This window comes from Phascolarctos cinereus, unplaced genomic scaffold (genome assembly GCF_003287225.1).
Source record: "Phascolarctos cinereus isolate Bilbo 61053 unplaced genomic scaffold, phaCin_HiC Scaffold_5;HRSCAF=322, whole genome shotgun sequence".
Lineage (NCBI taxonomy): Eukaryota > Metazoa > Chordata > Mammalia > Diprotodontia > Phascolarctidae > Phascolarctos > Phascolarctos cinereus.
The window spans coordinates 15,072,475-15,142,936 of NW_027555958.1; the positions used below are offsets into that span (position 1 = coordinate 15,072,475).

At 45.8% G+C, this 70,462-nt stretch overlaps 3 protein-coding genes across 3 annotated transcripts; all 3 read left to right on the forward strand.

The window, feature by feature from the left end:
* The first annotated feature begins 2,330 nt into the window (after positions 1–2,330).
* On the forward strand, positions 2,331–18,028 carry LOC110221336 (nmrA-like family domain-containing protein 1). The gene is given in 6 exon segments (XM_078156742.1): positions 2,331–2,495; positions 4,874–5,112; positions 10,184–10,433; positions 12,264–12,454; positions 17,638–17,707; positions 17,710–18,028. Coding segments are annotated over 6 exon segments (897 nt in total). The 5' UTR covers positions 2,331–2,455; the 3' UTR covers positions 17,817–18,028.
* A 7,270-nt stretch (positions 18,029–25,298) lies between these two features.
* Positions 25,299–41,836, forward strand: LOC110221261 (nmrA-like family domain-containing protein 1). Its single transcript, XM_021005718.2, has 5 exons — positions 25,299–25,445; positions 27,991–28,229; positions 33,451–33,700; positions 35,546–35,736; positions 40,910–41,836. Exons 1-5 carry the CDS (start codon positions 25,406–25,408, stop codon positions 41,087–41,089), a joined length of 900 nt encoding a protein of 299 aa, XP_020861377.1. The 5' UTR covers positions 25,299–25,405; the 3' UTR covers positions 41,090–41,836.
* Positions 41,837–48,542: 6,706 nt separating this feature from the next.
* On the forward strand, positions 48,543–64,896 carry LOC110221262 (nmrA-like family domain-containing protein 1). Its single transcript, XM_021005719.2, has 5 exons — positions 48,543–48,696; positions 51,237–51,475; positions 56,511–56,757; positions 58,585–58,775; positions 63,949–64,896. Exons 1-5 carry the CDS (start codon positions 48,657–48,659, stop codon positions 64,126–64,128), a joined length of 897 nt encoding a protein of 298 aa, XP_020861378.1. The 5' UTR covers positions 48,543–48,656; the 3' UTR covers positions 64,129–64,896.
* Positions 64,897–70,462: the final 5,566 nt, after the last annotated feature.

Genomic DNA, 70,462 nt, shown 5'->3' on the forward strand with positions numbered 1-70,462 from the left:
TCCCCACAAGACAAATTATCCAGAGCCTTACGTCTCCCAGTAAGTGGGCCTTTTACTTTCCCTAGAGGTGGCAATGGTGGTGTGGGGAGGAAATGGAAGTTGTGTGTGTGTGTGTGTGTGTTCCCCTGTGCATGAGTTGGGGAGTGGTGGTGTCGGCCTAGGAGGGTCACTTGTACCGTGCAAGGGAAACCAGAGCCAGGCTGGAGGCCTCTGCCCTCAATACTTGCTTCCTGCTTAAAAAACAAACAAACAAACAAACAAACAACTGATATTTACACTATACTTGAAGGGTCGTGAAGCACATTTTTTGGACTGGACAAAATATATCTGAGCCCTCAAGATTTGGGGGGCCCTAGCCAAAAGTCCCAGTCACCTTGCCTTAGTATATCTACAAGTATCCTCATACTTATAGGTAAGGAAACTATTAATTGGCTTGCCCAGAATCATACAGCTAAGTATCAGTGGTGGGATTCAAACCCATGTCTCTCCTGACTCTAGGTCCGGTCTACATCAATCAATTAATTAATTAATTAAATCCATAATTTAATTGTTAATTGATGAAGAAAACACCAATGTCCTGGTAAGTCAAAGAAGGCTTTGCTTAGCTGTGCTTTGTTTGAGAAGAGGGCAAGATTAGGGCAGGGCAGTTTAATTGCTAATGCAATTAAAAACAAAAAAAAGAATTCAACCTCAGATGCCTACTTAGTCCAAGGATTCTTAACTTGGGGCTTACTTTTTAGATTTTGATGGCTTAGAATGAACGTAAAGACTAATTGTGACACAGCTAGGTGGCACAGCAGATAGAACTCTGACCTTGGAGTCAGGAGGACCTTGAGTTCAAATCTGGCCTCAGATATTTGACACTGACTAGCTTTGTGATCCTGGGCAAGTCACTTAACCCTGATTGCCTTACCAAAAAATTTCTGCTCAGGCCAGAAATTCTGAGGGTCTTCGCCTCTCAGATTAATATATTTTGTCTCGATTGTTTTTTTGGTCTCAATTCTTACCTAGCCCTTAGTCACTGAATGGCCATTGCCACAGACAAACTGAGGCCTGGGAAAGACCCTAATTTAGAAAGTCCAAGGTCACCCACTGCATCCTGGGCCATAGCTAGAATTTTGTCTTGACCCTAGACTTGGATGACTTGAGAAGAGGATGGAGCTGATGACTTTGTGTGCCAACGCCTCTCTTAAATCCAATTCATTCAAAAGTCAAGACATGACTTCACGATGTCTTTGAAATGAGGAGCAAACAACACCAGGCTTCCTCTTAGGCTAAGTGGAAACCTTTTCTAGAAAAGGGAGGGTTGCTCAGGAGCTATAGTTGGCCATCGATGGACGCTCCAGCAGCCAAAGAAAGAGAAACCAGGAATATGGAATCAAGAAGCAGGCTGGACAAGACGGAGGCCAACAAACCGAGTGGAGATGCCAGGGTTATGTGAAAAGGATTGGGCAAGTTAGAGACATTGGCATTAAGCCATCTAGACACTGTAGGATCATCCTGCATCTGGTGCTTGAGGGTGGAGTCAGTAAGTCCTTCTACCTCCTCCAGCCTCAGACTAACTGTGGGACCTTGGCCAACTTCTCTGGTCCTCAAGGCAGTCCTTAAGGGTTGCAATGACCCTGCCCTGATGGAAGAAGGACTCATACCAAGAGTGTCCCACGCTGCCAAAATCACCCATTCTGCTTGAATTCTCAGAGTTGTGCTGTTGTTCAGTTGGTCCAGTCTCATCTGACTCTTCATGACCCCATTTGGGGTTTTCTTGGCAAAGGTACTGGATGGCTTGCCATTTCCTTTTCCAGCTCATTTTACAGATGACGAAACTGAGGCAAGCAGGGTTAAGTGACTTGCCCAGGGTCATATAGCTGGTAAAGTGCCTGAGGCAGCATTTGAATTCAGGTCTTCCTGACTCCAGGCCATGCATTCTTTCACTTCACCACCTCTACACTAGCACTAGATAATTTCCCATTTTAACCAATGTTTGCCAACTAGGTGCTATGCTCAGTTGTTTCTACTCACTTCAAAGAGTATAGTACTTTCTGTGCTTCCTGGATTTGGGAGCCTTAGTGAAAAGCCCTGACCATCTTGCCTTAGTTATATCTACAAGTATGCTTGCTCATTCTTATAGGTGAGGAAACTGAAGCTCACCTAGGTTGATTGACTGGCCCAGGGTCACACAGTGAAGTGTCAGTGCTAGGATTCAAACCCAGGTCTCTCCTGACACTAGGTCCAGCCTTCTTTCCACTATCAATTACTGGAGAAAACTGCAGTATCATGGTGAGTCAGAGAATTCACCTAATCTCTCTTCTTCTGCTCTGTTTGAGAACAAGGTAGGATAGGGCAGAGCAATCTGAGGCCTGATAGTGAAAGGCAGGACTCTCCAGTCTGGTGCTGAAGCTGGACAGGGGCAGACCTTCTCACAGCCTGTCCTTCCACTGATTCTAGGCTCAGCAACATGGCAAGCAAGAAAGTCATCGCTGTGTTTGGGGCAACAGGTAAAAAGAACTTCCTTTTTCCATTGGGGGGAAGGTTGTCTGAAGATTTTATTCATGCTTCTGTGGGGGCAGGCTTAGGCTATCTATCATCGGATGACTGTAGGAGCATGGCTTGTGTAAAGAACAGAGGCAGATGAGGCATAGCAGGCACAGGACCTGGGTTCAAATCTTTCCTCTGCTACTTACTACCTGTATGACATTGGGCAAACCTCTTTACCTCTGCACCTCACTTACTTCACTTGTAAAATGGGAGGTGGTTGGACTTGATGTCCCTGTTCAACCTTGGGCAAGTGTTTTAAGAGTTGGACCTCAGTTTCCTCATCTATCAAATGAGGGGGGATGGACTCATTGATCTCTCAGTTCCCTTTCAGTTTTCAAGCTGTGATTCTTCTAGGAATCTTTAACAAAAGAATCCACTTGAATTTCTTGTGTTGGCAGCAAGAAGGAGGATTTAATTTGATTTGATTTTAGGAAATGTTCTCAGAAAGAGTTCCCTATTATATTTTTCTCTCTTAGTTATTTTGCTTTTTTGGGTCATGCCTTGGCTTGTGTAAACCTGTGCTTTATTTACCAAGGTAGGCTGTGTCTTCAATTCTCTTCTTCCCTTCATTTTCTTAGTTGGAAGAAGAATAACAAAATGCCTATGTGGGGGTTTGGGGTGAATGGGAAGAGCTAGGAAATGTATTCTTCTGACAAGAAGCAGTATGGAGTAGTGCACAGAGTGTTGGATTTAGAGACAGAAAGATCTGAGTTTAAATCCCACCTCAGACATTAATAATGTATTGGGAAAGTCACAATCTCTCCAAGCCTCAGTTTCCTCATGTGTAACATAGAAATGACAAGGGTAGTACCTTCCTCAAGAGACTGATGACAGATTTAGAGTAGAAAGGGAACTTACAGGTTATTTTACAGTTGGGGAAACTGAGGCAAAGAGAGGCAAAGTGACTTGCCCAGGATCACTTAGCTAGTAAGTATCTGAGGCCAGTTCAGACTTGGGTCTTCCTGACTGCAGGTCCAGCTGGAGGGATTCCACAAATGATAGGACAGTGGACTTGACTTTTTCTCTTGGTAAAATTCTTAAACCTGGTTTTAAAGGCATGGTGTGCGTGTTTTTGGCAAAGGAAATGGTGATCACTAAGAGCCAAACATTGCTGTTTATGTGGGTCCTGGAAGATGGCAAGAAGCTTCTGACCCAGCTGGCAAAGCTCTTGGACTTTAGATAGGGGAGCAGAGTGTCCAGGGTGCCAGCTAGCAGTTCCAGAACAGCTGGAGAAAAAAGAAGGCTGGAAGGGGCCCTTTCACCAAATTAGAGCATCAAGAGCTCACAGCTCTTTTGATTCCACTGGGTCTTCAAGCTGTTATTTTTTGAGTCTGCAATTTAAATATGCACCCTGCCCTCCCAATTCCCAGGTGTGCTACCTCATGAACTAACACCTTGTGGCTGAGCATCTGAGCAGGATCTGGTGGTACAATGAGCTTCATCCTGCAGCAGAAGAGATTGTGAAATTTTCAGGGTCAATGATCATGGGTCAGAAATGAGTGCCTGCTATAAATCAGGGTTCGATTTATTATTTTGTTATTGTTTTAGACTTAAGAAAGTGGTGGAAAAGATGCTAACAAGTCAGATTAAAAGGTTAAAATGAGGGGTGTATACACTCCCCACCCCACCCCACCCCACCCAGCCTGGTTGTTAAACATTTCCCAACACACTCTGATAGGGCTCCATAAATATTGCTGGAGCTTAGCAGGAGGGGAATAGAAGGCCCAGGGAATGAAGGCATTACCAGACTGGGAAATGTAGGCTACTGCTGCTGCTGCTGCAGCTAATAAGCAGAAAAATAACTAGCATTTGTAAAGTGCTTTACATGAAGATTTCATTTGAGCCTCTTCCCCATGCCCCTGGCTGCTACTCCCCATAGGAGGGCTGGAGCAGAGTGGGGAGGTGGGACGTCCCAGAGGAAGGATGGGGCCCCCAAAAGGAGGAGTCCAAGACAGATTTGTTCTATCCTTTTTATATAAGTCGGGGCCAGGGTAGGAAGAGTTGGGATCTAATGCTCCAATCCATCCCCTTAGTAGTGTTTGTATTATTGGCTCCATTTTATGGATAAGGAAACAGAGGATCAGAAAAGTGGAATAATTTAACACAAGTAACAATTATTGGTACAAACACACCAATCCCAGGATTTCTGACCCTAAGCCAAGTGTTCTGAGAGCCTCCCTTTCTGATTCCTCATACACACACACACACACACACACACACACACACACACACACAACCTGTATATATACAATCACACACACATATGTATGCATGTTTATTCATTCCTTCATTTCTCAAGACATTTGTTCACTTTTAAATTGATTTTCTTCCTCACCAGGTTCTCAGGGTGGTTCTGTTGCTAGAGCCATTTTGGAGGACAAAGACTTTTCCGTAAGAGCGTTGACTCGGGATGTGACCAGACCTGCTGCCCTGGCCCTTCGAGACCTGGGAGCTGAAGTGGTGAAGTGTGACCTGAATGACCAAGAGGCTGTGAAGGGAGCATTAAAAGGGGCCTATGGTGCCTTCCTGCTGACCACCTACTGGGAAGACTTTAGCAAGGAGAATGAAGTGCAGCAGGTAGGGAATAGGGGTATGTCCATCAAAGAAGGGGCTCTAGAGCTCGGGCAGCCCCTGTCCAGTGCTGAAGAGCAGGGGTCTCATGCCCCAGTAAGAGTCCAATCTACATTTGTAAACTCTCAGGACTTTACTGTCTTGTGCCCAAAGCTGATGCTTCTCATTCTAATCAGAACAAGAAGTGTTGATAAGGCAGGATTCCATCCTGTTGAGCTTATCTCTCCCCACAGAGGTGCACTGGCACCTGGAAAGGACAAGTTCTGCCTCCTGATTGGTTCCCAATGAGTGGGGCTGCTCCCAGGACAGTCGACCAGCTGGGACTTATGAGGATGGTCTTATTCTAAGTCCTTTGTACTGGCCTGTAAGTAAGAGTGATAGGAAGACAGACTACTCTTGTCCCTTTTTGCTTTTTTCTTAGTATATGGCATAGGAGAAGGGATTTCTCTTTTTTTCCCTACCCCACTAGGAGCATTGATGGGGACTTTCAGTACCATCACATGGCTGGAATCAACATGTGCTCAATGTAGCCAAAGAGGAAAGTGCCTAAGAATGGATTTCCCCACCTAAGAGATGGTGGTGCTTGGGGCTCTGGGAGAGTCCCTACAGGAACACATGGTGGATGCAGTGTGTACCTGCCCACTTGGCCTGAGAAGGGAGCTAGGTCGTTCTGTTTTTTTAGCTTCTATTTTCCCCCAGTTACATGTAAAAACAATTTTTAGCACTTGTTTCAAAATGTTGAGTTCCAAATTCTCTCCCTTCCTTCCTTCCTCCCCACCCCTCCCCCCACCTTCATTAAGAAGGCAGGCGATTTGATCTAGGACTACACACTACGTGTATAGTCCTGTAAAACATATCCCTAATAGTCCTGTTGTGAAAGAAAACAAACAATGACAACAACAAAAACTCAAGGAAAATAAAGAAAGTAAAAAAAGCATGCTTCAATCTGTATTCAGATACCATCAGTTCTTTCTCTGGAGATGGATAGCATGTTTCATCATTAAATCCTTTAGAGTTGTCTTGGATGGTTGTATTGCTGAGAATAGCCAAGTCCTTCATAGTTGATCATCCCACAATATCGCTGTTACTTTGTACACAGTACATTTACTTAGTATCAGATCATCTAAGGCTTTCCAGGTTTTCCTGAGAACATCCTGCTCATCATTTCTCATAGTAAAATAGTATTCCTTTGTAATCACATAGCACAATTTGTTCAGCCATTCCCCAATCGATGGCTTCCCCCAACTTTACCCACAGAAAACGCTATAAAGAGCTAGTTGTTTCCTGAACAACCCAATCTCCTGTGTAGAAGAGGAGAGATTTCAAATCTTCTAGGCATCGTTGTCCCAGAATCTAGTCTTCTGCCCACAAAGGGAAGATTTGTTGCCCCCACCAGCCATGAGTGTTGCCTCATGGATGAGCCTAAGTTCAAGTATTCAAAGTACTGGTCTTTTAGAGAGGGGAGGATAACTTCTAGGTAACTTTGCGCCTGGGAAAGAGAAGAATCGATTTACCCATGTGGCTTCTGTGGCTGGAGGATCAATGAGGGGGGCTCATGATTTGGGGAAGCAAGAGAAAAGGACCTTGCCATCCCTCTATTACAGGCAATGCAAGTCCACGGGGAAAGGGGATTGCTGTCTAGAAGGTTCAAAGAAAAGCCTAACCCACAAAGTGGCAGTTCAAGTCTCTCTCTCTCTCTCTCTCTCTCTCTCTCTCTCTCTCTCTCTCTCTCTCTCTCTCTCTCTCTCTGTCTCTCTCTCTCGCTCTGTCTCTCTCTCTCGCTCTGTCTCTCTCTTTCCGTCTCTCATCTATCTATTATCTATTTATCTGTCATGTCTCTGTCCCTTTGTCTATCGATCTATCATCTTTCTCATCATCTCTATATGTCATTCCTCTATCTGTTCTCTATCTCTCTGACTATTTAGAACTTTGTGGAAGGGAGAGATTTCACTTGGAGTGAGATAAAGGCTTAATGTGAAGTTATTACCCTGAGTTCTTATGTGGGAATTGTTGATGCTATTACAAACATTTAGGGAAAGTTGGACCTTAGCTATGTCTAAGTTATATTTGGATTCCTTGGAGCAAACTCCAGGTAGAAGCATAATAAGTAAGAAAAAAACATATGCCTAGGTCAGTTCCCAGAGCTGGGCACTTTGGGTCAAGAATTACACGAATGATTAGAAATATCCCATAGGACTCTGCTTGGGATCCAGCCCCTCCCTAAATCCTGTGTCACTTGTGATTCTGTGCAAGGGAGAGAGAGAGCTACCAAATATGTAGTCTCTATTAGTCTCGAGTCGGGAAGTGCATGTCTTGGCTTGAGTGAAGGAATCAAAAAATGTAGTGGAATAATACCTCATTTATCCACAGCAGAAGGGGAAATGAAGGCTGTATTTTCACTAGCCTCTAACTAAAATGTAGCATATCCTTCGATTATTTTAAACGTGGTTCCCAGAAGGGGCCCCTAGGCTTCCCCAGCCTTTCCAAGGGGTTGAAGACACACAAAAAGACAACACTTGCTCTCCAGTCATTTATCTTCGTTACCTTGAATAGTTTTTCGTTTTTTAAAAAATCTTTAAGTAGCTAAAGGCTGCCCTGCTAAGGTCAGAGGAGAGTTGGCTTTGAAGCTCAAAAGACCAAGGCCTCCCAGCGCCCTAGGAAACTCCCTAAAATGATAAATTGCAGAGAAAGTGCCAGAAACTGAATGTGATAGACAGAATTCCCTGCAATCAATATCTTCACAGGTCCAGTCTTCATCTTCATTGTTAGTGAAAGGGAAACTGAGGAATCCATACAATCAAGTTTGTGCACTTGCTCAGAGGAAAGCCCTCAGGCCTTGCTGAAAGCCCTCAGACTCTGAAAGCTCATTCCCTCCTGAAGGCTGGGAGCTGTCCTAGAAAAAGAAGGTTTAGGAAGCCTGGTTGTAGATCCAGGAAGGGAGCTCAGAAGCCATCTAGTCCAATCGTCCCATTTGACAGATGAACAGGAAATGAAGTGACTCGCCCAAGGTGAAACAAGGTGCAAACATGTGCTCTGATATTTCCCAGTCGTGTGATCTTAGGCAAGTCATTAAATTTCTCAGATTGAGTTTCCTCATCTGTAAAATGGGGCTAATAATCCCCATGTCTGAGTTGGCAGGAACCTTAGGAGTGATTTAGTCCAGTCTGTGTCATTTCCAAGCAATGGGAGGAGGGGTCACTTCCCCTGTGCACAAAGGCCTCTAGTGTGGGCTGCCTTAGGATCCTGGGGTCATACCTTTGGGGCAGAGAAGAACTTTAGAGGTCTTCAGGTGCATCCCTTCACATTTTACACAGGAGAAAACTGAGGACAGAAGTGTGCTCCAAGTTGTAGAAGACAGCAGGCTTCTGAGGAAGATTTTGAACTATGTAATAATGACAGTCATGGCCGGCATTTCTCTTGACATTAAGGCTTCCAAAGTCCTCTATGTGTTATCTCACTTGATCCTCACCACAATCCTAGAAGGCAGAGTAGGTGCTGTTATTACTGTCCCCATTTTACGAATGAGGAAACTGAGGCTGAGAAAGGCCAATCAACCTGCCCAGGATCACACAGCTAGTAAGTGGCTGAGGCAAGTTTTGAACTCAGTCAGGTCTTCCTGACTCCCAGTATGGCACACTACACACTTTGCCACTGCCTGAATCCTAAATCCTGAATCCTACCAGTCCTTTCTTCAAATCCTTTGAACTCTGCTCTCTTCAAATCTGGCTTGCATGACTCACCCTGCCTGGCTTTTCTCCTGCTCCCTCACAGCTTCTTAGATAGAGTAATTATTTCTCCCCAAGGCTCCCATCACATCTACCCTAGCAACCAGTTCCTTCTGGGTGATAAGAATGAGACCCTGGCAGGGTTGTTGTGGTGAGGAAGCTGTTTGGTAAACCTTTAAGGAAAAGTTGAAGAAATGGGGTATGATTTCATCAGCTTCGAGATGGCCCACATGAGGAAACCCCTTGGGTCACAGCAGGTTGGCAGCTTTTCTGCCATTTGTCATCCGTGAGAATTGCCTAGAACACTTGGAGGTTAAATGATGAAAATCCGGGGCTCACTACCTTTATGTGTCAGAGGTGGGACTGGAACCGAGTTTCTCCTGGTTCCGAGGCCAGGCAGGCTGACGTTCATAAACCTGAAAGTGCTACAGAAAGGTGGACTATTTTGTGAATGATGCTGTCATCCATCAGTGAGACCATTTTCATTAGCACATTGCTGGGCACAAAGTAAGTACGTAATAAATGCTTGTACCCTTCTCTCCTCCTCTCACACCCTTTACCAAGCTCCTTTGGGAGAGACAGTCAGGAGGTCTCTGACTTACTGATCTGAAAGCTCTTTGAACTTTGTACTTCTTTGTACTATGTCTTATGAATCTTTATTCCTTGCTCCGCGCCCCCCCCCCGAAAAGAAGCCTAGCACCCTTCCCTGGGTGGAGTACTGTGAGGTCTCCATTCCTTCAAATAATGAATTCCCTAAAGTAGCTGCACGTATTCAAATTCATAGTATGTGAAAGTTGTACTTATGTAAAATAAAGTCTTTAGTTCTAGCCCAATGGTATGATGAGAGGCGAATTCAAAGAATGCATTCATTGCCACATTTGTGGACTCGAGCTTTTTCTTCGGTTTTCAGTTTTCTGCTTCTTCTCCCTCCCTCCCTTCATCTCTCCCTGTTGGGTTTTCCGTGGCCCCCATTGGGATGGGGCTTGGTCCTGGCATTTCATTGGCCCAGGAGGAACTCTCTCCACCAAGCAGATGGGCACCTGCTCCCAAATTCATAGTCTTCCAGAGTTAGCAGCCTGGGGTGATGAGAAGTGAATGCCCTGCCCAGGGGGCCCCAGGCAGGAAGCATGAGAGGCAACTTGAACAACTCCAAGGCCAGCCATCTCCAATTGCCACATTGTTGCTGCTTTTCTTTTGTTATTACTCTTACTCTCTCTTATCTGGTGGGGTTTCATGAGATTGATGATACTCAGGGAACAGATGTGAAAGCAATAACTTTGAAAAATGAGAAAACAGGAATTAGCATAAAAGCAATGGAAAATTCCTTGTATTTTCATATCTTTGGTTCACAGGGGAAAATCGTAGCCGATGCCAGTAAAGAGCTGGGCTTGAAGCACGTGGTATACAGTGGCCTGGAGAATGTCAAGAAGTTGACCAAAGGGAAACTGGAGGTGCCACACTTTGATGGCAAAGGAGAGGTGGAAGAATACTTCTGGAATCTCGGCGTGCCCATGACCAGTGTCAGGGTACCCGCCTACTATGAAAACTTTCTAAAAGGCTTGAAGCCAGTGAAGGCATCTGATGGCGACTACTACAATTTGGGTATGTTCGAAAATGGCTGTGAGAGGCAGCAGGGATCAGCGCTATGCCGTCATTCATTCATTCATTCATTCATTCATTCATTCAATATTTAGTGAGAGGCAGTATGATTGTTAGTGGACAGAGGACTGCATTTGAACTCTGAAAGCCTTGGATTCATATTCTACCAGACACTTGCTGGCTGAGTGACCTTGGGCAAGTCTCATCACTTCCTCACCCCCTCTGGGGTCCCTTCTGGATCCCTTCTAGTCTCTGATCCCATGCAAGGCCCTGGTGGGGTGAGGGAGGGAGGTGCAAAGATGTATAAAACACATGGGAGGCAGTGTCCGCTAGTGGAAAGAGCCCTGGATTTGGGGTCTGAGGACTAGGTTCAAATCCTGCCTCTGAGACTTACTATCCATGTGACAGTGGCAGGTCACTTAACCTTCTGGGTCTCAGTTTGTTCATCTGTAAAATGAGGGAGGCCTCTGAGGTCTTTTCCAGCTCTGTGTTCTTCCAGTCACTTAAGCTCCCTGTGCCTCAGTTTCCTCCTCTGTACAATGAGTGGGGTTGGCCTCTGAGGTCCGTTTCAGGCCTAGATCTGGGACCTTAAGATCTGGGACCAGCAGCTGGTCTCAGCCTGAGACCAGTCAAAGCAGAAGAGAGCCAGGATAAGGCACTCAACGCTTTGCTTAGTAAATATTTTGGAATGAATGAATCCGTGAATGATCTGCTACCCTTTCCTGGGCTACCCCAGGCCTCGGGAACTTCCAGACTGCAGAGATGCCAAAGTTGCCTCTAATGAGTCAAGAAGAGGTTTTTAAGTGTCACTATATCAATCAATCTATAGTTGCTAATCTATAAATATATTGGTCTACGAATGCTAATAACCCAGCCCCACAGCTGGGCTACGTCCTGTGGGTACAAAGATGAAGCCTCTCCTCCGAAATCACTGCCCTTTAGGGGCTGATGTTCTAATGGAGGAGACAAGAGGAACAACAGACTTGTGTCCTGATGTGGAATTGGTCCAGGTGTTTGACAGGGTCTCCCTCAGCATTGTATGGTGAGCTTCCTGCCTCTGACATCACAGGTGGGTAGGGTGGGGAGCATGGATGAGCCAGGCTGTAAGGAAGATTCCCCATTATGGGGGCTGGTTGGGGGAACTAGACAGGAACTAGAGCTGAAGGCTCCCAGTAGCCATCTGGTCCACTTCCCCCTTTTACACAGGAGAAAACTGAGGCCCAGGATGCTAAAGGGACTTGACCAATGTCTGAAGTTTGGAGTCAGGTCCTCTGGCTCCAGAGGCAGTATCTTTCCCCTTTACCACACTGCCTCCTATAGGTCAGCTGTAGCACACAGACAGCCTGTGGCCAGAGAGGCTGGCCCCAGAAAAGTCAGAGGTTCCTCGGGGGACACTTTTCGTTTTGAAGGACTCTCTCTCCCCCATGCCTGGAACGCACTCCCTTCTTCCCTCTGCTTCTTAGGCTCTAGTTCACTTTAAAGCTTAGCTCAGGGACCACTACCTGCGGTGCCCCTCAGGTGCTTGTGCCCCCACGTGCCCCACCAATTACCTTGCGTTTATTGTGTGCATGGTTTGTTTCTCCCAATAGAGGGCAAGGTCCCAGGAGGCAGAGACTTCCAGGCTTTTGTCCACAGCCTTAGGGCCTAACCCAGCTACTGCCCCAGAGAGCTAGAAGCAAATGCTCATTGATGGACTGTGATCTCCTACCTGTGTGAGGCTTTTAACCCCTTATGGTGATCCAGCCCACACTGCATCTGAGTGGCCAATGGGCTCTGGGAGGAACGTGCTGTGGGAGGGTCTGTTGTAATTGATTGTTCTTCTGTGTTGGCCAGTGGTGCCTATGAAGGACATCCCCATGGATGGCATCTCTGTTGCTGACGTTGGACCGGCGGTCGTTAGTATCTTCCGATCCCCAGAAGAGTTCCTGGGCAAGGCCGTGGGTCTCAGTGCAGAAGCCCTGACAGTTCAGCAGTATGCAGACATCCTGTCCAAGGTCTTGGGGAAAGTGATTAAAGACGCCAAGGTGAGCCTTGACAGGCCAGAAACAACAGTGCTTGTGGACCCCTTTTCTCCTACTTGAGGGGAAGCATCTGTTCACCTGGGAATTCTGGGAAAGTCTGTGGGTGGGGACAAGCCAGTCATTGTTAGTGGGTGATTGATGATGGGATTTCATAGGTAATGGGGAAGAATCCTTGTACTTTAAGAATTAGTAATAGGGGCAGCTGGGTGGTGCAGTGTATAGAGCACTGGCCCTGAAGTAAGGAGGACCTGAGTTCAAATGTGGCCTCAGTGACCCTGGCCAAGTCACTTAACCCCAATTGCCTAAGAATAGTAATAAAAAAAGAGAATTAGTAATAGCTAACGTTTATATCAAGGTTTAAGATTCACTAAGTGCTTTGCATATATTAGTTCCTTTGAGCGTGACAGTGACTCTGTGAGGCAGAAGCTATAGCAGCCCCCATTTTACCAATGAGGAAGCTGAGGGAGGTTGAGCGACTAAACCCACCTTCATAACCTGTTCCACCTTACAACCACCTTCCACCTTATAACCTCAGCCCAGGTACCCTTTGCTCAGCCTTCCTGGCATCTTGGCTGTTCCAGGAACAAGACCCTCCATCTCTCAGCTCCAGACATTTTCTCTGGCTGTCTCCCATGTCTGGAACGGTGTTCCTTGTCATCTCCACCTACTGGCTTCCTCTGAGTCTCAACTAACGTGCCATGTACTGTAGGAAGCCTACCCCAATCTCTGTAAATTCTGGTGCCTTCTCTCTCTTATTTACTTCTTTATTTATTTTGTAGATAGCTTGTTTGTATATATTTGTTTGCTTATTGTCTCCCCCCCCCATTAGATTGTGAGCTCCTTGAGGGCAGGAAGTATTTGTGTTTTTGCCTTTCTTTGCATTCCCAGAATTTAGCATAGTACCTGGCACTTACATAGTGGGCATTTAATTACATTATTTAATATATTTGTTCACTCACTGATCCATGGATGCATTCATTCATTCATGCATTTTTGCATTCCTTCATTCATGGTTTCCTTCCTTCACCCACTCCATTCATTCATTAATTCATTGGCTCATGCATTTAGGCATGCATTGATTCTTTCTAGACCCGGGAGGCTACATGTAACTGGGAGCTGGAATGTTCTGAAGGAGTGGCCTAGCTGGGATGGCTGGAGCCAGAGCATGAAGGACTTTAAGTGAGCAGCAGAGGAGCATGCATTTTATTTTGGGGGCAGTAAAGAAGCTTCAGTACTTTGGCCACATCATGAGAAGATGGGACTCATGGGAAAAAAACAAAACGAGCAAAAACCCAAACCTGATGTCGGGAAAGATTGAAGACAAAAGGAGAAGGGGAAGGTAGAGGATAGAAGCAATGAACATGAGTTTGGACCGTCTTTGGGAGATAGTGGAGGATAGAAGGGCTTGGCCTGCTATGGTGCAAGGGGTCATGAAGAGTCAGCCCTGACTGAATGACAGAAGCACAAGGCTTTTAAAAGAGGGCTTTTTGAGTGGAGGAGTAAAATGGTCACACTGCTTACTGCTGTGGGTGTCTGCCAGGCTGTGATTACCCGACACAGGCCTTTGTGATAAACATGGCCTTCAGGGCTGGATTCCATCATCTATAAGGTCCCTTCTGATTCTGAGATCACATAAGGATCCCAAAAGCCGAATTATCCGTTTGGGTTTTCAACAATGAACAATGACCATAGTTTTAAAAGGCTTGAGAGACTGGATCTGGCCACATGGTGGCGCCCCAACCCCAGCAGTGAGCCAGCCTCTGGTCTTCCATTTAAAGTTTTTTGTGGTGTGTGGGCTAGTCTACTGGCCTAGAAATGGCAAGGAAAGCTGTGACTCTTTTAGGCACTTCTGCTGACCCTTCTGGAAGGCTGTTCTTGCCTTAACAGAGAGCCAGAGGCATCTGTGCACGACAAGTGAGTCCAGGAGCAAGGCTCTCACTTCTTTGAGGCTTACAAAGCGTGTTAGTGCAAGGCATGTTATCTCCACGTTGCAGATGAAGGAATTAAAGTATAGGGAAGGCCAATGGTCACAAAGATGGCGAATGCAGAGGCAGTGTGACAGAGCCATAGCTCTGAATTCAAATCCCTCCTCTGCCACTTGACTCTCTGTGAGACCTGGGGAAAGTAATTTTACCTTTTGGGGCCTCAGTTTACTACCTTGTGAAATGAGAACATTGGACTGGATGGTCTCTAAGGTGTCTTTTGGGGCAGCTTGTGGCTGGGGGGATAGAATGCAGGGCCTGGAGTCAAGAAGACTCCGAGTGCTGGGTACCCGAAACCACTCAGGCCATTGCCTGACTTGGTTCTGATGTGGAGAGGAGGCCAGTGGAAGCAGTGTCTCATTAATAAGCAGCTGGAGCCTGCAAAAGCAGATTTCTCAGGACAGGCAAACGAATGGTATCTGAACACTCTCCCAGGCTTTTTGCATGGAGAAAAATGATTTGCATTATGAAAGGATCATAACTTGACATTTGGAAAGGGATCTCCAAGGCCATCTAATCCAACCCCCTTGTTTTACTGATGGGGAAACTGAGGCCTGAAGAGGGGAAGAGACGTCAGTCATGGACATGGAGCTGAAAGGGACCTCACAGTCTATATTGTCCAGCCCTCTCATTTTACAGAAGGGAAAACTGAGGCCCTGAGGTCCCGCAGGAAGTGTCAAAGGAAGGAACAGAACCTTCCAAGGCCTCAGTTTCCAAATCTGCAAAATGAGCTCCTTGTGGCATTATCTCTAGGACCCTAAACTGGAGCCACAATGAATGGAAGGCATTGAATCTGGGGACTAGGAAATCACTGGAGACTAGGAAATCACTGGAGACCTCGGGGAGAGCAAAGGCAAGACCCGAGGTGGGGGACGAGGCAATGCAGGCTTAGTGTGGGACAGCTTTGCTAGGACTTTATGAGTGAAGGAGGAGGGAGATAGGAGGAGAGAGGAGCTGGAAGAGGTAGAAAGAGGGCAGGAGTGGAGACTGTGCCTGGGCAGGTTTGCAGGCAGACAGAAGGAGTCAGCAGAGAGGGAGGAAGTGAAGATGCCCCAGGAAGGAGGGATGGATTGTGGGAAAGATTCTGGGGGAAGCAGGAGGGAGGAGGAGTGGGGCCCAGGCAGAGACAGGAGCCCTAAAGAGGAGTGGGGCTTCCCATTTTGCACCATCTCCTCCTATTGGGATGTAAACTCCTTAAGGGCGGGGATTGTCTGCATCCTTAGCACTTAGCAAAGTGCCTTTATATATAGTAAGTGCTTAGTAAATCTCTCTCTCTCCCTCTCTCTCTCTTTCCCTCGTTTCTCCCTCTCTGTTTTTCTCTCTGTCTTTCTCTCTTTCCCTTCTTGTAAATAGAATTTTATTTTAAGATTTTGAGTTCCAAAATTTTTTCCCTCCCTCCCACCATCCCTGCCCTTTCCCTAAGACGGCAACCAATCTGATATAGGTTATACACGTGCAATCAGGTCACACATTCTCCTTCTCTTCTCTCTCTCTGTGCAACTCTCTTCTTCTTTTCGCTTTCCCGATGTCCCTTTCTGTCTTTCTCTTTCTGTTTCTCTCTGACCATGCTGAGAAGAGGGGTAGGGAGGACATTCCAGGGGAAAGGAAGAGAGTCAGCACAGGCACAGAAGGTCATTAATCCAGAAGTAGGAGGAACCTTAGAGGGCATTAGGTTCAATCTCCTCATTTGAAAGATGGGGAAACTGAGGCCCATGCAGATGAAGTGATTTGTCCAAAGTCTCACAGGCCATCGCGTCAGAGGTAGGATTTGTTTGAAGGTAGGTTCTCAGACTCCAGGGCCAATGCCATGATGTCAGGTGCAGAGTAGCCCAGTTTGGCTGGCTCAGGGTGCAGGCAGAGGGGAGCAATACAGCACGTAAGGCTCAGAAAGATGGTGGAGGCCTTTGAATTCTGGGTAAAGGACTTTGAGCTTTACCCCGTGGGCAATGGGAAGCTATTGAAGGACTTTGATGAGAGGAGTGGCTTGACTAAATCTAGGTAAAAGGGCAGTTAGGCTGGTAGCAGAGTAAAGAGTGGATTGGAAGGAGGAGAGAGGAAGCTAAGGCAGGAAGCAGGTGAATGGTCCTGGGGAACTCTACTGAGATGGTGGGAATGGAGGAGAAGCGAGCCGGGACAGGGACATTGTGAGGGACTAGCAAGAGGGCTTAGTAACTGCTACCATGTGAGTGCTGAGGGAGCACGGTCAAAGAGAAGAAGGCTTTACAAACGGGAGATTGGATGAAGGAATGGTAGCTCCCTAGGCAGAGGGGGAAGTCAGAGGCTCAGGTTTAGGAAGACATTACACAATGGGGTCACTTTTCAACCTGTGGAGCTCAAATCCGGGTGATACTTTTGTGTCTGTGTGGGGGGGGGGGCGGGCCGGTGGTGGTAGTGAAGATGAGAGCAGAGGTCAGGAGAGAGATCAGGGCTGGAAATACAGGTCTGTGTCTTCTGGGGAGAGCTGCTAGTTGCAGCTCTGATAATGAGCCTGGAATGGACTGTTAAAGGCAAAGGAGTAGAGGGAGAGGAGAAAAGGCCCCAGAGAGTCTTCAAGGGGAGTCTGGAAGACTATTTGTCTGCTTGTCTATAGAGGGAATTCTTGCTTTGGGTGTGACCTGGGCCAGGTGACCCCTGAGGTCCTCTTCCACAGCTGATATTCAAGTGAGGATTTGGCTTGATAACAATCCAGTGTGTGAATCTTTCATTGGCACTGTTTGGAACTTGGCCAATAATGTTTCTTTCTAAAATGTTCTTCAAAAAAAAAATATGTGTCAGTGGGCAAGTTGCTTCTGGCTTAGTTTCCCCAACTATAAAATGAAGGGGTTCAACTAGATGGCTTCTGAGGTCCCTTCTAGGTCCCTTTAAAGACAGATCTTGTGATCCCTCACTTGCTACCTATGCATCTTTGGGCAAGCCAATGTACCACTCTGTGCCTCAGTTTCCCCATCTGTAAAATATGGAGGTGGACTGAATGTCTTCTAAGATCTCCACCTGCTGTAAATCTACAATCTTGTGATCTCATCAACAAACACTGACACAGATGAACATTTCCATAGACAAAGAACAGAAAAGGAGAATTACATGAAACTATAAATCTCGATTACATACAACTTACCTTTAAAAAATGTGTATCCTAAATTTAACATGCTAGCAGGGCAGTAACGTTTCCTGCTGTGCTCTCTTTCTCTCTCTTTTCCTTCACAGATCACCCCAGAAGCTTATGAGAAGCTGGGATTCCCTGGAGCCCAGGAAATAGCTAACATGATGCGCTTCTTCACATGAAGCCAGACAGAGATGTGAAGCTCACACACAGGCTCCACCCCAAGGTCAAGAGTTTCTCCCAATTTGTCTCAGAGAACAAAGAGGCCTTCAAGGACCTATAGGAAGAAGCATTCAAGCCAGTTTGGTGTGGCCAACTTCCTCCATGACAATGTGGCACCGTGGCCAGAGTGCTGCATTTGCAGGGAGATCTGGGTTCAAAACAACCTGTGACCTTAGGCAGTTTCTTGACCTTTCTGGGCCTCAGTTTCCCCATCTGTACAATGAGGGGGTTGCACTAGGTGGTGTTTTCCAGCTCTAAATGGTACTGTGATCCTCTTATAGTAGAATGGGCAAAGTTTGAACTGACTCAAACCAATCCAGCAGAAAGTGATTTCTTTACATTATGAAAAGACACTGGAAGTGTTCTCATCATTGGTGAATTTATTATAATTTACATATATTCACACAATTTACCCAGGGGTGTGGGGCATGATGGGTGGATAAAGGGCTAGATTTGTCATCAGGGAATCATAGATTTAGGTTTAGAAAGGGACTTATAGTTCATGTAGTCTGAGGCCCAGAGATGTGGAGTGAGTCGGCTAAGGTCATACAGATAATAATAGCAGAGCTGGGACCCGAACCCAGGTGTGACTCCAATTGGACTTCCACTGTGCCATGTTAGGAAGGCTCATATTCAAATCCTGCCCCTGAAATCACAAGTGGCTTCACCTTTTTTGAGCATCAGTTTGCTTATCTGTAATAACAATGATTATACTTGTATACAGGGTTGCTGTGAGGCTTGGATGAGAATCATGTCTGTAAAATGCTTTACAAACATTAAAGAGTACATTATCTGTTATTAGTCTTCTCCTCCTTCTCTCTCCTCATCTTGTTTCTTTCTTCTTTCTCCTCCTCCTCCTCTTCTTTCTCATCTTCTCCTTTTTCTTCCTCTCTCTTTCTTTCCTTTCCTCTCTTCTTCTACCTCTTCCTTTTCTTTTCTTCCTTCTCCTCCTCCTCTTTCTCTTCTGCCTCCTCTTCCTCCTCATCTTCTCTTGGGCTTCTGATAGCTTTTACTTCTCTTGACATTCAGCTGCAGTGTGGTTTGGACCTTGGAGGTCATCTGATCTTCATTTTGAGAAAGGAAAAGTATGCTATGTTGGCAAAAGGTCTCCATGTCCTTCCTCACAGTATTCTGACCTGCCAGAAAAAGTCTGCTAATTAATTAATTCATCCATCCATCCATCCATTGTTCCATTCATCCATCCTTCCATCCATTCATCCATCCATCCACCCATCCATCCATCCATCCATCCATCATCCATCCATCCATCATCCACCCACCCACCCATCCATCCATCCATCCATCCATCCATCCATCCATCCATCCAAGAACAATGCCAAAAGCAAGGTTCTTGGAACATGGTAAGTGCATAATAAAGGACTTTTCATTCATTTATTAAACATCTGTGCTGTACTGGATACTCAGGAAGATACTAAGACACTGGCGTGGAACAGATGGGTCCCCAGCATTATGGGTATAGAAGCAAATCTTCCTAATCCTGTATCTCACTGAAGGTGGTTCTTTCCTTATTGCTTGTGACATTGCTTAAGTATAAACACATGGGAGGGTCGTTTTCAAGGGTGAGCTTACCAAGTCATTCTCTGCCTGTTTCCTGATGCTGTGACCTCAGATGGAGCACTGGCCTGAGAGTCAGGAGACCTCGTTCTGGTCTTGGCTCTTGGCTGTCTGATGTTTGGTGTGTGAATTCTCTTTTCTGAGCCTCAGTTTTCCCATCTATTAAATGGAAATAATATCGTCACCATAACACGATTGTTGTGAGTATCAAATGTGAAAATGGATGTGAAAGTTTTCTTGTCTTTGGGTCCCCAGTGCTTAGCAGGTTGCCTGGCATATAGTGTTACTGGGCTGTCCCTGAATCTTCTTTGCTCCAGATTTAGAGCGTCACGTGCACAGGCTCTACCCCACCCCACCCCATTTCTTGTACCTCCTCCCTTGTCAGGGTGAGAGGGGTTCCCAGCTTCACTCCTCCAGTCTGCCTGCCTGCTGGGCACACCTGCCTACCTGCCCTCTGAGGCTCCCTCTCCATCCTTACCTGGGTGGATTTCATCTGTCTCTCTGTCATAGCTCTCTGCTGCCCTCTGCTGTCACTGGTAGAATCCAGAATGGCACAGCTTTCTGGCTTTCCCCTCCCCTTACCACAAGGCACAGAATGAAGGGGTCAGAATCCACCAAGAAAGCTGATGGTTTTTTAAAAAAAATTATTAATTTATTTTGATTTATCAACAATCACTTCCATATTCTTTTGAGTTTAAAATTTTTTCTCCCCCTTCTTCCCTGCCCACCCTCCCCAAGACACAACTTGATATAGGCTTTACATTTACATTCCTATTAAACATATTTTCACATTAGTGAAGTTGTAAGTAAAAATTAAAACCAATAGGAGGAACCATCAGAAAGATGAAACAAAACTCAACAGAAGATAAAAATAAGTGAGAGCGATTAGACTTCCATAGTTCTTTCTTTGGATGTGGACAGCATTTTCCATCCCGAGGTCTCTGGAGATGTCTCAGATCCTTGTAATGCTGAGAAGGGTTCAGTTTAACAATATTAGTCATTGCATAACGTGGCTGTTACTGTGTACCAAGTCCTCTTGGTTCTGCTCACTTCGCTCAGCATCAGACCATACAAGTCTTTCCAGATTTTTCTGAAGTCAGCCTGTTCATCATTTCTTATAGCACAATAGTATTCCATTACATTCATATACCACGACTTGCTCAGCCATTCCCCAATGGATGGGCATCCTCTCAATTTCCAATTCTTTGCCACCACAAAAAGAGCTGCTATGACTATTTTTGTACATGTGGGTCCTTTTCCCATTTGTTTGATCTCTTTGGAATATAGCCCTAGAAGTGCTATTGCTAGATCAAAAGGTATGCACATATTTGTAGCCCTATGGGCATAGTTCCAAATTGTTCTCCAAAATGGTTGGATCATTTCACAACTCCACCAACAATGCATTAGTGTTCCAATTTTCCCACATCTTCTCCAACATTTATCATTTCCCTGTTTTGTCATCTTGGCCAACCTGATAGGTGTGATGTGGTACCTCAGAGGTGTTTTGATTTGTATTTCTCTAATCAGTAACGATTTAGAGATTTTTTCATATGACTATAGATGGCTTTAATTTCTTCATCTGAGTACTGTCTGTTCATATCCTTTGACCATTTATCAGTTGGGGAATGGCTTTAATTCTTATAAATCTATCTTAATTCTCTATATATTTTAGAAATGAGGCCTTTATCAGAGAGACTGGTTGTAAAAATTCCTTCCCAACTTTCTACCTTTCTTCTAATCTTAGTTGCATTGGCTTTGTTTGTGCAAAACCTTTTTAATTTAATGCAATCAAAATTATCCACTGTGCTTAAGAAAGCTGATGTTGATACCCAGGATGTGCACCCTGATACTGGCCAAGGGGGAAAAGCAGAAGGTGCTTCACTGTACACAGCCCAGGGCCAAAGGATCTGCTATTGTCCTTTGTCCCTGCCGCGTGCAGGGCTGTCAGAATCCTGGACCCCTCTCCATTACCTTCAGACTGCCCAAGGTGGGTATTTCTGGGGGTAGTTAGCCCAGTGAGGCCTTTCTGCAGGTTTTCCTTAAAGGCCTAAAAAACTGCCTTGAGTCTGGCCCCAGATCAGGAAGGAAGGCATATTCCTCCTTCCCCTTAGTTTTCCCCTTGGATTCCTGAAGAGGCTTTGAGACCTAGAGCGGAAGGCACCTCAAAGGCCATTTGGCCCAACTGATTGACTTTATATATGAGGAAACTGAGGGCCGGAGAGGTCACAGGATCACAGATTGAGTGGGAAGGCACTTCAGAGGCCATGTCGACGGTAAAGAGGATCTGAGATGAGGAAGGCCCCAATCTGAATCTTGTCTGAGATACTTAGACCAGCTGTGCACCTCTGGGTAAGTCACTCATGTCATCTGTAAAATGGGAATAATAATATAATAACAGCACCTACCTCCCAGGGTCTTTGAGAGGATTGAATGAGTTATGTATACAAAGTACTTTGCAAACCTTCAAGTGCCCTGTAAATGCTAGCTATTATTATGTTATGTTATGTTATGTTATGTGACCTGACCTGACATGATATGATATATGTTATATGAGAAAACTGAGGCACAGGGAAGTTGAGGCATAGAATGATAACTCTAGGGCTGGAAGGGACCTCATGAACCCTCTTGGTCAGCCCCTTCATTTTACAGTTGAGGAAACTGAGGCTTAGAATGCTCACAAAATTATAAATCTAGAGCTGGAAAAGATAGGAGATCATCTAGTATAATCCCCTCATTTTACAGATGGAGAAACTGAGGCCCAGGGAGGTCATAGATCATTACTGTAGAGCTGTCAGGGGCTTCAGAGACTGTCAAATTCAGTCCTTTCATCTTACAGAGAACGAAACTGAGACCCCAAGTGGGGAAATTATTTGTCCAGGATCCCATAGGCAGAAAGCATCAGAGACAAGATTAGAACCTATGTCCTTTGACTCCAAAGTCAGTACTCTATGGGCTCACTTTGTGTGGTGCCAAGGCCAATGACGTGGTGCTCTACTCTCCTGTCTTTGGCCGCGCCAGTGCTGCTGGCCATGGATCAGGAGCTCTATCAGACTTTTATTTACAATAACTTTTGCCTACCAGCTCCTTCTAGGAAGGTGGGGAAGATCTTTTCACGGATGTTTTATAAGACATAAAGTATTAAAACTGGAAGGGTCACTGACCTCCTCTTTCCCAGCCACCTCACTTGACTTCCTCCTCATCACCACCATGTACATTTATCTGTTGCTCTAACATTTCCAAAGTGCTTTCCATGACAACCTTGTGGCATACCTGATGCAGTTTAGGGTTTCAGGGGTGCTCGGACCCCCAAATCACAACATGCGGGTCCTGTCCAAAAGAATGTGACCCAAGCCTTCTTTCAGCCAAAGATAAGGTTTATTAGAACATCCATCATATTGGGCAGACTCTTAAGGAGTCTGAACATTAGTAGCTATTGGCTTATTGGCTAGAGTATAAGATTATAAAAATCTAAGCAGTGGCTAGATTATAAGAATCCCAGCATCTTAAGGGAGACAAAATGGACAAGAAAGCCTGTGAGAAGGATGTAGGAGTGGCCATGCAGTTTGGGGTGATGGGAGGAGGGGTCCAAGGAGATGTGGATAGGAGTGGCCAGTAAACTGGGGTGAACAGAACTCCTGGCACCTGGACAATGGAGTCTAACTAGGATTAAGTGTGGGAAATGGCCAGGGGCCATAGGGAGGTAAGACAATGGAGGGGAGATTAGGTATAGCCACAAAGAAAGGCCAGTTGATGGGATTATAGCCTCAGGTGAATGCCAGACATTTGGCCAAGTGGTAAAGTCCAGGGTTTTTCCTTTCTGAGGTCTAGATCCCATCCTCATCACTCCCCCTCGAAGGAATGGGACTGAAATTCTTTTGGGGTAAGGGGCAAAGTGTGGCTTCTGAAACTGCTTCCTGCTGGCAAGGAGTGTAGAGCTGTCCATGCCTTGAGGAGGTCCCAAAGAAGTTGACTGGAACAGAGCACAGGCTGCATCCAAGGAAGGACAAGAGGACATTGGATGGTTCCTGCTGTTTGCTACCAGCTGTAGGTTAATGGCTCCTAGTCTGGAAGACACAAATCTGACAAAAGAAAAAAAGCCTTCAGGGCCCAGATATAAAGCAGTGACTAGATTAGGGCCCAACTGTGAGAGGATGAAACATCCTCAGCTTTGTTTGGATTCAGATAATTCAGTTTTCCAACCATGCAGTATTAAATCCACCTCATAAGCCAGACTCAGGAATAGCCAGGTGGGTAACACTCCCTTTCAAAGGAATATAGTGGAGAAACCAAGCTGGGAGGATCCCAACTTAGACTGAGGCTAAAATTGTCCTCTCAGCTTTTCCTGATGCTGACTTCCCACCAGTATCACCTTCTCTGAGTAGCTTGTGGCATTTCTCTTAGATGGTGAATTATTGATTATCAATGGATTATGACCCATCAGACAACTCAAAAGAAAATCCTATGAGCTTTTCCCTCAAGCAGCAAGTTTCATTAATCACAGCTTAGTAAAAACTTTTCCAGGATTTACATCTCAAACTTAAAATTTGTCCCGGTGTAAAAAAGCCAATCATTGGTGATTTCTATGTAATTGCAAATTCTCGGCAAGACAAAACGCAAAGAGGCTTTTTGGCAAGTTTACACATTAAAACAATAACCAATAATAGCCAAATTATGAAAAGTTGCTTGACATAAGTGATACAACAAGTTCACCAATTTGAAACTTGAAACAAACCCATCACCAATCAGGTGACTGCAGTTTTGCGAAATTGTTAAATTCCTTTCCAAATTGCTTTACATAGAGAATCAACATCTCATCATTAACAGTTAAAAAGAAACTTTAAAAGAGGGTGCTTACCCAAGTTCAAAGGCTAGCTTCTTTACCTTGAGCAGGATGAGCTGAACCTGGATGATGCTTCCAGCAAAGGTTGGTCAGGAGATACAGCTGGCCGTCGATGGGGACCCCAGTAGTGAAAGAAAGAGAAACCAGTCAGGTGGAATCAAGAAGCAGGCTGGACAAGACGGAGGCCAACAAACTGGGTGGAGGTGCCAGGTGATGTGAAAATTGGGCAAGTCAGAGCACATTGGCATTAAGCAGTCTAGATGCAGTAGGATCATCCTGCATCTGGTACTTGAGGTGGAGTCAGTAAGTCCTTCTACCTCCTCCAGCCTCAGACATCTCCTAACCGTGGGATGTTGGTCAACTTCTCTGGTCCTCAAGGCAGTCCTTAGGGGTTGGAATGCATCTGCCCTGGTGGAAGGAGCACTTATACCAAGAGTGTCCCACGCTGCCCAAATCACCCATTCTGCCAGAATTCTCAGAATTGTGTTATTGTTCAGTTGGTCCAGTCTCATCTGACTCTTCACGACCCCATGTGGGCTTTCTTGGCAAAGGCACTGAAGTGGTTTGCCATTTCCTTTTCCAGCTCATTTTACAGATGAGGAAACTGAGGCAAGCAGGGTTAAGTGACTTGCCCAGGGTCATATAGCTGGTAAAGTGCCTGAGGCAGCATTTGAATTCAGGTCTTCCTGACTCCAGGCCATGCATTCTTTCACTTCACCACCTCTACACTAGCACTAGATAATTTCCCATTTTAACCAATGTTTGCCAACTAGGTGCTAAGCTCAGTTGTTTCTACTCACTTCAAAGAGCATAGTACTTTCTGTGCTTCCTGGATTTGGGAGCCCTAGTGAAAAGCCCTGACCATCTTGCCTTAGTTATATCTACAAGTATGCTTGCTCATTCTTATAGGTGAGGAAATTGAAGCTCACCTAGGTGCTTGACTGGCCCAGGGTCACACAGTGAAGTGTCCGTGGTAGGATTCAAACCCAGGTCTCTCCTGACTCTTGGCCCAGCCTTCTTTCCACTGTTAATTACTGGAGAAAACTGCAGTATCATGGTGAGTCAGAGAATTCACCTAATCTCTCTTCTTCTGCTCTGCTTGAGAACAAGGCAGGATAGGGCGGAGCAATCTGAGGCCGGACAGTGAAAGGCAGGACTCTCCAGTCTGGTGCTGAAGCTGGACAGGGGCAGACCTTCTCACAGCCTGTCCTTCCACTGATTCTAGGCTCAGCAACATGACAAGCAAGAAAGTCATCGCTGTGTTTGGGGCAACAGGTAAAAAGAACTTCCTTTTTCCATTGGGGGAAGGTTGTCTGAAGATTTTATTCATGCTTCTGTGGGGGCAGGCTTAGGCTATCTATCATCGGATGACTGTAGGAGCATGGCTTGTGTAAAGAACAGAGGCAGATGAGGCATAGCAGGCACAGGACCTGGGTTCAAATCTTTCCTCTGCTACTTACTACCTGTATGACCTTGGGCAAACCTCTTCACCTCTGCACCTCACTTACTTCACTTGTAAAATGGGAGGTGGTTGGACCTGATGTCCCTGTTCAACCTTGGGCAAGTGTTTAAGAGTTGGACCTCAGTTTCCTCATCTATCAAATGAGGGGGGATGGACTCATTGATCTCTCAGTTCCCTTTCAGTTTTCAAGCTGTGATTCTTCTAGGGACCTTTAACAAAGAATCCACTTGAATTTCTTGTGTTGGCAGCAAGAAGGAGGATTTAATTTGATTTGATTTTAGGAAATGTTCTCAGAAAGAGTTCCCTATCGTATTTTTTCTCTTTGTTTATTTACTTTGTTCATTTTTTTGTTTTTTGGTGAGGCAATCAGGGTTAAGTGACTTGCCCAGGGTCACACAGCTAGTACATGTCAAGTGTGTCAAGTGTCTGAGGCTGGATTTGAACTCAGGTCCTCCTGACTCCAAGGCCAGAGCTTTATCCACTGCGCCATCTAGCTGCTCCTGTTTGTTTACTTTTTTGGATCATGCCTTGGCTTGTGTAAATCTGTGCTTTATTTGCCAAGGTAGGCTGTGTCTTCAATTCTCTTCTTCCCTTCATTTTCTTAGTTGGAAAAGGAATTAGCAAATGCCTATGTGGGGGATTTGGGGTGAATGGGAAGAGCTAGGAAATGTGTTCTTCTGACAAGAAGCAGTATGGAGTAGTGCACAGAGTGTTGGATTTAGAGACAGAAAGATCTGAGTTTAAATCCCACCTCAGACATTAATAATGTATTGGGAAAGTCACAATCTCTCCAAGCCTCAGTTTCCTCATGTGTAACAGAAATGACAAGGGTAGTACCTTCCTCAAGAGACTGATCACAGATTTAGAGCAGAAAGGGAACTTACAGGTTATTTTACAGTTGGGGAAACTGAGGCAAAGAGAGGCAAAGTGACTTGCCCAGGATCACCTAGCTAGTAAGTATCTGAGGCCAGTTCAAACTTGGTCTTCCTGACTGCAGGTCCAGCTGGAGGGATTCCACAAATGATAGGACAGTGGACTTGACTTTTCTCTTGGTAAAATTCTTAAACCTGGTTTTAAAGGCATGGTGTGCGTGTTTTTGGCAAAGGAAATGGTGATCACTAAGAGCCAAACATTGCTGTTTATGTGGGTCCTGGAAGATGGCAAGAAGCTTCTGACCCAGCTGGCAAAGCTCTTGGACTTTAGATAGGGGAGCAGAGTGTCCAGGGTGCCAGCTAGCAGTTCCAGAACAGCTGGAGAAAAAAGAAGGCTGGAAGGGGCCCTTTCACCAAATTAGAGCATCAACAGCTCACAGCTCTTTTGATTCCACTGGGTCTTCAAGCTGCTATTTTTTGAGTCTGCAATTTAAATACGGACCCTGCCCTCCCAATTCCCAGGTGTGCTACCTCATGAACTAACACCTTGTGGCTGAGCATCTGAGCAGGATCTGGTGGTACAATGAGCTTCATCCTGCAGCAGAAGAGATTGTGAAATTTTCAGGGTCAATGATCATGGGTCAGAAATGAGTGCCTGCTATAAATCAGGGTTTGATTCATTATTTTATTATTGTTTTAGACTTAAGAAAGTGGTGGAAAAGATGCTAACAAGGCACTTTAAAAGGTTAAAGTGTGGGGTGTATACACTCCCCACCCCACCCCACCCCACCCAGCCTGGTTGTTAAACATTTCCCAACACACTCTGATAGGGCTCCATAAACATTGCTGGAGCTTAGCAGGAGGGGAATAGAAGGCTCAGGGAATGAAGGCATTACCAGACTGGAAATGGTAGGCTACTGCTGCTGCTGCTGCAGCTAATAAGCAGAAAAATAACTAGCATTTGTAAAGTGCTTTACATGAAGATTTCATTTGAGCCCTCTTCCCCCATGCCCCTGGCTGCTACTCCCATAGGAGGGCTGGAGCAGAGTGGGGAGGTGGGAGGTCCCAGAGGACGGATGGGGCCCCCAAAAGGAGGAGTCCAAGACAGATTTGTTCTATCCTTTTTATATAAGTGGGGGCCAGGGTAGGAAGAGTTGGGATGTAATGCTCCAATCCATCCCCTTAGTAGTGTTTGTATTATTGGCTCCATTTTATGGATAAGGAAACAGAGGATTAGAAAAGTGGAATAATTTAACACAAGTAACATTATTGGTACAAACACACCAATCCCAGGATTCCTGACCCTAAGCCAAGTGTTCTGAGAGCCTCCCTTTCTGATTCCTCATACACACACACACACACACACACACACACACACACACAACCTGTATATATACAATCACACACACATATGTATGCATGTTTATTCATTCCTTCATTTCTCAAGACATTTGTTCACTTTTAAATTGATTTTCTTCCTCACCAGGTTCTCAGGGTGGTTCTGTTGCTAGAGCCATTTTGGAGGACAAAGACTTTTCTGTAAGAGCATTGACTCGGGATGTGACCAGACCTGCTGCCCTGGCCCTTCGAGACCTGGGAGCTGAAGTGGTGAAGTGTGACCTGAATGACCAAGAGGCTGTGAAGGGAGCATTAAAAGGCGCCTATGGTGCCTTCCTGCTGACCACCTACTGGGATGACTTTAGCAAGGAGAAGGAAGTGCAGCAGGTAGGGAATAGGGGTATGTCCATCAAAGAAGGGGCTCTAGAGCTCGGGCAGCCCCTGTCCAGTGCTGAAGAGCAGGGGTCTCATGCCCCAGTAAGAGTCCAATCTACATTTGTAAACTCTCAGGACTTTACTGTCTTGTGCCCAAAGCTGATGCTTCTCATTCTAATCAGAACAAGAAGTGTTGATAAGGCAGGATTCCATCCTGTTGAGCTTATCTCTCCCCACAGAGGTGCACTGGCACCTGGAAAGGACAAGTTCTGCCTCCTGATTGGTTCCCAATGAGTGGGGCTGCTCCCAGGACAGTCGACCAGCTGGGACTTATGAGGATGGTCTTATTCTAAGTCCTTTGTACTGGCCTGTAAGTAAGAGTGATAGGAAGACAGACTACTCTTGTCCCTTTTTGCTTTTTTCTTAGTATATGGCATAGGAGAAGGGATTTCTCTTTTTTTCCCTACCCCACTAGGAGCATTGATGGGGACTTTCAGTACCATCACATGGCTGGAATCAACATGTGCTCAGTGTAGCCAAAGAGGAAAGTGCCTAAGAATGGATTTCCCCACCTAAGAGATGGTGGTGCTTGGGGCTCTGGGAGAGTCCCTACAGGAACACATGGTGGATGCAGTGTGTACCTGCCCACTTGGCCTGAGAAGGGAGCTAGGTGGTTCTGTTTTTTTAGCTTCTATTTTCCCCCAGTTACATGTAAAAGCAATTTTTAGCACTTGTTTCAAAATGTTGAGTTCCAAATTCTCTCCCTTCCTTCCTTCCTCCCCACCCCTCCCCCCACCTTCATTAAGAAGGCAGGCGATTTGATCTAGGACTACACACTACGTGTATAGTCCTGTAAAACATATCCCTAATAGTCCTGTTGTGAAAGAAAACAAACAATGACAACAACAAAAACTCAAGGAAAATAAAGAAAGTAAAAAAAGCATGCTTCAATCTGTATTCAGATACCATCAGTTCTTTCTCTGGAGATGGATAGCATGTTTCATCATTAAATCCTTTAGAGTTGTCTTGGATGGTTGTATTGCTGAGAATAGCCAAGTCCTTCATAGTTGATCATCCCACAATATCGCTGTTACTTTGTACACAGTACATTTACTTAGTATCAGATCATCTAAGGCTTTCCAGGTTTTCCTGAGAACATCCTGCTCATCATTTCTCATAGTAAAATAGTATTCCTTTGTAATCACATAGCACAATTTGTTCAGCCATTCCCCAATCGATGGCTTCCCCCAACTTTACCCACAGAAAACGCTATAAAGAGCTAGTTGTTTCCTGAACAACCCAATCTCCTGTGTAGAAGAGGAGAGATTTCAAATCTTCTAGGCATCGTTGTCCCAGAATCTAGTCTTCTGCCCACAAAGGGAAGATTTGTTGCCCCCACCAGCCATGAGTGTTGCCTCATGGATGAGCCTAAGTTCAAGTATTCAAAGTACTGGTCTTTTAGAGAGGGGAGGATAACTTCTAGGTAACTTTGCACCTGGGAAAGAGAAGAATCGATTTACCCATGTGGCTTCTGTGGCTGGAGGATCAATGAGGGGGGCTCATGATTTGGGGAAGCAAGAGAAAAGGACCTTGCCATCCCTCTATTACAGGCAATGCAAGTCCACGGGGAAAGGGGATTGCTGTCTAGAAGGTTCAAAGAAAAGCCTAACCCACAAAGTGGCAGTACAAGTCTCTCTCTCTCTGTCTCTCTCATTCTCTCTGTCTGTCTGTCTGTCTGTCTGTCTCTGTCTCTGTCTGTCTCTCTCTGTCTGTCTGTCTGTCTCTCTGTCTCTCTCTCTTTGTCTGACTGTCTCTCTGTCTGTCTGTCTGTCTCTCTCTCTCTCTCTCTCTTTGTCTCTCTCTCTCTCTTTCTCTCTCTCTCCCTCTCTCTCTCTCTCTCTTTCTCTCGCTCTCACTCTCGCTCTGTCTCTCTCTATCTTTCTGTGTCTCATCTATCTATTATCTATTTATCTGTAATCTCTCTGTCCCTTTGTCTATCTTTCTTATCATCTCTATATGTCATTCCTCTATCAGTTCTCTCTCTCTCTGACTATGTAGAACTTTGTGGAAGGGAGAGATTTCACTGGGAGTGAGATAAAGGCTTAATGTGAATGTATTACCCTGAGTTCTTATGTGGGAATTGTTGATGCTATTACAAACATTTAGGGAAAGTTGGACCTTAGCTATGTCTAAGTTGTATTTGGATTCCTTGGAGCAAACTCCAGGTAGAAGCATAATAAGTAAGAAAAAAACATATGCCTAGGTCAGTTCCCAGAGCTGGTGTGCCCAAGCTTGGAGGGCTTTAGGGCACTTTGGGTCAAGAATTACACGAATGATTAGAAATATCCCATAGGACTCTGCTTGGGATCCAGCCCCTCCCTAAATCCTGTGTCACTTGTGATTCTGTGCAAGGGAGAGAGAGAGCTACCAAATATGTAGTCTCTATTAGTCTCGAGTCGGGAAGTGCATGTCTTGGCTTGAGTGAAGGAATCAAAAAATGTAATGGAATAATACCTCATTTATGCACAGCGGAAGGGGAAATGACGGCTGTATTTTCACTAGCCTCTAACTAAAATGTAAGCATATCCTTCGATTATTTTAAATGTGGTTCCCAGAAGGGGCCCCTAGGCTTCCCCAGCCTTTCCAAGGGGTTGAAGACACACAAAAAGACAACACTTGCTCTCCAGTCATTTATCTTCATTACCTTGAATAGTTTTTGTATTTTAAAAAATCTTTAAGTAGCTAAAGGCTGCCCTGCTAAGGTCAGAGGAGAGTTGGCTTTGAAGCTCAAAAGACCAAGGCCTCCCAGCGCCCTAGGAAACTCCCTAAAATGATAAATTGCAGAGAAAGTGCCAGAAACTGAATGTGATAGACAGAATTCCCTGCAATCAATATCTTCACAGGTCCAGTCTTCATCTTCATTGTTAGTGAAAGGGAAACTGAGGAATCCATACAATCAAGTTTGTGCACTTGCTCAGAGGAAAGCCCTCAGGCCTTGCTGAAAGCCCTCAGACTCTGAAAGCACATCCCTCCTGAAGGCTGGGAGCTGTCCTAGAAAAAGAAGGTTTAGGAAGCCTGGTTGTAGATCCGGGAAGGGAGCTCAGAAGCCATCCAGTCCAATCGTCCCATTTGATAGATGAACAGGAAACGAAATGACTCGCCCAAGGTGAAACAAGGTGCAAACATGTGCTCTGATATTTCCCAGTCGTGTGATCTTAGGCAAGTCATTAAATTTCTCAGATTCAGTTTCCTCATCTGTAAAATGGGGCTAATAATCCCCATGTCTGAGTTGGCAGGAACCTTAGGAGTGATTTAGTCCAGTCTGTGTCATTTCCAAGCAATGGGAGGAGGGGTCACTTCCCCTGTGCACAAAGGCCTCTAGTGTGGGCTGCCTTAGGATCCTGGGGTCATACCTTTGGGGCAGAGAAGAACTTTAGAGGTCTTCAGGTGCATCCCTTCACATTTTACACAGGAGAAAACTGAGGACAGAAGTGTGCTCCAAGTTGTAGAAGACAGCAGGCTTCTGAGGAAGATTTTGAACTATGTAATAATGACAGTCATGGCCGGCATTTCTCTTGACATTAAGGCTTCCAAAGTCCTCTATGTGTTATCTCACTTGATCCTCACCACAATCCTAGAAGGCAGAGTAGGTGCTGTTATTACTGTCCCCATTTTATGAATGAGGAAACTAAGGCTGAGAAAGGCCAATCAACCTGCCCAGGATCACACAGCTAGTAAGTGGCTGAGGCAAGTTTTGAACTCAGTCAGGTCTTCCTGACTCCCAGTATGGCACACTACACACTTTGCCACTGCCTGAATCCTGAATCCTACCAGTCCTTTCTTCAAATCCTTTGAACTCTGCTCTCTTCAAATCTGGCTTGCATGACTCACCCTGCCTGGCTTTTCTCCTGCTCCCTCACAGCTTCTTAGATAGAGTAATTATTTCTCCCCAAGGCTCCCATCACATCTACCCTAGCAACCAGTTCCTTCTGGGTGATAAGAATGAGACCCTGGCAGGGTTGTTGTGGTGAGGAAGCTGTTTGGTAAACCTTTAAGGAAAAGTTGAAGAAATGGGGCATGATTTCATCAGCTTCGAGATGGCCCACATGAGGGAACCCCCTGGGTCACAGCAGGTTGGCAGCTTCTCTGCCATTTGTCATCCGTGAGAATTGCCTAGAACACTTGGAGGTTAAATGATGAAAATCCGGGGCTCACTACCTGGATGTCTCAGAGGTGGGACTGGAACCGAGTTTCTCCTGGTTCTGAGGCCAGGCAGGCTGACGTTCATAAACCTGAAAGTGCTACAGAAAGGTGGACTATTTTGTGAATGATGCTGTCATCCATCAGTGAGACCATTTTCATTAGCACATTGCTGGGCACAAAGTAAGTACGTAATAAATGCTTGTACCCTTCTCTCCCTCCTCCACACCCTTTACCAAGCTCCTTTGGGAGAAGACAGTCAGGAGGTCTCTGACTTACTGATCTGAAAGCTCTTTGAACTTTGTACTTCTTTGTACTATGTCTTATGAATCTTTATCCCTTGCTCCGCGCCCCCGCCCCCCAAGAAAAGAAGCCTAGCACCCTTCCCTGGGTGGAGTACTGTGAGGTCTCCATTCCTTCAAATAATGAATTCCCTAAAGTAGCTGCACGTATTCAAATTCATAGTATGTGAAAGTTGTACTTATGTAAAATAAAGTCTTTAGTTCTAGCCCAATGGTATGATGAGAGGCGAATTCAAATAATGCATTCATTGCCACATTTGTGGACTCGAGCTTTTTCTTCGGTTTTCAGTTTTCTGCTTCTTCTCCCTCCCTCCCTTCATCTCTCCCTGTTGGGTTTTCCGTGGCCCCCATTGGGATGGGGCTTGGTCCTGGCATTTCATTGGCCCAGGAGGAACTCTCTCCACCAAGCAGATGGGCACCTGCTCCCAAATTCATAGTCTTCCAGAGTTAGCAGCCTGGGGTAATGAGAAGTGAATGCCCTGCACAGGGGGCCCCAGGCAGGAAGCATAAGAGGCAACTTGAACAACTCCAAGGCCAGCCATCTCCAATTGCCACATTGTTGCTGCTCTTCTTTTGTTATTACTCTTACTCTCTCTTATCTGGTGGGGTTTCATGAGGATGATAATACTCAGGGAACAGATGTGAAAGCAGTAACTTTGAAAAATGAGAAAACAGGAATTAGCATAAAAGCAATGGAAAATTCCTTGTATTTTCATATCTTTGGTTCACAGGGGAAAATCGTAGCCGATGCCAGTAAAGAGCTGGGCTTGAAGCACGTGGTATACAGTGGCCTGGAGAATGTCAAGAAGTTGACCAAAGGGAAACTGGAGGTGCCACACTATGATGGCAAAGGAGAGGTGGAAGAATACTTCTGGAATCTCGGCGTGCCCATGACCAGCGTCAGGGTACCCGCCTACTATGAAAACTTTCTAAAAGGCTTGAAGCCAGTGAAGGCATCTGATGGCGACTACTACAATTTGGGTATGTTCGAAAATGGCTGTGAGAGGCAGCAGGGATCAGCGCTATGCCTTCATTCATTTATTCATTCATTCATTCATTCATTCATTCATTCATTCAATATTTAGTGAGAGGCAGTATGATTGTTAGTGGACAGAGGACTGCATTTGAACTCTGAAAGCCTTGGATTCATATTCTACCAGACACTTGCTGGCTGAGTGACCTTGGGCAAGTCTCATCACTTCCTCACCCCCTCTGGGGTCCCTTCTGGATCCCTTCTAGTCTCTGATCCCATGCAAGGCCCTGGTGGGGTGAGGGAGGGAGGTGCAAAGATGTATAAAACACATGGGAGGCAGTGTCCGCTAGTGGAAAGAGCCCTGGATTTGGGGTCTGAGGACTAGGTTCAAATCCTGCCTCTGAGACTTACTATCCATGTGACAGTGGCAGGTCACTTAACCTTCTGGGTCTCAGTTTGTTCATCTGTAAAATGAGGGAGGCCTCTGAGGTCTTTTCCAGCTCTGTGTTCTTCCCAGTCACTTAAGCTCCCTGTGCCTCAGTTTCCTCCTCTGTACAATGAGTGGGGTTGGCCTCTGAGGTCCGTTTCAGGCCTAGATCTGGGACCTTAAGATCTGGGACCAGCAGCTGGTCTCAGCCTGAGACCAGTCAAAGCAGAAGAGAGCCAGGATAAGGCACTCAACGCTTTGCTTAGTAAATATTTTGGAATGAATGAATCCGTGAATGATCTGCTACCCTTTCCTGGGCTACCCCAGGCCTCGGGAACTTCCAGACTGCAGAGATGCCAAAGTTGCCTCTAATGAGTCAAGAAGAGGTTTTTAAGTGTCACTATATCAATCAATCTATAGTTGCTAATCTATAAATATATTGGTCTACGAATGCTAATAACCCAGCCCCACAGCTGGGCTACGTCCTGTGGGTACAAAGATGAAGCCTCTCCTCCGAAATCACTGCCCTTTAGGGGCTGATGTTCTAATGGAGGAGACAAGAGGAACAACAGACTTGTGTCCTGATGTGGAATTGGTCCAGGTGTTTGACAGGGTCTCCCTCAGCATTGTATGGTGAGCTTCCTGCCTCTGACATCACAGGTGGGTAGGGTGGGGAGCATGGATGAGCCAGGCTGTAAGGAAGATTCCCCATTATGGGGGCTGGTTGGGGGAACTAGACAGGAACTAGAGCTGAAGGCTCCCAGTAGCCATCTGGTCCACTTCCCCCTTTTACACAGGAGAAAACTGAGGCCCAGGATGCTAAAGGGACTTGACCAATGTCTGAAGTTTGGAGTCAGGTCCTCTGGCTCCAGAGGCAGTATCTTTCCCCTTTACCACACTGCCTCCTATAGGTCAGCTGTAGCACACAGACAGCCTGTGGCCAGAGAGGCTGGCCCCAGAAAAGTCAGAGGTTCCTCGGGGGACACTTTTCGTTTTGAAGGACTCTCTCTCCCCCATGCCTGGAACGCACTCCCTTCTTCCCTCTGCTTCTTAGGCTCTAGTTCACTTTAAAGCTTAGCTCAGGGACCACTACCTGCGGTGCCCCTCAGGTGCTTGTGCCCCCACGTGCCCCACCAATTACCTTGCGTTTATTGTGTGCATGGTTTGTTTCTCCCAATAGAGGGCAAGGTCCCAGGAGGCAGAGACTTCCAGGCTTTTGTCCACGCAGCCTTAGGGCCTAACCCAGCTACTGCCCCAGAGAGCTAGAAGCAAATGCTCATTGATGGACTGTGATCTCCTACCTGTGTGAGGCTTTTAACCCCTTATGGTGATCCAGCCCACACTGCATCTGAGTGGCCAATGGGCTCTGGGAGGAACGTGCTGTGGGAGGGTCTGTTGTAATTGATTGTTCTTCTGTGTTGGCCAGTGGTGCCTATGAAGGACATCCCCATGGATGGCATCTCTGTTGCTGACGTTGGACCGGCGGTCGTTAGTATCTTCCGATCCCCAGAAGAGTTCCTGGGCAAGGCCGTGGGTCTCAGTGCAGAAGCCCTGACAGTTCAGCAGTATGCAGACATCCTGTCCAAGGTCTTGGGGAAAGTGATTAAAGACGCCAAGGTGAGCCTTGACAGGCCAGAAACAACAGTGCTTGTGGACCCCTTTTCTCCTACTTGAGGGGAAGCATCTGTTCACCTGGGAATTCTGGGAAAGTCTGTGGGTGGGGACAAGCCAGTCATTGTTAGTGGGTGATTGATGATGGGATTTCATAGGTAATGGGGAAGAATCCTTGTACTTTAAGAATTAGTAATAGGGGCAGCTGGGTGGTGCAGTGTATAGAGCACTGGCCCTGAAGTAAGGAGGACCTGAGTTCAAATGTGGCCTCAGTGACCCTGGCCAAGTCACTTAACCCCAATTGCCTAAGAATAGTAATAAAAAAAGAATTAGTAATAGCTAACGTTTATATCAAGGTTTAAGATTCACTAAGTGCTTTATGTATATTATTGCTTTGAACCTGACAGTGACTCTGTGAGGCAGAAGCTATAGCAGCCCCCATTTTACCAATGAGGAAGCTGAGGGAGGTTGAGCGACTAAACCCACCTTCATAACCTGTTCCACCTTACAACCACCTTCCACCTTATAACCTCAGCCCAGGTACCCTTTGCTCAGCCTTCCTGGCATCTTGGCTGTTCCAGGAACAAGACCCTCCATCTCTCAGCTCCAGACATTTTCTCTGGCTGTCTCCCATGTCTGGAACGGTGTTCCTTGTCATCTCCACCTACTGGCTTCCTTCGAGTCTCAACTAAAGTGCCATGTACTGTAGGAAGCCTACCCCAATCTCTGTAAATTCTGGTGCCTTCTCTCTCTTATTTACTTCTTTATTTATTTTGTAGATAGCTTGTTTGTATATATTTGTTTGCTTATTGTCTCCCCCCCCCATTAGATTGTGAGCTCCTAGAGGGCAGGAAGTATTTGTGTTTTTGCCTTTCTTTGAGTTCCCAGAATTTAGCATAGTACCTGGCACTTACATAGTGGGCATTTAATTACATTATTTAATATATTTGTTCACTCACTGATCCATGGATGCATTCATTCATTTTGCATTCCTTCATTCATGGTTTCCTTCCTTCACCCACTCCATTCATTCATTAATTCATTGGCTCATGCATTTAGGCATGCATTGATTCTTTCTAGACCCGGGAGGCTACATGTAACTGGGAGCTGGAATGTTCTGAAGGAGTGGCCTAGCTGGGATGGCTGGAGCCAGAGCATGAAGGACTTTAAGTGAGCAGCAGAGGAGCATGCATTTTATTTTGGGGGCAGTAAAGAAGCTTCAGTACTTTGGCCACATCATGAGAAGATGGGACTCATGGGAAAAAAACAAAACGAGCAAAAACCCAAACCTGATGTCGGGAAAGATTGAAGACAAAAGGAGAAGGGGAAGGTAGAGGATAGAAGCAATGAACATGAGTTTGGACCGTCTTTGGGAGATAGTGGAGGATAGAAGGGCTTGGCCTGCTATGGTGCAAGGGGTCATGAAGAGTCAGCCCTGACTGAATGACAGAAGCACAAGGCTTTTAAAAGAGGGCTTTTTGAGTGGAGGAGTAAAATGGTCACACTGCTTACTGCTGTGGGTGTCTGCCAGGCTGTGATTACCCGACACAGGCCTTTGTGATAAACATGGCCTTCAGGGCTGGATTCCATCATCTATAAGGTCCCTTCTGATTCTGAGATCACATAAGGATCCCAAAAGCCGAATTATCCGTTTGGGTTTTCAACAATGAACAATGACCATAGTTTTAAAAGGCTTGAGAGACTGGATCTGGCCACATGGTGGCGCCCCAACCCCAGCAGTGAGCCAGCCTCTGGTCTTCCATTTAAAGTTTTTTGTGGTGTGTGGGCTAGTCTACTGGCCTAGAAATGGCAAGGAAAGCTGTGACTCTTTTAGGCACTTCTGCTGACCCTTCTGGAAGGCTGTTCTTGCCTTAACAGAGAGCCAGAGGCATCTGTGCACAGACAAGTGAGTCCAGGAGCAAGGCTCTCACTTCTTTGAGGCTTACAAAGCGTGTTAGTGCAAGGCATGTTATCTCCACGTTGCAGATGAAGGAATTAAAGTATAGGGAAGGCCAATGGTCACAAAGATGGCGAATGCAGAGGCAGTGTGACAGAGCCATAGCTCTGAATTCAAATCCCTCCTCTGCCACTTGACTCTCTGTGAGACCTGGGGAAAGTAATTTTACCTTTTGGGGCCTCAGTTTACTACCTTGTGAAATGAGAACATTGGACTGGATGGTCTCTAAGGTGTCTTTTGGGGCAGCTTGTGGCTGGGGGGATAGAATGCAGGGCCTGGAGTCAAGAAGACTCCGAGTGCTGGGTACCCAGAAACCACTCAGGCCATTGCCTGACTTGGTTCTGATGTGGAGAGGAGGCCAATGGAAGCAGTGTCTCATTAATAAGCAGCTGGAGCTGCTGCAAAAGCAGATTTCTCAGGACAGGCAAACGAATGGTATCTGAACACTCTCCCAGGCTTTTTGCATGGAGAAAAATGATTTGCATTATGAAAGGATCATAACTTGACATTTGGAAAGGGATCTCCAAGGCCATCTAATCCAACCCCCTTGTTTTACTGATGGGGAAACTGAGGCCTGAAGAGGGGAAGAGACGTCAGTCATGGACATGGAGCTGAAAGGGACCTCACAGTCTATATTGTCCAGCCCTCTCATTTTACAGAAGGGAAAACTGAGGCCCTGAGGTCCCGCAGGAAGTGTCAAAGGAAGGAACAGAACCTTCCAAGGCCTCAGTTTCCAAATCTGCAAAATGAGCTCCTTGTGGCATTATCTCTAGGACCCTAAACTGGAGCCACAATGAATGGAAGGCATTGAATCTGGGGACTAGGAAATCACTGGAGACTAGGAAATCACTGGAGACCTCGGGGAGAGCAAAGGCAAGACCCGAGGTGGGGGACGAGGCAATGCAGGCTTAGTGTGGGACAGCTTTGCTAGGACTTTATGAGTGAAGGAGGAGGGAGATAGGAGGAGAGAGGAGCTGGAAGAGGTAGAAAGAGGGCAGGAGTGGAGACTGTGCCTGGGCAGGTTTGCAGGCAGACAGAAGGAGTCAGCAGAGAGGGAGGAAGTGAAGATGCCCCAGGAAGGAGGGATGGATTGTGGGAAAGATTCTGGGGGAAGCAGGAGGGAGGAGGAGTGGGGCCCAGGCAGAGACAGGAGCCCTAAAGAGGAGTGGGGCTTCCCATTTTGCACCATCTCCTCCTATTGGGATGTAAACTCCTTAAGGGCGGGGATTGTCTGCATCCTTAGCACTTAGCAAAGTGCCTTTATATATAGTAAGTGCTTAGTAAATCTCTCTCTCTCCCTCTCTCTCTCTTTCCCTCGTTTCTCCCTCTCTGTTTTTCTCTCTGTCTTTCTCTCTTTCCCTTCTTGTAAATAGAATTTTATTTTAAGATTTTGAGTTCCAAAATTTTTTCCCTCCCTCCCACCATCCCTGCCCTTTCCCTAAGACGGCAACCAATCTGATATAGGTTATACACGTGCAATCAGGTCACACATTCTCCTTCTCTTCTCTCTCTCTGTGCAACTCTCTTCTTCTTTTCGCTTTCCCGATGTCCCTTTCTGTCTTTCTCTTTCTGTTTCTCTCTGACCATGCTGAGAAGAGGGGTAGGGAGGACATTCCAGGGGAAAGGAAGAGAGTCAGCACAGGCACAGAAGGTCATTAATCCAGAAGTAGGAGGAACCTTAGAGGGCATTAGGTTCAATCTCCTCATTTGAAAGATGGGGAAACTGAGGCCCATGCAGATGAAGTGATTTGTCCAAAGTCTCACAGGCCATCGCGTCAGAGGTAGGATTTGTTTGAAGGTAGGTTCTCAGACTCCAGGGCCAATGCCATGATGTCAGGTGCAGAGTAGCCCAGTTTGGCTGGCTCAGGGTGCAGGCAGAGGGGAGCAATACAGCACGTAAGGCTCAGAAAGATGGTGGAGGCCTTTGAATTCTGGGTAAAGGACTTTGAGCTTTACCCCGTGGGCAATGGGAAGCTATTGAAGGACTTTGATGAGAGGAGTGGCTTGACTAAATCTAGGTAAAAGGGCAGTTAGGCTGGTAGCAGAGTAAAGAGTGGATTGGAAGGAGGAGAGAGGAAGCTAAGGCAGGAAGCAGGTGAATGGTCCTGGGGAACTCTACTGAGATGGTGGGAATGGAGGAGAAGCGAGCCGGGACAGGGACATTGTGAGGGACTAGCAAGAGGGCTTAGTAACTGCTACCATGTGAGTGCTGAGGGAGCACGGTCAAAGAGAAGAAGGCTTTACAAACGGGAGATTGGATGAAGGAATGGTAGCTCCCTAGGCAGAGGGGGAAGTCAGAGGCTCAGGTTTAGGAAGACATTACACAATGGGGTCACTTTTCAACCTGTGGAGCTCAAATCCGGGTGATACTTGTGTGTGTGTGGTGGGGGGGGCGGGCCGGTGGTGGTAGTGAAGATGAGAGCAGAGGTCAGGAGAGAGATCAGGGCTGGAAATACAGGTCTGTGTCTTCTGGGGAGAGCTGCTAGTTGCAGCTCTGATAATGAGCCTGGAATGGACTGTTAAAGGCAAAGGAGTAGAGGGAGAGGAGAAAAGGCCCCAGAGAGTCTTCAAGGGGAGTCTGGAAGACTATTTGTCTGCTTGTCTATAGAGGGAATTCTTGCTTTGGGTGTGACCTGGGCCAGGTGACCCCTGAGGTCCTCTTCCACAGCTGATATTCAAGTGAGAATTTGGCTTGATAACAATCCAGTGTGTGAATCTTTCATTGGCACTGTTTGGAACTTGGCCAATAATGTTTCTTTCTAAAATGTTCTTCAAAAAAAAAATATGTGTCAGTGGGCAAGTTGCTTCTGGCTTAGTTTCCCCAACTATAAAATGAAGGGGTTCAACTAGATGGCTTCTGAGGTCCCTTCTAGGTCCCTTTAAAGACAGATCTTGTGATCCCTCACTTGCTACCTATGCATCTTTGGGCAAGCCAATGTACCACTCTGTGCCTCAGTTTCCCCATCTGTAAAATATGGAGGTGGACTGAATGTCTTCTAAGATCTCCACCTGCTGTAAATCTACAATCTTGTGATCTCATCAACAAACACTGACACAGATGAACATTTCCATAGACAAAGAACAGAAAAGGAGAATTACATGAAACTATAAATCTCGATTACATACAACTTACCTTTAAAAAATGTGTATCCTAAATTTAACATGCTAGCAGGGCAGTAACGTTTCCTGCTGTGCTCTCTTTCTCTCTCTTTTCCTTCACAGATCACCCCAGAAGCTTATGAGAAGCTGGGATTCCCTGGAGCCCAGGAACTTGCTAACATGATGCGCTTCTTTCACATGAAGCCAGACAGAGATGTGAAGCTCACACACAGGCTCCACCCCAAGGTCAAGAGTTTCTCCCAATTTGTCTCAGAGAACAAAGAGGCCTTCAAGGACCTATAGGAAGAAGCATTCAAGCCAGTTTGGTGTGGCCAACTTCCTCCATGACAATGTGGCACCGTGGCCAGAGTGCTGCATTTGCAGGGAGATCTGGGTTCAAAACAACCTGTGACCTTAGGCAGTTTCTTGACCTTTCTGGGCCTCAGTTTCCCCATCTGCACAATGAGGGGGTTGCACTAGGTGGTGTTTTTCAGCTCTAAATGGTACTGTGATCCTCTTATAGTAGAATGGGCAAAAGTTTGAACTGACTCAAACCAATCCAGCAGAAAATGATTTCTTTACATTATGAAAAGATTCCTGGAAGTGTTCTCGTCAATGGCGAATTTTATTATAATTTACGTATATTCACAGAATTTACCTGGGGTTTGTGGGGCATGATGGGTGGATAAAGGGCTAGATTTGTCATCAGGGAATCATAGATTTAGGTTTAGAAAGGGACTTAGAGGTCATGTAGTCTAAGGCCCAGAGATGTGGAGTGACTGGGCCAAGGTCATACAGATAATAAATAGCAGAGCTGGGGCCCGAACCCAGGTCTGACTCCAGATCGAGCACTTTCCACTGTGCCATGTCAGGAGGGCTCATATTCAAATCCTGCCCCTGAAATCACAAGTGGCTTCACCTTTTTTGAGCATCAGTTTGCATATTTGTAAAATAGAAATGATTATACTTGTATACAGGGTTGCTGTGAGGCTTGGATGAGAATCATGTCTGTAAAATGCTTTACAAACATTAAAGAGTACATTATCTGTTGTTAGTCCTTCTCCTCCTTCTCTCTTCCTCATCCTTGTTTTCTTCTTCTTTCTCCTCCTCCTCCTCTTCTTTCTCATCTTCTCCTTTTTCTTCCTCTTTCTTTGCCTGTTCCTCTCTTCTTCTACCTCTTCCTTTTCTTTTCTTCCTTCTCCTCCTCCTCTTTCTCTTCTGCCTCCTCTTCCTCCTCATCTTCTCTTGGGCTTCTGATAGCTTTTACTTCTCTTGACATTCAGCTGCAGTGTGGTTTGGACCTTGGAGGTCATCTGATCTTCATTTTGAGAAAGGAAAAGTATGCTATGTTGGCAAAAGGTCTCCATGTCCTTCCTCACAGTATTCTGACCTGCCAGAAAAAGTCTGCTAATTAATTAATTCATCCATCCATCCATCCATTGTTCCATTCATCCATCCTTCCATCCATTCATCCATCCATCCACCCATCCATCCATCCATCCATCCATCCATCCATCCATCCATCCATCCAAGAACTATTTTCACAAGCAAGGTTCTTGGAACATGGTAAGTGCATAATAAAGGACTTTTCATTCATTTATTAAACATCTGTGCTGTACTGGATACTCAGGAAGATACTAAGACAACTGGCGTGGAACAGATGGGTCCCCAGCATTATGGGTATAGAAGCAAATCTTCCTAATCCTGTATCTCACTGAAGGTGGTTCTTTCCTTATTGCTTGTGACATTGCTTAAGTATAAACACATGGGAGGGTCGTTTTCAAGGGTGAGCTTACCAAGTCATTCTCTGCCTGTTTCCTGATGCTGTGACCTCAGATGGAGCACTGGCCTGAGAGTCAGGAGACCTCGTTCTGGTCTTGGCTCTTGGCTGTCTGATGTTTGGTGTGTGAATTCTCTTTTCTGAGCCTCAGTTTTCCCATCTATTAAATGGAAATAATATCGTCACCATAACACGATTGTTGTGAGTATCAAATGTGAAAATGGATGTGAAAGTTTTCTTGTCTTTGGGTCCCCAGTGCTTAGCAGGTTGCCTGGCATATAGTGTTACTGGGCTGTCCCTGAATCTTCTTTGCTCCAGATTTAGAGCGTCACTTGCACAGGCTCTACCCCACCCCACCCCATTTCTTGTACCTCCTCCCTTGTCAGGGTGAGAGGGGTTCCCAGCTTCACTCCTCCAGTCTGCCTGCCTGCTGGGCACACCTGCCTACCTGCCCTCTGAGGCTCCCTCTCCATCCTTACCTGGGTGGATTTCATCTGTCTCTCTGTCATAGCTCTCTGCTGCCCTCTGCTGTCACTGGTAGAATCCAGAATGGCACAGCTTTCTGGCTTTCCCCTCCCCTTACCACAAGGCACAGAATGAAGGGGTCAGAATCCACCAAGAAAGCTGATGGTTTTTTAAAAAAAATTATTAATTTATTTTGATTTATCAACAATCACTTCCATATTCTTTTGAGTTTAAAATTTTTCCCCCCTTCTTCCCTGCCCACCCTCCCCAAGACACAACTTGATATAGGCTTTACATTTACATTCCTATTAAACATATTTTCACATTAGTGAAGTTGTAAGTAAAAATTAAAACCAATAGGAGGAACCATCAGAAAGATGAAACAAAACTCAACAGAAGATAAAAATAAGTGAGAGCGATTAGACTTCCATAGTTCTTTCTTTGGATGTGGACAGCATTTTCCATCCCGAGGTCTCTGGAGATGTCTCAGATCCTTGTAATGCTGAGAAGGGTTCAGTTTAACAATATTAGTCATTGCATAACGTGGCTGTTACTGTGTACCAAGTCCTCTTGGTTCTGCTCACTTCGCTCAGCATCAGACCATACAAGTCTTTCCAGATTTTTCTGAAGTCAGCCTGTTCATCCTTTCTTATAGCACAATAGTATTCCATTACATTCATATACCACGACTTGCTCAGCCATTCCCCAATGGATGGGCATCCTCTCAATTTCCAATTCTTTGCCACCACAAAAAGAGCTGCTATGACTATTTTTGTACATGTGGGTCCTTTTCCCATTTGTTTGATCTCTTTGGAATATAGCCCTAGAAGTGCTATTGCTAGATCAAAAGGTATGCACATATTTGTAGCCCTATGGGCATAGTTCCAAATTGTTCTCCAAAATGGTTGGATCATTTCACAACTCCACCAACAATGCATTAGTGTTCCAATTTTCCCACATCTTCTCCAACATTTATCATTTCCCTGTTTTGTCATCTTGGCCAACCTGATAGGTGTGATGTGGTACCTCAGAGGTGTTTTGATTTGTATTTCTCTAATCAGTAACGATTTAGAGATTTTTTCATATGACTATAGATGGCTTTAATTTCTTCATCTGAGTACTGTCTGTTCATATCCTTTGACCATTTATCAGTTGGGGAATGGCTTTAATTCTTATAAATCTATCTTAATTCTCTATATATTTTAGAAATGAGGCCTTTATCAGAGAGACTGGTTGTAAAAATTCCTTCCCAACTTTCTACCTTTCTTCTAATCTTAGTTGCATTGGCTTTGTTTGTGCAAAACCTTTTTAATTTAATGCAATCAAAATTATCCACTGTGCTTAAGAAAGCTGATGTTGATACCCAGGATGTGCACCCTGATACTGGCCAAGGGGGAAAAGCAGAAGGTGCTTCACTGTACACAGCCCAGGGCCAAAGGATCTGCTATTGTCCTTTGTCCCTGCCGCCTGCAGGGCTGTCAGAATCCTGGACCCCTCTCCATTACCTTCAGACTGCCCAAGGTGGGTATTTCTGGGGGTAGTTAGCCCAGTGAGGCCTTTCTGCAGGTTTTCCTTAAAGGCCTAAAAAACTGCCTTGAGTCTGGCCCCAGATCAGGAAGGAAGGCATATTCCTCCTTCCCCTTAGTTTTCCCCTTGGATTCCTGAAGAGGCTTTGAGACCTAGAGCGGAAGGCACCTCAAAGGCCATTTGGCCCAACTGATTGACTTTATATATGAGGAAACTGAGGGCCGGAGAGGTCACAGGATCACAGATTGAGTGGGAAGGCACTTCAGAGGCCATGTCGACGGTAAAGAGGATCTGAGATGAGGAAGGCCCCAATCTGAATCTTGTCTGAGATACTTAGACCAGCTGTGCACCTCTGGGTAAGTCACTCATGTCATCTGTAAAATGGGAATAATAATATAATAACAGCACCTACCTCCCAGGGTCTTTGAGAGGATTGAATGAGTTATGTATACAAAGTACTTTGCAAACCTTCAAGTGCCCTGTAAATGCTAGCTATTATTATGTTATGTTATGTTATGTTATGTGACCTGACCTGACATGATATGATATATGTTATATGAGAAAACTGAGGCACAGGGAAGTTGAGGCATAGAATGATAACTCTAGGGCTGGAAGGGACCTCATGAACCCTCTTGGTCAGCCCCTTCATTTTACAGTTGAGGAAACTGAGGCTTAGAATGCTCACAAAATTATAAATCTAGAGCTGGAAAAGATAGGAGATCATCTAGTATAATCCCCTCATTTTACAGATGGAGAAACTGAGGCCCAGGGAGGTCATAGATCATTACTGTAGAGCTGTCAGGGGCTTCAGAGACTGTCAAATTCAGTCCTTTCATCTTACAGAGAACGAAACTGAGACCCCAAGTGGGGAAATTATTTGTCCAGGATCCCATAGGCAGAAAGCATCAGAGACAAGATTAGAACCTATGTCCTTTGACTCCAAAGTCAGTACTCTATGGGCTCACTTTGTGTGGTGCCAAGGCCAATGACGTGGTGCTCTACTCTCCTGTCTTTGGCTAGAGTAGAAGCCGCGCCAGTGCTGCTGGCCATGGATCAGGAGCTCTATCAGACTTTTATTTACAATAACTTTTGCCTACCAGCTCCTTCTAGGAAGGTGGGGAAGATCTTTTCACGGATGTTTTATAAGACATAAAGTATTAAAACTGGAAGGGTCACTGACCTCCTCTTTCCCAGCCACCTCACTTGACTTCCTCCTCATCACCACCATGTACATTTATCTGTTGCTCTAACATTTCCAAAGTGCTTTCCATGACAACCTTGTGGCATACCTGATGCAGTTTAGGGTTTCAGGGGTGCTCGGACCCCCAAATCACAACATGCGGGTCCTGTCCAAAAGAATGTGACCCAAGCCTTCTTTCAGCCAAAGATAAGGTTTATTAGAACATCCATCATATTGGGCAGACTCTTAAGGAGTCTGAACATTAGTAGCTATTGGCTTATTGGCTAGAGTATAAGATTATAAAAATCTAAGCAGTGGCTAGATTATAAGAATCCCAGCATCTTAAGGGAGACAAAATGGACAAGAAAGCCTGTGAGAAGGATGTAGGAGTGGCCATGCAGTTTGGGGTGATGGGAGGAGGGGTCCAAGGAGATGTGGATAGGAGTGGCCAGTAAACTGGGGTGAACAGAACTCCTGGCACCTGGACAATGGAGTCTAACTAGGATTAAGTGTGGGAAATGGCCAGGGGCCATAGGGAGGTAAGAGATGGAGGGGAGATTAGGTATAGCCACAAAGAAAGGCCAGTTGATGGGATTATAGCCTCAGGTGAATGCCAGACATTTGGCCAAGTGGTAAAGTCCAGGGTTTTTCCTTTCTGAGGTCTAGATCCCATCCTCATCACTCCCCCCTCGAAGGAATGGGACTGAAATTCTTTTGGGGTAAGGGGCAAAGTGTGGCTTCTGAAACTGCTTCCTGCTGGCAAGGAGTGTAGAGCTGTCCATGCCTTGAGGAGGTCCCAAAGAAGTTGACTGGAACAGAGCACAGGCTGCATCCAAGGAAGGACAAGAGGACATTGGATGGTTCCTGCTGTTTGCTACCAGCTGTAGGTTAATGGCTCCTAGTCTGGAAGACACAAATCTGACAAAAGAAAAAAGCCTTCAGGGCCCAGATATAAAGCAGTGACTAGATTAGGGCCCAACTGTGAGAGGATGAAACATCCTCAGCTTTGTTTGGATTCAGATAATTCAGTTTTCCAACCATGCAGTATTAAATCCACCTCATAAGCCAGACTCAGGAATAGCCAGGTGGGTAACACTCCCTTTCAAAGGAATATAGTGGAGAAACCAAGCTGGGAGGATCCCAACTTAGACTGAGGCTAAAATTGTCCTCTCAGCTTTTCCTGATGCTGACTTCCCACCAGTATCACCTTCTCTGAGTAGCTTGTGGCATTTCTCTTAGATGGTGAATTATTGATTATCAATGGATTATGACCCATCAGACAACTCAAAAGAAAATCCTATGAGCTTTTCCCTCAAGCAGCAAGTTTCATTAATCACAGCTTAGTAAAAACTTTTCCAGGATTTACATCTCAAACTTAAAATTTGTCCCGGTGTAAAAAGCCAATCATTGGTGATTTCTATGTAATTGCAAATTCTCGGCAAGACAAAACGCAAAGAGGCTTTTTGGCAAGTTTACACATTAAAACAATAACCAATAATCGCCAAATTATGAAAAGTTGCTTGACATAAGTGATACAACAAGTTCACCAATTTGAAACTTGAAACAAACCCATCACCAATCAGGTGACTGCAGTTTTGCGAAATTGTTAAATTCCTTTCCAAATTGCTTTACATAGAGAATCAACATCTCATCATTAACAGTTAAAAAGAAACTTTAAAAGAGGGTGCTTACCCAAGTTCAAAGGCTAGCTTCTTTACCTTGAGCAGGATGAGCTGAACCTGGATGATGCTTCCAGCAAAGGTTGGTCAGGAGATACAGCTGGCCGTCGATGGGGACCCCAGTAGTGAAAGAAAGAGAAACCAGTCAGGTGGAATCAAGAAGCAGGCTGGACAAGACGGAGGCCAACAAACTGGGTGGAGGTGCCAGGGTGATGTGAAAAGGATTGGGCAAGTCAGAGCACATTGGCATTAAGCAGTCTAGATGCAGTAGGATCATCCTGCATCTGGTACTTGAGGGTGGAGTCAGTAAGTCCTTCTACCTCCTCCAGCCTCAGACATCTCCTAACCGTGGGATGTTGGTCAACTTCTCTGGTCCTCAAGGCAGTCCTTAGGGGTTGGAATGCATCTGCCCTGGTGGAAGGAGCACTTATACCAAGAGTGTCCCACGCTGCCCAAATCACCCATTCTGCCAGAATTCTCAGAATTGTGTTATTGTTCAGTTGGTCCAGTCTCATCTGACTCTTCACGACCCCATGTGGGCTTTCTTGGCAAAGGCACTGAAGTGGTTTGCCATTTCCTTTTCCAGCTCATTTTACAGATGAGGAAACTGAGGCAAGCAGGGTTAAGTGACTTGCCCAGGGTCATATAGCTGGTAAAGTGCCTGAGGCAGCATTTGAATTCAGGTCTTCCTGACTCCAGGCCATGCATTCTTTCACTTCACCACCTCTACACTAGCACTAGATAATTTCCCATTTTAACCAATGTTTGCCAACTAGGTGCTAAGCTCAGTTGTTTCTACTCACTTCAAAGAGCATAGTACTTTCTGTGCTTCCTGGATTTGGGAGCCCTAGTGAAAAGCCCTGACCATCTTGCCTTAGTTATATCTACAAGTATGCTTGCTCATTCTTATAGGTGAGGAAATTGAAGCTCACCTAGGTTGCTTGACTGGCCCAGGGTCACACAGTGAAGTGTCCGTGGTAGGATTCAAACCAGGTCTCTCCTGACTCTTGGCCCAGGCCTTCTTTCCACTGTTAATTACTGGAGAAAACTGCAGTATCATGGTGAGTCAGAGAATTCACCTAATCTCTCTTCTTCTGCTCTGCTTGAGAACAAGGCAGGATAGGGCGGAGCAATCTGAGGCCGGACAGTGAAAGGCAGGACTCTCCAGTCTGGTGCTGAAGCTGGACAGGGGCAGACCTTCTCACAGCCTGTCCTTCCACTGATTCTAGGCTCAGCAACATGACAAGCAAGAAAGTCATCGCTGTGTTTGGGGCAACAGGTAAAAAGAACTTCCTTTTTCCATTGGGGGAAGGTTGTCTGAAGATTTTATTCATGCTTCTGTGGGGGCAGGCTTAGGCTATCTATCATCGGATGACTGTAGGAGCATGGCTTGTGTAAAGAACAGAGGCAGATGAGGCATAGCAGGCACAGGACCTGGGTTCAAATCTTTCCTCTGCTACTTACTACCTGTATGACCTTGGGCAAACCTCTTCACCTCTGCACCTCACTTACTTCACTTGTAAAATGGGAGGTGGTTGGACCTGATGTCCCTGTTCAACCTTGGGCAAGTGTTTAAGAGTTGGACCTCAGTTTCCTCATCTATCAAATGAGGGGGATGGACTCATTGATCTCTCAGTTCCCTTTCAGTTTTCAAGCTGTGATTCTTCTAGGGACCTTTAACAAAGAATCCACTTGAATTTCTTGTGTTGGCAGCAAGAAGGAGGATTTAATTTGATTTGATTTTAGGAAATGTTCTCAGAAAGAGTTCCCTATCGTATTTTTCTCTCTTTGTTTATTTACTTTGTTCATTTTTTTGTTTTTTGGTGAGGCAATCAGGGTTAAGTGACTTGCCCAGGGTCACACAGCTAGTACATGTCAAGTGTGTCAAGTGTCTGAGGCTGGATTTGAACTCAGGTCCTCCTGACTCCAAGGCCAGAGCTTTATCCACTGCGCCATCTAGCTGCCCTGTTTGTTTACTTTTTTGGATCATGCCTTGGCTTGTGTAAATCTGTGCTTTATTTGCCAAGGTAGGCTGTGTCTTCAATTCTCTTCTTCCCTTCATTTTCTTAGTTGGAAAAGGAATTAGCAAATGCCTATGTGGGGGATTTGGGGTGAATGGGAAGAGCTAGGAAATGTGTTCTTCTGACAAGAAGCAGTATGGAGTAGTGCACAGAGTGTTGGATTTAGAGACAGAAAGATCTGAGTTTAAATCCCACCTCAGACATTAATAATGTATTGGGAAAGTCACAATCTCTCCAAGCCTCAGTTTCCTCATGTGTAACAGAAATGACAAGGGTAGTACCTTCCTCAAGAGACTGATCACAGATTTAGAGCAGAAAGGGAACTTACAGGTTATTTTACAGTTGGGGAAACTGAGGCAAAGAGAGGCAAAGTGACTTGCCCAGGATCACCTAGCTAGTAAGTATCTGAGGCCAGTTCAAACTTGGTCTTCCTGACTGCAGGTCCAGCTGGAGGGATTCCACAAATGATAGGACAGTGGACTTGACTTTTTCTCTTGGTAAAATTCTTAAACCTGGTTTTAAAGGCATGGTGTGCGTGTTTTTGGCAAAGGAAATGGTGATCACTAAGAGCCAAACATTGCTGTTTATGTGGGTCCTGGAAGATGGCAAGAAGCTTCTGACCCAGCTGGCAAAGCTCTTGGACTTTAGATAGGGGAGCAGAGTGTCCAGGGTGCCAGCTAGCAGTTCCAGAACAGCTGGAGAAAAAAGAAGGCTGGAAGGGGCCCTTTCACCAAATTAGAGCATCAACAGCTCACAGCTCTTTTGATTCCACTGGGTCTTCAAGCTGCTATTTTTTGAGTCTGCAATTTAAATACGGACCCTGCCCTCCCAATTCCCAGGTGTGCTACCTCATGAACTAACACCTTGTGGCTGAGCATCTGAGCAGGATCTGGTGGTACAATGAGCTTCATCCTGCAGCAGAAGAGATTGTGAAATTTTCAGGGTCAATGATCATGGGTCAGAAATGAGTGCCTGCTATAAATCAGGGTTTGATTCATTATTTTATTATTGTTTTAGACTTAAGAAAGTGGTGGAAAAGATGCTAACAAGGCACTTTAAAAGGTTAAAGTGTGGGGTGTATACACTCCCCACCCCACCCCACCCAGCCTGGTTGTTAAACATTTCCCAACACACTCTGATAGGGCTCCATAAACATTGCTGGAGCTTAGCAGGAGGGGAATAGAAGGCTCAGGGAATGAAGGCATTACCAGACTGGAAATGGTAGGCTACTGCTGCTGCTGCTGCAGCTAATAAGCAGAAAAATAACTAGCATTTCTAAAGTGCTTTACATGAAGATTTCATTTGAGCCCTCTTCCCCCATGCCCCTGGCTGCTACTCCTCATAGGAGGGCTGGAGCAGAGTGGGGAGGTGGGAGGTCCCAGAGGACGGATGGGGCCCCCAAAAGGAGGAGTCCAAGACAGATTTGTTCTATCCTTTTTATATAAGTGGGGGCCAGGGTAGGAAGAGTTGGGATGTAATGCTCCAATCCATCCCCTTAGTAGTGTTTGTATTATTGGCTCCATTTTATGGATAAGGAAACAGAGGATTAGAAAAGTGGAATAATTTAACACAAGTAACATTTATTGGTACAAACACACCAATCCCAGGATTCCTGACCCTAAGCCAAGTGTTCTGAGAGCCTCCCTTTCTGATTCCTCATACACACACACACACACACACACACACACACATACAACCTGTATATATACAATCACACACACATATGTATGCATGTTTATTCATTCCTTCATTTCTCAAGACATTTGTTCACTTTTAAATTGATTTTCTTCCTCACCAGGTTCTCAGGGTGGTTCTGTTGCTAGAGCCATTTTGGAGGACAAAGACTTTTCTGTAAGAGCATTGACTCGGGATGTGACCAGACCTGCTGCCCTGGCCCTTCGAGACCTGGGAGCTGAAGTGGTGAAGTGTGACCTGAATGACCAAGAGGCTGTGAAGGGAGCATTAAAAGGCGCCTATGGTGCCTTCCTGCTGACCACCTACTGGGATGACTTTAGCAAGGAGAAGGAAGTGCAGCAGGTAGGGAATAGGGGTATGTCCATCAAAGAAGGGGCTCTAGAGCTCGGGCAGCCCCTGTCCAGTGCTGAAGAGCAGGGGTCTCATGCCCCAGTAAGAGTCCAATCTACATTTGTAAACTCTCAGGACTTTACTGTCTTGTGCCCAAAGCTGATGCTTCTCATTCTAATCAGAACAAGAAGTGTTGATAAGGCAGGATTCCATCCTGTTGAGCTTATCTCTCCCCACAGAGGTGCACTGGCACCTGGAAAGGACAAGTTCTGCCTCCTGATTGGTTCCCAATGAGTGGGGCTGCTCCCAGGACAGTCGACCAGCTGGGACTTATGAGGATGGTCTTATTCTAAGTCCTTTGTACTGGCCTGTAAGTAAGAGTGATAGGAAGACAGACTACTCTTGTCCCTTTTTGCTTTTTTCTTAGTATATGGCATAGGAGAAGGGATTTCTCTTTTTTTCCCTACCCCACTAGGAGCATTGATGGGGACTTTCAGTACCATCACATGGCTGGAATCAACATGTGCTCAATGTAGCCAAAGAGGAAAGTGCCTAAGAATGGATTTCCCCACCTAAGAGATGGTGGTGCTTGGGGCTCTGGGAGAGTCCCTACAGGAACACATGGTGGATGCAGTGTGTACCTGCCCACTTGGCCTGAGAAGGGAGCTAGGTCGTTCTGTTTTTTTAGCTTCTATTTTCCCCCAGTTACATGTAAAACAATTTTTAGCACTTGTTTCAAAATGTTGAGTTCCAAATTCTCTCCCTTCCTTCCTTCCTCCCCACCCCTCCCCCCACCTTCATTAAGAAGGCAGGCGATTTGATCTAGGACTACACACTACGTGTATAGTCCTGCAAAACATATCCCTAATAGTCCTGTTGTGAAAGAAAACAAACAATGACAACAACAAAAACTCAAGGAAAATAAAGAAAGTAAAAAAAGCATGCTTCAATCTGTATTCAGATACCATCAGTTCTTTCTCTGGAGATGGATAGCATGTTTCATCATTAAATCCTTTAGAGTTGTCTTGGATGGTTGTATTGCTGAGAATAGCCAAGTCCTTCATAGTTGATCATCCCACAATATCGCTGTTACTTTGTACACAGTACATTTACTTAGTATCAGATCATCTAAGGCTTTCCAGGTTTTCCTGAGAACATCCTGCTCATCATTTCTCATAGTAAAATAGTATTCCTTTGTAATCACATAGCACAATTTGTTCAGCCATTCCCCAATCGATGGCTTCCCCCAACTTTACCCACAGAAAACGCTATAAAGAGCTAGTTGTTTCCTGAACAACCCAATCTCCTGTGTAGAAGAGGAGAGATTTCAAATCTTCTAGGCATCGTTGTCCCAGAATCTAGTCTTCTGCCCACAAAGGGAAGATTTGTTGCCCCCACCAGCCATGAGTGTTGCCTCATGGATGAGCCTAAGTTCAAGTATTCAAAGTACTGGTCTTTTAGAGAGGGGAGGATAACTTCTAGGTAACTTTGCACCTGGGAAAGAGAAGAATCGATTTACCCATGTGGCTTCTGTGGCTGGAGGATCAATGAGGGGGGCTCATGATTTGGGGAAGCAAGAGAAAAGGACCTTGCCATCCCTCTATTACAGGCAATGCAAGTCCACGGGGAAAGGGGATTGCTGTCTAGAAGGTTCAAAGAAAAGCCTAACCCACAAAGTGGCAGTCAAGTCTCTCTCTCTCTCTCTCTCTCTCTCTCTCTCTCTCTCTCTCTCTCTCTCTGTCTCTCTCTCGCTCTGTCTCTCTCTTTCTGTCTCTCATCTATCTATTATCTATTTATCTGTCATGTCTCTGTCCCTTTGTCTATCAATCTATCATCTTTCTCATCATCTCTATATGTCATTCCTCTATCTGTTCTCTATCTCTCTGACTATTTAGAACTTTGTGGAAGGGAGAGATTTCACTTGGAGTGAGATAAAGGCTTAATGTGAAGTTATTACCCTGAGTTCTTATGTGGGAATTGTTGATGCTATTACAAACATTTAGGGAAAGTTGGACCTTAGCTATGTCTAAGTTATTTGGATTCCTTGGAGCAAACTCCAGGTAGAAGCATAATAAGTAAGAAAAAAACATATGCCTAGGTCAGTTCCCAGAGCTGGGCACTTTGGGTCAAGAATTACACGAATGATTAGAAATATCCCATAGGACTCTGCTTGGGATCCAGCCCCTCCCTAAATCCTGTGTCACTTGTGATTCTGTGCAAGGGAGAGAGAGAGCTACCAAATATGTAGTCTCTATTAGTCTCGAGTCGGGAAGTGCATGTCTTGGCTTGAGTGAAGGAATCAAAAAATGTAGTGGAATAATACCTCATTTATCCACAGCAGAAGGGGAAATGACGGCTGTATTTTCACTAGCCTCTAACTAAAATGTAGCATATCCTTCGATTATTTTAAACGTGGTTCCCAGAAGGGGCCCCTAGGCTTCCCCAGCCTTTCCAAGGGGTTGAAGACACACAAAAAGACAACACTTGCTCTCCAGTCATTTATCTTCGTTACCTTGAATAGTTTTTCGTTTTTTAAAAAATCTTTAAGTAGCTAAAGGCTGCCCTGCTAAGGTCAGAGGAGAGTTGGCTTTGAAGCTCAAAAGACCAAGGCCTCCCAGCGCCCTAGGAAACTCCCTAAAATGATAAATTGCAGAGAAAGTGCCAGAAACTGAATGTGATAGACAGAATTCCCTGCAATCAATATCTTCACAGGTCCAGTCTTCATCTTCATTGTTAGTGAAAGGGAAACTGAGGAATCCATACAATCAAGTTTGTGCACTTGCTCAGAGGAAAGCCCTCAGGCCTTGCTGAAAGCCCTCAGACTCTGAAAGCTCATTCCTCCTGAAGGCTGGGAGCTGTCCTAGAAAAAGAAGGTTTAGGAAGCCTGGTTGTAGATCCAGGAAGGGAGCTCAGAAGCCATCTAGTCCAATCGTCCCATTTGACAGATGAACAGGAAATGAAGTGACTCGCCCAAGGTGAAACAAGGTGCAAACATGTGCTCTGTTATTTCCCAGTCGTGTGATCTTAGGCAAGTCATTAAATTTCTCAGATTCAGTTTCCTCATCTGTAAAATGGGGCTAATAATCCCCATGTCTGAGTTGGCAGGAACCTTAGGAGTGATTTAGTCCAGTCTGTGTCATTTCCAAGCAATGGGAGGAGGGGTCACTTCCCCTGTGCACAAAGGCCTCTAGTGTGGGCTGCCTTAGGATCCTGGGGTCATACCTTTGGGGCAGAGAAGAACTTTAGAGGTCTTCAGGTGCATCCCTTCACATTTTACACAGGAGAAAACTGAGGACAGAAGTGTGCTCCAAGTTGTAGAAGACAGCAGGCTTCTGAGGAAGATTTTGAACTATGTAATAATGACAGTCATGGCCGGCATTTCTCTTGACATTAAGGCTTCCAAAGTCCTCTATGTGTTATCTCACTTGATCCTCACCACAATCCTAGAAGGCAGAGTAGGTGCTGTTATTACTGTCCCCATTTTACGAATGAGGAAACTGAGGCTGAGAAAGGCCAATCAACCTGCCCAGGATCACACAGCTAGTAAGTGGCTGAGGCAAGTTTTGAACTCAGTCAGGTCTTCCTGACTCCCAGTATGGCACACTACACACTTTGCCACTGCCTGAATCCTAAATCCTGAATCCTACCAGTCCTTTCTTCAAATCCTTTGAACTCTGCTCTCTTCAAATCTGGCTTGCATGACTCACCCTGCCTGGCTTTTCTCCTGCTCCCTCACAGCTTCTTAGATAGAGTAATTATTTCTCCCCAAGGCTCCCATCACATCTACCCTAGCAACCAGTTCCTTCTGGGTGATAAGAATGAGACCCTGGCAGGGTTGTTGTGGTGAGGAAGCTGTTTGGTAAACCTTTAAGGAAAAGTTGAAGAAATGGGGCATGATTTCATCAGCTTCGAGATGGCCCACATGAGGAAACCCCTTGGGTCACAGCAGGTTGGCAGCTTCTCTGCCATTTGTCATGCGTGAGAATTGCCTAGAACACTTGGAGGTTAAATGATGAAAATCCGGGGCTCACTACCTGGATGTGTCAGAGGTGGGACTGGAACCGAGTTTCTCCTGGTTCCGAGGCCAGGCAGGCTGACGTTCATAAACCTGAAAGTGCTACAGAAAGGTGGACTATTTTGTGAATGATGCTGTCATCCATCAGTGAGACCATTTTCATTAGCACATTGCTGGGCACAAAGATAGTACGTAATAAATGCTTGTACCCTTCTCTCCCTCCTCCACACCCTTTACCAAGCTCCTTTGGGAGAGACAGTCAGGAGGTCTCTGACTTACTGATCTGAAAGCTCTTTGAACTTTGTACTTCTTTGTACTATGTCTTATGAATCTTTATCCCTTGCTCCGCGCCCCCCCCCCCCCGAAAAGAAGCCTAGCACCCTTCCCTGGGTGGAGTACTGTGAGGTCTCCATTCCTTCAAATAATGAATTCCCTAAAGTAGCTGCACGTATTCAAATTCATAGTATGTGAAAGTTGTACTTATGTAAAATAAAGTCTTTAGTTCTAGCCCAATGGTATGATGAGAGGCGAATTCAAATAATGCATTCATTGCCACATTTGTGGACTCGAGCTTTTTCTTCGGTTTTCAGTTTTCTGCTTCTTCTCCCTCCCTCCCTTCATCTCTCCCTGTTGGGTTTTCCGTGGCCCCCATTGGGATGGGGCTTGGTCCTGGCATTTCATTGGCCCAGGAGGAACTCTCTCCACCAAGCAGATGGGCACCTGCTCCCAAATTCATAGTCTTCCAGAGTTAGCAGCCTGGGGTGATGAGAAGTGAATGCCCTGCCCAGGGGGCCCCAGGCAGGAAGCATGAGAGGCAACTTGAATGTCTCCAAGGCCAGCCATCTCCAATTGCCACATTGTTGCTGCTCTTCTTTTGTTATTACTCTTACTCTCTCTTATCTGGTGGGGTTTCATGACATTGATGATACTCAGGGAACAGATGTGAAAGCAATAACTTTGAAAAATGAGAAAACAGGAATTAGCATAAAAGCAATGGAAAATTCCTTGTATTTTCATATCTTTGGTTCACAGGGGAAAATCGTAGCCGATGCCAGTAAAGAGCTGGGCTTGAAGCACGTGGTATACAGTGGCCTGGAGAATGTCAAGAAGTTGACCAAAGGGAAACTGGAGGTGCCACACTTTGATGGCAAAGGAGAGGTGGAAGAATACTTCTGGAATCTCGGCGTGCCCATGACCAGTGTCAGGGTACCCTACTATGAAAACTTTCTAAAAGGCTTGAAGCCAGTGAAGGCATCTGATGGCGACTACTACAATTTGGGTATGTGAGAGGCAGCAGGGATCAGCGCTATGCCTTCATTCATTCATTCATTCATTCATTCATTCATTCATTCATTCAATATTTAGTGAGAGGCAGTATGATTGTTAGTGGACAGAGGACTGCATTTGAACTCTGAAAGCCTTGGATTCATATTCTACCAGACACTTGCTGGCTGAGTGACCTTGGGCAAGTCTCATCACTTCCTCACCCCCTCTGGGGTCCCTTCTGGATCCCTTCTAGTCTCTGATCCCATGCAAGGCCCTGGTGGGGTGAGGGAGGGAGGTGCAAAGATGTATAAAACACATGGGAGGCAGTGTCCGCTAGTGGAAAGAGCCCTGGATTTGGGGTCTGAGGACTAGGTTCAAATCCTGCCTCTGAGACTTACTATCCATGTGACAGTGGCAGGTCACTTAACCTTCTGGGTCTCAGTTTGTTCATCTGTAAAATGAGGGAGGCCTCTGAGGTCTTTTCCAGCTCTGTGTTCTTCTCAGTCACTTAAGCTCCCTGTGCCTCAGTTTCCTCCTCTGTACAATGAGTGGGGTTGGCCTCTGAGGTCCGTTTCAGGCCTAGATCTGGGACCTTAAGATCTGGGACCAGCAGCTGGTCTCAGCCTGAGACCAGTCAAAGCAGAAGAGAGCCAGGATAAGGCACTCAACGCTTTGCTTAGCAAATATTTTGGAATGAATGAATCCGTGAATGATCTGCTACCCTTTCCTGGGCTACCCCAGGCCTCGGGAACTTCCAGACTGCAGAGATGCCAAAGTTGCCTCTAATGAGTCAAGAAGAGGTTTTTAAGTGTCACTATATCAATCAATCTATAGTTGCTAATCTATAAATATATTGGTCTACGAATGCTAATAACCCAGCCCCACAGCTGGGCTACGTCCTGTGGGTACAAAGATGAAGCCTCTCCTCCGAAATCACTGCCCTTTAGGGGCTGATGTTCTAATGGAGGAGACAAGAGGAACAACAGACTTGTGTCCTGATGTGGAATTGGTCCAGGTGTTTGACAGGGTCTCCCTCAGCATTGTATGGTGAGCTTCCTGCCTCTGACATCACAGGTGGGTAGGGTGGGGAGCATGGATGAGCCAGGCTGTAAGGAAGATTCCCCATTATGGGGGCTGGTTGGGGGAACTAGACAGGAACTAGAGCTGAAGGCTCCCAGTAGCCATCTGGTCCACTTCCCCCTTTTACACAGGAGAAAACTGAGGCCCAGGATGCTAAAGGGACTTGACCAATGTCTGAAGTTTGGAGTCAGGTCCTCTGGCTCCAGAGGCAGTATCTTTCCCCTTTACCACACTGCCTCCTATAGGTCAGCTGTAGCACACAGACAGCCTGTGGCCAGAGAGGCTGGCCCCAGAAAAGTCAGAGGTTCCTCGGGGGACACTTTTCGTTTTGAAGGACTCTCTCTCCCCCATGCCTGGAACGCACTCCCTTCTTCCCTCTGCTTCTTAGGCTCTAGTTCACTTTAAAGCTTAGCTCAGGGACCACTACCTGCGGTGCCCCTCAGGTGCTTGTGCCCCCACGTGCCCCACCAATTACCTTGCGTTTATTGTGTGCATGGTTTGTTTCTCCCAATAGAGGGCAAGGTCCCAGGAGGCAGAGACTTCCAGGCTTTTGTCCACGCAGCCTTAGGGCCTAACCCAGCTACTGCCCCAGAGAGCTAGAAGCAAATGCTCATTGATGGACTGTGATCTCCTACCTGTGTGAGGCTTTTAACCCCTTATGGTGATCCAGCCCACACTGCATCTGAGTGGCCAATGGGCTCTGGGAGGAACGTGCTGTGGGAGGGTCTGTTGTAATTGATTGTTCTTCTGTGTTGGCCAGTGGTGCCTATGAAGGACATCCCCATGGATGGCATCTCTGTTGCTGACGTTGGACCGGCGGTCGTTAGTATCTTCCGATCCCCAGAAGAGTTCCTGGGCAAGGCCGTGGGTCTCAGTGCAGAAGCCCTGACAGTTCAGCAGTATGCAGACATCCTGTCCAAGGTCTTGGGGAAAGTGATTAAAGACGCCAAGGTGAGCCTTGACAGGCCAGAAACAACAGTGCTTGTGGACCCCTTTTCTCCTACTTGAGGGGAAGCATCTGTTCACCTGGGAATTCTGGGAAAGTCTGTGGGTGGGGACAAGCCAGTCATTGTTAGTGGGTGATTGATGATGGGATTTCATAGGTAATGGGGAAGAATCCTTGTACTTTAAGAATTAGTAATAGGGGCAGCTGGGTGGTGCAGTGTATAGAGCACTGGCCCTGAAGTAAGGAGGACCTGAGTTCAAATGTGGCCTCAGTGACCCTGGCCAAGTCACTTAACCCCAATTGCCTAAGAATAGTAATAAAAAAAGAGAATTAGTAATAGCTAACGTTTATATCAAGGTTTAAGATTCACTAAGTGCTTTATGTATATTATCTGCTTTGAACCTGACAGTGACTCTGTGAGGCAGAAGCTATAGCAGCCCCCATTTTACCAATGAGGAAGCTGAGGGAGGTTGAGCGACTAAACCCACCTTCATAACCTGTTCCACCTTACAACCACCTTCCACCTTATAACCTCAGCCCAGGTACCCTTTGCTCAGCCTTCCTGGCATCTTGGCTGTTCCAGGAACAAGACCCTCCATCTCTCAGCTCCAGACATTTTCTCTGGCTGTCTCCCATGTCTGGAACGGTGTTCCTTGTCATCTCCACCTACTGGCTTCCTTCGAGTCTCAACTAAAGTGCCATGTACTGTAGGAAGCCTACCCCAATCTCTGTAAATTCTGGTGCCTTCTCTCTCTTATTTACTTCTTTATTTATTTTGTAGATAGCTTGTTTGTATATATTTGTTTGCTTATTGTCTCCCCCCCCCCATTAGATTGTGAGCTCCTAGAGGGCAGGAAGTATTTGTGTTTTTGCCTTTCTTTGAGTTCCCAGAATTTAGCATAGTACCTGGCACTTACATAGTGGGCATTTAATTACATTATTTAATATATTTGTTCACTCACTGATCCATGGATGCATTCATTCATTTTGCATTCCTTCATTCATGGTTTCCTTCCTTCACCCACTCCATTCATTCATTAATTCATTGGCTCATGCATTTAGGCATGCATTGATTCTTTCTAGACCCGGGAGGCTACATGTAACTGGGAGCTGGAATGTTCTGAAGGAGTGGCCTAGCTGGGATGGCTGGAGCCAGAGCATGAAGGACTTTAAGTGAGCAGCAGAGGAGCATGCATTTTATTTTGGGGGCAGTAAAGAAGCTTCAGTACTTTGGCCACATCATGAGAAGATGGGACTCATGGGAAAAAAACAAAACGAGCAAAAACCCAAACCTGATGTCGGGAAAGATTGAAGACAAAAGGAGAAGGGGAAGGTAGAGGATAGAAGCAATGAACATGAGTTTGGACCGTCTTTGGGAGATAGTGGAGGATAGAAGGGCTTGGCCTGCTATGGTGCAAGGGGTCATGAAGAGTCAGCCCTGACTGAATGACAGAAGCACAAGGCTTTTAAAAGAGGGCTTTTTGAGTGGAGGAGTAAAATGGTCACACTGCTTACTGCTGTGGGTGTCTGCCAGGCTGTGATTACCCGACACAGGCCTTTGTGATAAACATGGCCTTCAGGGCTGGATTCCATCATCTATAAGGTCCCTTCTGATTCTGAGATCACATAAGGATCCCAAAAGCCGAATTATCCGTTTGGGTTTTCAACAATGAACAATGACCATAGTTTTAAAAGGCTTGAGAGACTGGATCTGGCCACATGGTGGCGCCCCAACCCCAGCAGTGAGCCAGCCTCTGGTCTTCCATTTAAAGTTTTTTGTGGTGTGTGGGCTAGTCTACTGGCCTAGAAATGGCAAGGAAAGCTGTGACTCTTTTAGGCACTTCTGCTGACCCTTCTGGAAGGCTGTTCTTGCCTTAACAGAGAGCCAGAGGCATCTGTGCACGACAAGTGAGTCCAGGAGCAAGGCTCTCACTTCTTTGAGGCTTACAAAGCGTGTTAGTGCAAGGCATGTTATCTCCACGTTGCAGATGAAGGAATTAAAGTATAGGGAAGGCCAATGGTCACAAAGATGGCGAATGCAGAGGCAGTGTGACAGAGCCATAGCTCTGAATTCAAATCCCTCCTCTGCCACTTGACTCTCTGTGAGACCTGGGGAAAGTAATTTTACCTTTTGGGGCCTCAGTTTACTACCTTGTGAAATGAGAACATTGGACTGGATGGTCTCTAAGGTGTCTTTTGGGGCAGCTTGTGGCTGGGGGGATAGAATGCAGGGCCTGGAGTCAAGAAGACTCCGAGTGCTGGGTACCCGGAAACCACTCAGGCCATTGCCTGACTTGGTTCTGATGTGGAGAGGAGGCCAGTGGAAGCAGTGTCTCATTAATAAGCAGCTGGAGCTGCTGCAAAAGCAGATTTCTCAGGACAGGCAAACGAATGGTATCTGAACCTCTCCCAGGCTTTTTGCATGAGAAAAATGATTTGCATTATGAAAGGATCATAACTTGACATTTGGAAAGGGATCTCCAAGGCCATCTAATCCAACCCCCTTGTTTTACTGATGGGGAAACTGAGGCCTGAAGAGGGGAAGAGACGTCAGTCATGGACATGGAGCTGAAAGGGACCTCACAGTCTATATTGTCCAGCCCTCTCATTTTACAGAAGGGAAAACTGAGGCCCTGAGGTCCCGCAGGAAGTGTCAAAGGAAGGAACAGAACCTTCCAAGGCCTCAGTTTCCAAATCTGCAAAATGAGCTCCTTGTGGCATTATCTCTAGGACCCTAAACTGGAGCCACAATGAATGGAAGGCATTGAATCTGGGGACTAGGAAATCACTGGAGACTAGGAAATCACTGGAGACCTCGGGGAGAGCAAAGGCAAGACCCGAGGTGGGGGACGAGGCAATGCAGGCTTAGTGTGGGACAGCTTTGCTAGGACTTTATGAGTGAAGGAGGAGGGAGATAGGAGGAGAGAGGAGCTGGAAGAGGTAGAAAGAGGGCAGGAGTGGAGACTGTGCCTGGGCAGGTTTGCAGGCAGACAGAAGGAGTCAGCAGAGAGGGAGGAAGTGAAGATGCCCCAGGAAGGAGGGATGGATTGTGGGAAAGATTCTGGGGGAAGCAGGAGGGAGGAGGAGTGGGGCCCAGGCAGAGACAGGAGCCCTAAAGAGGAGTGGGGCTTCCCATTTTGCACCATCTCCTCCTATTGGGATGTAAACTCCTTAAGGGCGGGGATTGTCTGCATCCTTAGCACTTAGCAAAGTGCCTTTATATATAGTAAGTGCTTAGTAAATCTCTCTCTCCCTCTCTCTCTCTTTCCCTCGTTTCTCCCTCTCTGTTTTTCTCTCTGTCTTTCTCTCTTTCCCTTCTTGTAAATAGAATTTTATTTTAAGATTTTGAGTTCCAAAATTTTTTCCCTCCCTCCCACCATCCCTGCCCTTTCCCTAAGACGGCAACCAATCTGATATAGGTTATACACGTGCAATCAGGTCACACATTCTCCTTCTCTTCTCTCTCTCTGTGCAACTCTCTTCTTCTTTTCGCTTTCCCGATGTCCCTTTCTGTCTTTCTCTTTCTGTTTCTCTCTGACCATGCTGAGAAGAGGGGTAGGGAGGACATTCCAGGGGAAAGGAAGAGAGTCAGCACAGGCACAGAAGGTCATTAATCCAGAAGTAGGAGGAACCTTAGAGGGCATTAGGTTCAATCTCCTCATTTGAAAGATGGGGAAACTGAGGCCCATGCAGATGAAGTGATTTGTCCAAAGTCTCACAGGCCATCGCGTCAGAGGTAGGATTTGTTTGAAGGTAGGTTCTCAGACTCCAGGGCCAATGCCATGATGTCAGGTGCAGAGTAGCCCAGTTTGGCTGGCTCAGGGTGCAGGCAGAGGGGAGCAATACAGCACGTAAGGCTCAGAAAGATGGTGGAGGCCTTTGAATTCTGGGTAAAGGACTTTGAGCTTTACCCCGTGGGCAATGGGAAGCTATTGAAGGACTTTGATGAGAGGAGTGGCTTGACTAAATCTAGGTAAAAGGGCAGTTAGGCTGGTAGCAGAGTAAAGAGTGGATTGGAAGGAGGAGAGAGGAAGCTAAGGCAGGAAGCAGGTGAATGGTCCTGGGGAACTCTACTGAGATGGTGGGAATGGAGGAGAAGCGAGCCGGGACAGGGACATTGTGAGGGACTAGCAAGAGGGCTTAGTAACTGCTACCATGTGAGTGCTGAGGGAGCACGGTCAAAGAGAAGAAGGCTTTACAAACGGGAGATTGGATGAAGGAATGGTAGCTCCCTAGGCAGAGGGGGAAGTCAGAGGCTCAGGTTTAGGAAGACATTACACAATGGGGTCACTTTTCAACCTGTGGAGCTCAAATCCGGGTGATACTTTTGTGTCTGTGGGGGGGGGGGCGGGCCGGTGGTGGTAGTGAAGATGAGAGCAGAGGTCAGGAGAGAGGTCAGAGCTGGAAATACAGGTCTGTGTCTTCTGGGGAGAGCTGCTAGTTGCAGCTCTGATAATGAGCCTGGAATGGACTGTTAAAGGCAAAGGAGTAGAGGGAGAGGAGAAAAGGCCCCAGAGAGTCTTCAAGGGGAGTCTGGAAGACTATTTGTCTGCTTGTCTATAGAGGGAATTCTTGCTTTGGGTGTGACCTGGGCCAGGTGACCCCTGAGGTCCTCTTCCACAGCTGATATTCAAGTGAGGATTTGGCTTGATAACAATCCAGTGTGTGAATCTTTCATTGGCACTGTTTGGAACTTGGCCAATAATGTTTCTTTCTAAAATGTTCTTCAAAAAAAAAAATATGTGTCAGTGGGCAAGTTGCTTCTGGCTTAGTTTCCCCAACTATAAAATGAAGGGGTTCAACTAGATGGCTTCTGAGGTCCCTTCTAGGTCCCTTTAAAGACAGATCTTGTGATCCCTCACTTGCTACCTATGCATCTTTGGGCAAGCCAATGTACCACTCTGTGCCTCAGTTTCCCCATCTGTAAAATATGGAGGTGGACTGAATGTCTTCTAAGATCTCCACCTGCTGTAAATCTACAATCTTGTGATCTCATCAACAAACACTGACACAGATGAACATTTCCATAGACAAAGAACAGAAAAGGAGAATTACATGAAACTATAAATCTCGATTACATACAACTTACCTTTAAAAAATGTGTATCCTAAATTTAACATGCTAGCAGGGCAGTAACGTTTCCTGCTGTGCTCTCTTTCTCTCTCTTTTCCTTCACAGATCACCCCAGAAGCTTATGAGAAGCTGGGATTCCCTGGAGCCCAGGAAATAGCTAACATGATGCGCTTCTGTCACATGAAGCCAGACAGAGATGTGAAGCTCACACACAGGCTCCACCCCAAGGTCAAGAGTTTCTCCCAATTTGTCTCAGAGAACAAAGAGGCCTTCAAGGACCTATAGGAAGAAGCATTCAAGCCAGTTTGGTGTGGCCAACTTCCTCCATGACAATGTGGCACCGTGGCCAGAGTGCTGCATTTGCAGGGAGATCTGGGTTCAAATCCTGACTTTGCCACTAACAACCTGTGACCTTAGGCAGTTTCTTGACCTTTCTGGGCCTCAGTTTCCCCATCTGTACAATGAGGGGGTTGCACTAGGTGGTGTTTTCCAGCTCTAAATGGTACTGTGATCCTCTTATAGGTAGAATGGGCTAAAGTTTGAACTGACTCAAACCAATCCAGCAGAAAGTGATTTCTTTACATTATGAAAAGAGAACACTGGAAGTGTTCTCATCATTGGTGAATATTATTATAATTTACATATATTCACACAATTTACCCAGGGGCTGTGGGGCATGATGGGTGGATAAAGGGCTAGATTTGTCATCAGGGAATCATAGATTTAGGTTTAGAAAGGGACTTATAGTTCATGTAGTCTGAGGCCCAGAGATGTGGAGTGAGTCGGCTAAGGTCATACAGATAATTAGTAGCAGAGCTGGGACCCGAACCCAGGTGTGACTCCAAATTGGACACCTTCCACTGTGCCATGTTAGGAAGGCTCATATTCAAATCCTGCCCCTGAAATCACAAGTGGCTTCACCTTTTTTGAGCATCAGTTTGCTTATCTGTAATATGACAATGATTATACTTGTATACAGGGTTGCTGTGAGGCTTGGATGAGAATCATGTCTGTAAAATGCTTTACAAACATTAAAGAGTACATTATCTGTTATTAGTTCTTCTCCTCCTTCTCACCTCGTCCTCCTTTTGTCTTCTTCTTTCTCCTCCTCCTCCTCTTCTTCCTCCTCCTCCTTCTCTTCTTCATCTCCTCCTTCTCCTCCTTCACTTTCTCCTTTTTCTTCCTCTTCCTTTTCCTCCTCCTCTCTTCTTCTACCTCTTCCTTTTCTTTTCTTCCTTCTCCTCCTCCTCTTTCTCTTCTGCCTCCTCTTCCTCCTCATCTTCTCTTGGGCTTCTGATAGCTTTTACTTCTCTTGACATTCAGCTGCAGTGTGGTTTGGACCTTGGAGGTCATCTGATCTTCATTTTGAGAAAGGAAAATTATGCTATATTGGCAAAAGATCTCCATGTCTTTCCTAACAACACTCTGACCTGCCAGAAGAGGTCTGTTAATTCATCCATCCATCCATCCATCCTTCCATCCATACATCCACCCATCCATCCATTCATCTATCCATCCAAGAACTATTTCACAAGCAAGGTTCTTGGAACATGGTAAGTGCATAATAAAGGACTTTTCATTCATTTATTAAACATCTGTGCTGTACTGGATACTCAGGAAGATACTAAGACAACTGGCGTGGAACAGATGGGTCCCTAGCATTATGGATATAGAAGCAAGTCTTCCTAATCTTGTATCTCGCTGAAGGTGGTTCTTTCCTTAATGCTTGTGACATTGCTAAGTATAAACACATGGGAGGGTCGTTTTCAAGGGTGAGCTTACCAAGTCATTCTCTGCCTATTTCCTGATGCTGTGACCTCAGATGGAGCACTGGCCTGAGAGTCAGGAGACCTCATTCTGGTCTTGGCTCTTGGCTGTCTGATGTTTGGTGTGTGAATTCTCTTTTCTGAGCCTCAGTTTTCCCATCTATTAAATGGAAATAATATCATCACCATAACACGATTGTTGTGAGTATCAAATGTGAAAATGGATGTGAAAGTTTTCTTGTCTTTGGGTCCCCAGTGCTTAGCAGGTTGCCTGGCATATAGTGTTACTGGGCTGTCCCTGAATCTTCTTTGCTCCAGATTTAGAGCGTCACTTGCACAGGCTCTACCCCACCCCACCCCATTTCTTGTACCTCCTCCCTTGTCAGGGTGAGAGGGGTTCCCAGCTTCACTCCTCCAGTCTGCCTGCCTGCTGGGCACACCTGCCTACCTGCCCTCTGAGGCTCCCTCTCCATCCTTACCTGGGTGGATTTCATCTCTGTCTGTCTCTCTGTCATAGCTCTCTTCTGCCCTCTGCTGTCACTGGTAGAATCCAGAATGCCACCGCATGCCTTTCTCCTCCCCTTACCACAAGGCAGAGAATGAAGGGGTCAGAATCCACCGAGAAAGCTGATGTTTTTACCCAGGATGTGCACCCTGATACTGGCCAAGGGGGAAAAGCAGAAGGTGCTTCACTGTACACAGCCCAGGGCCAAAGGATCTGCTATTGTCCTTTGTCCCTGCCGCCTGCAGGGCTGTCAGAATCCTGGACCCCTCTCCATTACCTTCAGACTGCCCAAGGTGGGTATTTCTGGGGGTAGTTAGCCCAGTGAGGCCTTTCTGCAGGTTTTCCTTAAAGGCCTAAAAAACTGCCTTGAGTCTGGCCCCAGATCAGGAAGGAAGGCATATTCCTCCTTCCCCTTAGTTTTCCCCTTGGATTCCTGAAGAGGCTTTGAGACCTAGAGCGGAAGGCACCTCAAAGGCCATTTGGCCCAACTGATTGATTTTATATATGAGGAAACTGAGGCACAGGGAGGTCATAGGATCATTGCTGTACATCTGTCAGGCTTCAAAGACTGTCAAATTCAGTCCTTTCATCTTAAAGAGAAGGAAACTGAGACCCCGAGAGGGGAAATTACTTGCCCAGTGTCCCATAAGAAGAAAGCATCAGAGACAATATTAGAAACAATGTCCTTTGAGTCCAAAGTCAATACTCTATGGGCTCACTTTGCGTGGAGCTGAGGCCAATGACATGATGCTCTACTCTCCTGTCTTTGGCTAGAGTAGAAGCCGCGCCAGTGCTGCTGGCCACGGATCAGGAGTTCTATCAGACTTTTATTTACAATAACTTTTGCATACCAGCTCCTTCTAGGAAGGTGGGGAAGATGTTTTCATGGATATTTCATAAGACATAAAGTATTAAAATTGGAAGGGTCACTGAGCTTCTCTTTCCCAGGCCCCTCCCTGACTTCCTCCTCATCACCACCATGTACATTTATCTGTTGCTCTAACATTTCCAAAGTGCTTTCCATGACAACCTTGTGTATAGCCAGTGCAATGTATTATTATCCCCATTTCTTGGTGGACCAAACAGAGGCTAAGGAATTTGCCTGCAGTCCCCAGCACATTGTGAACCCAGGCCTCCTGCCTCTAAGTCTGGCGCTCTATTTACAATACTATATGGAGAGGAAACTGAGGTCCTGAGACAGGGCTGTGCAGGAGCCAGCTCTAATGCCTGAAAAGCTGATTGTTAAATTTGCAATGTGAATATTTGTACCTCAGGAACCAGCAGATAGTAGGCTTAATTTGTTGTTTTCTTGATTGTCTAGGCTTTAAGAAAGTGATGGAAAAATGTTAGTAATGCAGATTAATCTTAAAAGTTGTCATATATGCATTTCTTTTTCTGGAGAGCCTGTTGTTAAATATTTACCAGCAACCTCCTCCCACCCCTGTAAGTGGCAGAGCTGCCTCTGACATCTGTGACAGAGACACCTGCAATGAGCAAGCCCCATCCTTGGTGTGGGGAGCTCCTGTTAAGAAAACAGACAAGCAGAGCCAGCACTTTCCCAGCAATTTAGAGAGTTGCCTGGGGCAAGGAGAAGTTGAATGACTAGTCCAAGGTCACACCTATAAAATGTGGCAGATATTCCTGAATCCTCAGCCTGCTCTCTTTCCCCTTCTCCATGTTGCCTTTCAGCCACACCATTATTTTTTGCATATATCTTTATTCTTATCCTTTGTTTTCACATCTCCTACATTTCCCAAAATATCCTTCCCAGAGAGCCTCCAGTGAGATCCTATTACAAGGGACAGGTCCATCCCTTATAATGAAGAAGAAAGAGGAAAAAGAAAAGAATTCAGCAAAATTAACACATTGAAAAGAAAACGGATGTCGTGTGTTCTGTACCCACAATTCCTCGTCTCTGCCCCTTGGGTGGCATATCTCTCCTTAAAGCCTCATTATTTTTTATGTATCTTTCACGTCTTTTGGCTCCAGCCCTACCTAGAAACCTGGGAAACACATCCTACTGGACGGCCCAGTGCTTCCCCAATTGAAAGTAAGTACTCAGATCAGAGAGATTAAAAAAAAAAACTCAGCCCTTTTTCTTATTATGGGTAGATTTTAGTTGTTATCACTTGATGTCTGTTTAAAGTATTCTTGATATTCTAAAATTGCTGCCATAGCATTCTGAAAAAGTCCCTCTCTGGGGGAGCAATGAGTCATCAAAGAGAAGTGGGTGAGTCTGATAACCCTGGTTGGGAAAGAGCTCAGGGCCAGGCTGTCATAGCAGCATCTCAGATTCCTGAATGAGCTCCCTTGAATGCTGTAGCCCTCCCCCCCCTCCACCCCACCCCTCCACCCTGGGGAGCTTGGCAAGGGGCAAAGGTTTGGAAACAGAAGGAGGGAGCCCCTTCTCAGAGATGAGAAGAGGGTCAGGCTGAACATCTAAAGGGTTCTTTCACTGAAGCCATAAGGCTTTCAGAGACATTCTGCATAGTTCACATTTGGATCACACTTGGATCACACTTAAAGTTTTACAAAGTTACCTGCTTCACAGTAGGGAGTACAGATTGCACAGTCTCATTTTATAGGTGAGAAAACTGAGGCTCTTTGAGGGAAAATGACTTGCCCATGCTCCCAAGTAGGTGAGCATTAGAAGTCCAGTTTGAACCAGGGTCTTGTGACTCTAGAGACTCAATGTTCTTTCCACTCTATCACATTGTCTTCTAACTAAAGATTCAATATTTGATCAGGAAAAGAAATATTCCTTCATTCTATGCTTTCAAAAAGAGAACAAATAGTCCTCATCTCTGTGGAGGGCACCACCATCCTTCTAGTCACTCAGGTTCGCCACCTTAGAATCATCCTCAACTCTTCCCTCTCTTTCCTCTCCCCAGATCCAGTCATTTGCCATTCTTCAGCATCGTTGCCTCCATCCCATTCTCTCCACCCTATTTTGGGACTTCATCACGTCTCTTATGGACTATTGCAATAATTCCCAATTGATTTCCTTGCCTCCAGTCTCCCAAATTGTCCCACAGTTAGTCAACTAGCATTCATAAAGCACTTACTGGGGCAGCTAGGTGGTGTGGTGAATAGAGCACGGGCCCTGGATTCAGGAGGACCTGAGTTCAAATCTGACCTCAGACACATAACACTAGCTGTGTGACCTTGGACGAGTCACTTAACCCCATTGCCTAGCCAAAAAATAAATAAAGTAAAAAAAAAAAGTAATAAAGCACTTACTACGTGCCAGCCACTGTGCTAAGTGCTGGAAATACAAAGAAAGACAGAAGACAGTTTCTGCTGTCAAGGGGCTCACAGTTGATTGGGGAGAGAATATGGAAACCACTCTGTCCAAACAAGCTATGGGCATGATCAGTTGGGGGCAATCTTAGTAGGAAGGAACTAAGATTAAGGAGGATTGGGAAAGGTTTCTTTCAGAAGGTAAGACTTTAGTTTCCTGAGACTTGAAGGGAGCTGGGAAAGCTAGGGGGCAGAGAACTCTAGGCGTAGAGGACAATCAGTGAGCGAGGACACTTGGAGTTAGCAGATGGAGAGTCATTATTCCTAAAGCACGAGTTGGACCACATTGGATCTCTGCTCAAGAAGTTGTCGTGGTTCCCATTTCCCCGAGGATAAAAACGTGAACTCTTCTAGTTGTCATTTGAAGATCTGCCTGCAGATGATCTTTCCAGATGACTTTCACATGACTTGACTTCTCTTTGTCCAGTCTACATTCTCGCTGACATGGCTTCCTTGCTCCCCCCCCCCTGCGTATTTCCTATCCCATCTCTACGCCTCTGCCTCTGCTCACCGTGTTTCCCCTGCCTAGAATCTTCTCCCTCCTGCTGTCTAGCTCCCCTCAAAAGACAGTGCTGCTCCCACCTCCTCCAGTCCACAAAGCTCTTCCAAATGCCCTGAAGGCGCCCTCCTCCATCACTCTGTGCATATTTTAAAGGCATTTGTGCACATACACATTGTTTCTCCTTTGTAGAATGTAAGCTTCTTGAGGGCAGGCATTATTTTGTATTTGTCTTTGTAATCCCTGCACCTGGAGGAAAGCTTGCTGAATTGGAAAGAACCCGTTTGGTTTTCTGGGCTTTTCAAAGAACCCAAATGCCTCCTTTAATCTTATTTTAAAATAATGACCCTCCCCTCAGGACGTTATCATCCCAGCTTGATGGCAATAAAAAAGATTAACTCTGTCCCGGACATGTTGCACATTAAGAGCAATAACCGTAGCCTTAAGAGTCACCAGGCACTCTACACATATCGTGCCATTTGATGCTCACCATAACCCTGGGAGGGAGGTGCTCTTATTATCCCCACTTTACACATGAGGAAACTGAGG

Excerpts from the sequence above, each read along its gene's own strand:
- LOC110221261 (XM_021005718.2), top strand. The coding sequence starts at position 25,406 with ATGACAAGCAAGAAAGTCATCGCTGTGTTTGGGGCAACAG. Across the intron at positions 33,701-35,545 it reads TGGCGACTACTACAATTTGG|TGGTGCCTATGAAGGACATC; the intron begins GTATGTTCGAAA and ends TGTGTTGGCCAG. Across the intron at positions 35,737-40,909 it reads AAGTGATTAAAGACGCCAAG|ATCACCCCAGAAGCTTATGA; the intron begins GTGAGCCTTGAC and ends TTTCCTTCACAG.
- LOC110221262 (XM_021005719.2), top strand. The coding sequence starts at position 48,657 with ATGACAAGCAAGAAAGTCATCGCTGTGTTTGGGGCAACAG. Across the intron at positions 48,697-51,236 it reads CGCTGTGTTTGGGGCAACAG|GTTCTCAGGGTGGTTCTGTT; the intron begins GTAAAAAGAACT and ends CTTCCTCACCAG. Across the intron at positions 56,758-58,584 it reads TGGCGACTACTACAATTTGG|TGGTGCCTATGAAGGACATC; the intron begins GTATGTGAGAGG and ends TGTGTTGGCCAG.